This window comes from Triticum dicoccoides, chromosome 5B, assembly GCF_002162155.2.
Source record: "Triticum dicoccoides isolate Atlit2015 ecotype Zavitan chromosome 5B, WEW_v2.0, whole genome shotgun sequence".
Classification (NCBI taxonomy): domain Eukaryota; kingdom Viridiplantae; phylum Streptophyta; class Magnoliopsida; order Poales; family Poaceae; genus Triticum; species Triticum dicoccoides.
The window spans coordinates 473,111,433-473,183,161 of NC_041389.1; the positions used below are offsets into that span (position 1 = coordinate 473,111,433).

General features: G+C 44.9%; 3 protein-coding genes across 3 annotated transcripts; 1 reads left to right on the forward strand and 2 right to left on the reverse strand.

Annotated features, from left to right (window-relative positions):
• Positions 1–38,150: 38,150 nt before the first annotated feature.
• Positions 38,151–41,110, forward strand: LOC119310914 (ER membrane protein complex subunit 3-like). The gene is made up of 8 exons (XM_037586534.1): positions 38,151–38,314; positions 38,506–38,599; positions 38,847–38,966; positions 39,047–39,095; positions 39,788–39,887; positions 39,964–40,025; positions 40,119–40,180; positions 40,799–41,110. The coding sequence occupies exons 1-8, from the start codon at positions 38,151–38,153 to the stop codon at positions 40,904–40,906; spliced, it is 759 nt and encodes a 252-aa protein (XP_037442431.1). The 3' UTR covers positions 40,907–41,110.
• Positions 41,111–43,211: 2,101 nt separating this feature from the next.
• LOC119305800 (ervatamin-C-like) lies at positions 43,212–44,634 on the reverse strand. Its single transcript, XM_037582222.1, has 2 exons — positions 44,225–44,634; positions 43,212–44,052 (listed from the first exon to the last, which is right to left on the reverse strand). Exons 1-2 carry the CDS (start codon positions 44,555–44,557, stop codon positions 43,342–43,344), a joined length of 1,044 nt encoding a protein of 347 aa, XP_037438119.1. The 5' UTR covers positions 44,558–44,634; the 3' UTR covers positions 43,212–43,341.
• A 185-nt stretch (positions 44,635–44,819) lies between these two features.
• Positions 44,820–49,111, reverse strand: LOC119310915. The gene is made up of 6 exons (XM_037586535.1): positions 48,986–49,111; positions 47,734–47,798; positions 47,127–47,197; positions 45,812–46,744; positions 45,583–45,735; positions 44,820–45,496 (listed from the first exon to the last, which is right to left on the reverse strand). Exons 4-6 carry the CDS (start codon positions 46,187–46,189, stop codon positions 45,110–45,112), a joined length of 918 nt encoding a protein of 305 aa, XP_037442432.1. The 5' UTR covers positions 46,190–46,744; positions 47,127–47,197; positions 47,734–47,798; positions 48,986–49,111; the 3' UTR covers positions 44,820–45,109.
• Positions 49,112–71,729: the final 22,618 nt, after the last annotated feature.

A 71,729-nucleotide genomic window follows, 5' to 3' on the forward strand; every position in this document is an offset into this window, starting at 1 on the left:
TTTGGCGAAAAGATGAAGATACAAGTGCAAAATAGATAGTAGATATAGGTTTTTGTAATCTGAAATAATAAAAACAGCAAGGTAACTAGCAATAAAAGTGAGCGTAAACGGTATTGCAATGATAGGAAACAAGGCCTAAGGTTCATACTTTCACTAGTGCAAGTTCTCTCAACAATAATAACATAGATAGATCATATAACAAGCCCCCAACATGCAACAAAGAGTCACTCCAAAGACACTAATAGCGGAGAACGAACGAAGAGATTATGGTAGGGTACAAAACCACCTCAAAGTTATTCTTTCGGATCAATCTATTCAAGAGTTCATACTAGAATAACACCTTAAGACACAAATCAACCAAAACCCTAATGTCACCTAGATACTCCATTGTCACCTCAAGTATCCGTGGGCATGATTATACGATATGCATCACACAATCTCAGATTCATCTATTCAACCAACACAAAGTACTTCAAAGAGTGCCCCAAAGTCTCTACCGAAGAGTCAAGAATGTGTGCCAACCCCTATGCATAGGTTCATGGGCAGAACCCGCAAGTTGGTCACCAAAACATACATCAAGAGGCACACGATATCCCATTGTCACCACATATAAGCACGACAAGACATACATCAAGTGTTCTCATAAAAGACTCAATCCGATAAGATAACTTCAAAGGGGAAAACTCAATTCATCACAAGAGAGTAGAGGGGGAGAAACATCATAAGATCCAACTACAATATCAAAGCTCGGGATACATCAAGATCGTGCCATAGAGGGAACACGAGAGAGAACACGAGAGAGAGAGAGATCAAACACATAGCTACTGGTACATACCCTCAGCCCCGAGGGTGAGCTACTCCCTCCTCGTCATGGAGAGCGCCGGGATGATGAAGATGGCCACCGGTGAAGGATCCCCCTCCGGTAGGGTGCCGGGAAGGGCTCCCGAGAGGTTTTTGGTGGCTACCGAGGCTTGCAGCGGCGGAACTCCCGATCTATCTTCTCCGTGGATGTTTTTAGGGTACATGGGACTATATAGGCGAAAGAAGTCAGCCGGGAGGTGCTCGAGGGGCCCACAAGACAGGGGGCGCGCCCTCCTATCTCGTGGAGTCCTCGAGTATCTTCTGACTTGAACTCCACGTCTCCAGGATGATATTCTTCCAAAAAATCATGATGTCGAAGGTTTCATTCCATTTGGACTCCGTTTGATATTCCTTTTCTTCGAAATACTGAAACAGGCAATAAAACAGCAATATGGGCTGGGCCTCCGGTTAATAGTTTAGTCCCAAAAGTAATATAAAAGTGTATAATAAAGCCCATAATCATTCAAAACAGATAATATAATAGCATGGAACAATCAAAAATTATAGATACGTTGCAGACATATCAAGCATCCCCAAGCTTAATTCCTGCTCGTCCTCGAGTAGGTAAATGATAAAATCAGATTTGATGTGGAATGCTACCTAGCATGATTCTCAAAGTAATTTTCTTTATTGTGGCATGAATGTTCAGATCCAAATGATTCAAAATAAAATTTCATATTGATAAAAGAAATACTAACACTTCAAGCATACTAATCAAAGTAATCATGTCTTCTCAAAATAACATGGCCAAAGAAAGCTTATCCCTACAAAATCATATAGTTAGGCCATGCTTCATTTTCATTACACAAAATACTCCCATCATGTACAACCCCGATGATGAGTCGAGCAATTGTTTCATACTTTTTAACGCGCTTCAGCTTTTTCAACTCTTACGCAATACATGAGCGCAAGCCATGGACATAGCACTATGGTGGTATAAGGTGGTGGTTGTGAGGACAAAAAGTGGGAGAAGATAGTCTCACATCAACTAGGCGTATCAACGGGCTATGCAGATGCCCATCAATAGATATCAATGTGAGCGAGTAGGGATTGCCATGCAATGGATGCAGTAGAGCTATAAATATATGAAAGCTCAACAAAAGAAACTAAGTGGGTGTGGATCCAACTTGCTTGCTCACGAAGACCTAGGGCATTTTGAGGAAGCCCATCATTGGAATATACAAGCCAAGTTCTATAATGAAAAATTCCCACTAGTATATGAAAGTGACAACGTATGAGACTCTCTATTATGAAGATCATGGTGCTACTTTGAAGCACAAGTGTGGAAAAAGAGATAGTAGCAATTGTCCCTTCTCTCTTTTTCTCTCATTTTTTTCTTTTCCTTTTTTTCTTTCTTTCATTTTTTTTATTTTTCTCTTTTTTCTTTCTTTTTGATGGGCTTCTTTGGCCTCTTTTATTTTTATAAAGTCCAAAGTCTCATCCCGACTTGTGGGGGAATCATAGTCTTCATCATTCTTTCCTCACTGAGACAATGCTCTAATAATGAAGATCATCACACTTTTATGGATTTACAACTCAAAGCTAGAACAAGATATGACTCTATATGAATGCCTCCGGCGGTGTACCGGGATATGCAATGAATCAAGAGCGACATGTATGAAAATTATGAAGGTGGCCTTGCCACAAATATGATGTCAACTACATGATCATGCAAAGAGCAATATGACAATGATGATACGTGTCATAATAAACGGAATGGTGGAAAGTTGCATGGCAATATATCTCGAAATGGCTATGGAAATGCCATAATAGGTAGGTATGGTGGCTGTTTTGAGGAAGGTAAATAATGGGTTCAATACCGGTGAAAGTTGCGCGGTAATAAGAGAGGCTAGCAAAGTGGAAGGGTGAGTGTGCGTATATCCATGGACTCACATTAGTCATAAAGAACTCATATACTTATTGCAAAAGTCTACTTAGCCCTCGAAGCAAAGTACTACTACGCATGCCCCAAGAGGGATAGATTGGTAGGAAAAGACCATCGCTCGTCCCCGACTGCCACTCATAAGGAAGACAATCAAAAGAGCACCTCATGCAACAAAATTGTCACACAACTTTTATCATACATGCATGCTACGGGACTTGCCAACTTCAACAAAAGTATTTCTCAATTTCATATTTATCCACTAGCATGACCCTAACATTACTACCTTTATATCTCAAAACAATTATCAAGCATCAAGTTGATCATAGCATCCAATTCACTTCCTATGATAGTTTTCATACAAATTACCATCCTGTTTAAGACTCTCAAAATAATATAAGTGAAGCATGAGAGACTAACAATTTCTTCAAAATATAACCACCGCCATGCTCTAAAAGATATAAGTGAAGCACTAGAGCAAACGACAAACTACTCCGAAAGATATAAGTGAAGATCAATGAGTAGCTAAATAATTATGCAACTATGCAAAGACTCTCTCTCATTAAAGAATTTCAGATCTTGGTATTGTATTCAACCAGCAAGCAAAACAAAATAAAATGACATTGCAAGGATAGCACAACTCATGTGAAGAAGCAAAAACTTAGGTTCAACCGATACTAACCGATAGTTGTTGAAGAAGAAAGGTGGGATTCCTACCGGGGCATCCCCAAGCTTAGATGCTTGAGACTTCTTGGAATATTATCTTGGGGTGCCTTGGGCATCCCCAAGCTTGAGCTTTTGTGTCTCCTTAATTCCTTTCATATCATGGTTTCTCTTCTTTTTATCAAAAGCTTCATTCACAACAAACTCAACAAGAACTCGTGAGATAGGTTAGTATAAACCAATGCAAAACCATATCATCTTCTACTGTAACAAATCACTAAAATTATTATTCAACATTGAATACTAAATGCCTCTGCATATTTAATACTCCTATCCTCAAATAGAATCATTAAACAAGCAAACATATGCAAACAATGCAACCATAACAGCAATCTGTCAAAACAGTACAGTCTGTAAAGAATGCAAGAGTAACAATACTTCCCTGAATCCTAAAATTATGAAATAAAATTCCAACTGTAATAAATTAATCAGAGCTTAATATGCAAAAAGATTCAATGTTAGACCATTCTCTGACTTTTCTAGGGAATTTTTGCAACAACGGTAAACTTTCTGTTTTCAAACAGGAACATGTATACTAGCAGAATAAGCATGGTAAAGGCTATCCTTGACCTTTTTTATTGAAACTAAAGGTGAAAAACATTATTATAACTAACAGCAAGCAAACACTAACAAAATAAAATGACGCTCCAAGCAAAACACATATCATGTGGTGAATAAAAATATAGCTCCAAGTAAAGTTACCGATGAACGAAGACGAAAGACGGGATGCATTCCGGGGCATCCCCAAGCTTAGGCTATTGGTTGTCCTTGAATATTACCTTGGGGTGCCTTGGTCATCCCCAAGCTTAGGCTCTTGACACTCCTTATTCCATAGTCCATCAAATCTTTACCCAAAACTTGAAAACTCCAACCACACAAAACTCAAAACAAAACTCGTAAGCTCCGTTAGTATAAGAAAATAAAATCACTACTTAGGTACTGTAATGAACTCATTCTTTATTCATATTGGTGTAATATCTACTGTATTCTAACTTATCTATGGTTCAACCCTCCGATACTACTCATAGATTCATCAAAATAAGCAAACAACACATAGAAAACAGAATCTGTCAAAAACAGAACAGTCTGTAGTAATCTATATCAAACGTATACTTCTTGAACCCCAAAAATTCTGAAATAAATTGCTGGACCTGAGTAATTTGTCTATTAATCATCTTCAAAAAGAATCAACCTATAATCACTCTCCAGTAAAAAATGGAAGCTATTCTCGTGAGCGTTAAAGTTTCTGTTTTTCACAGCAAGATCATATAAACTTCACCCAAGTCTTCCCAAAGGTTCTACTTGGCACTTTATTGAAACAAAAGCTATAAAACATGATTAATACAGTAGCATAATCATGTGGACACACAAAAACAGTAAGGATAAATATTGGGTTGTCTCCCAACAAGCGCTTTTCTTTAATGCCTTTCTAGCTAGGCATGATGATGGCAATGATGCTCACATAAAAGATAAGAATTGAAACATAACGAGAGCATCATGAAGCATATGACTAGCACATTTAAGCCTAACCCACTTCCTATCCATAGGGATTTTGTGAGCAAACAACTTATGGAAACAATAATCAACAAGCATAGGAAGGTAAAACAAGCATAAGTTCAAAATTTTCAGCACATAGAGAGGAAACTTGACATTATTGCAATTCCTACAAGTGTATGTTCCTCCCTCATAATAAATTTCAGTAGCATCATGAATGAATTCAAATATATAACCAGCACCTAAAGCATTCTTTTCATGATCTACGAGCATAGAAAATTTACTACTCTCCACATAAGCAAAATTCTTCTCATTTGGAATAGTAGGAGTATCATAAGAGACTTGAACACTAAAATCATGATGACAAGTTTCATGGTTATCATTATTCTTAATAGAATACAAGTCATCACAATAATCATCATAGATATCAACTTTGTTCTCATAATCAATTGGAACCTCTTCCGAAATAGTGGAACCATCACTAAATAAAGTTGACACTCTTCCAAACCCACTTTCATCAATATAATCATCATAAATAGGAGGCATGCTTTCATCATAATAAATCTTCTCATCAAAACTTGGGGGACTAAAAATATCATCTTCATCAAACATAGCTTCCCCAAGCTTGTGGCTTTGCATATCATTAGCATCATAGATATTCAAGGAATTCATACTAACAACATTGCAATCATGCTCATCATTCAAAGATTTAGTATACCAAGCATTTTAATGCATTCTTCTTCTAGCACTTGAGCCCAATTTTCCTTTCCATCATTCTCACGAAAGATATTAAAAAGACGAAGCATATGGGACAAACTCAACTCCATTTTTTGGTAGTTTTGTTTTATAAACTAAACTAGTGATAAAACAAGAAACAAAAAGATTCGATTGCAAGATCTAAAGATATACCTTCAAGCACTCACCTCCCCGGCAACGGCGCCAGAAAAGAGCTTGATGTCTACTACACAACCTTCTTCTTGTAGACGTTGTTGGGCCTGCAAGTGCACAGGTTTGTAGGATAGTAGCAAATTTCCCTCAAGTGGATGACCTAAGGTTTATCAATCCGTAGGAGGCGTAGGATGAAGATGGTCTCTCTCAAACAACCCTGCAACCAAATAACAAAGAGTCTCTTGTGTCCCCAACACACCCAATACAATGGTAAATTGTATAGGTGCACTAGTTCGGCGAAGAGATGAAGATACAAGTGCAAAATAGATAGTAGATATAGGTTTTTGTAATCTGAAATAATAAAAACAGCAAGGTAACTAGCGATAAAAGTGAGCATAAACAGTATTGCAATGATAGGAAACAAGGCCTAGGGTTCATACTTTCACTAGTGCAAGTTCTCTCAACAATAATAACATAGATAGATCATATAACAAGCCCTCAACATGCAACAAAGAGTCACTCCAAAGACACTAGTAGCAGAGAATGGACGAAGAGATTATGGTAGGGTACAAAACCACCTCAAAGTTATTCTTTCGGATCAATCTATTCAAGAGTTCGTACTAGAATAACACCTTAAGACACAAATCAACCAAAACCCTAATGTCACCTAGATACTCCATTGTCACCTCAAGTATCCGTGGGCATGATTATACGATATGCATCACACAATCTCAGATTCATCTATTCAACCAACACAAAGTACTTCAAAGAGTGCCCCAAAGTCTCTACCGGAGAGTCAAGAATGTGTGCCAACCCCTATGCATAGGTTCATGGGCGGAACCCGCAAGTTGGTCACCAAAACATACATCAAGAGGCACATGATATCCCATTGTCACCATAGATAAGCACGACAAGACATACATCAAGTGTTCTCATAAAAGACTCAATCCGATAAGATAACTTCAAAGGGGAAAACTCAATTCATCACAAGAGAGTAGAGGGGGAGAAACATCATAAGATCCAACTACAATAGCAAAGCTCGGGATACATCAAGATCGTGCCATAGAGGGAACACGAGAGAGAACACGAGAGAGAGAGAGAGAGAGATCAAACACATAGCTACTGGTACATACCCTCAGCCCCGAGGGTGAACTACTCCCTCCTCGTCATGGAGAGCGCCGGGATGATGAAGATGGCCACCGGTGAAGGATCCCCCCTCTGGTAGGATGCCGGGAAGGGCTCCCGAGAGGTTCTTGGTGGCTACAGAGGCTTGCGGCGGCGGAACTCCCGATCTATCTTCTTCGTGGATGTTTTTAGGGTACGTGGGACTATATAAGCGAAAGAAGTCAGTCGGGAGGTGCTCGATGGGCCCACCAGATAGGGGGGCGCGCCCTCCTATCTCGTGGTGTCCTCAAGTATCTTCTGACTTGAACTCCACGTCTCCAGGATGATATTCTTCCAAAAAATCACGATGCTGAAGGTTTCATTCCGTTTGGACTCCGTTTGATATTCCTTTTCTTTGAAATACTGAAACAGGCAATAAAATAGCAATATGGGTTGGGCCTCCGGTTAATAGGTTAGTCCCAAAAGTAATATAAAAGTGTATAATAAAGCCCATAATCATTCAAAACAGATAATATAATAGCATGGAACAATCAAAAATTATAGATACGTTGGAGACGTATCACTAGTTGTGATGTCTTTGATGGTTGTGTGGTAGGAATTCATTTATATACAATAAGACCATATCTAGCCTTAGGCTATGCTTCCAAGCACATATCTTATTGGTATATGTATGAGTTCCGTTTGGATATCTTGTTCCTTCGTGTTGTAACTATTTCGGGTGTATATCCTTCTTTGTAGATATATATCGTCATGATTTCATCTACCTAGACCCTTATACACTTGAGATAAATTACATCTCTAGATGATACCCTTTCTTTGACGACCACCTTGTCCTTCTTTTGTTAATTATTCGGTGGCTCCGTGAAAGCTTTTGCCTTGAGTGCGTGTGTTATCTCGTTGCAGCTTGATGCACTCTTGTGTGGTGAAGATTATTTTCCTCATGCTTGTCTTGACGAGGCTTTTGCCATCTTAATTGGTATCCCCTGTGTTGATGATGCTTATGCTTTCTATCTTCACCTTGGGTTGTCACAAGTGTTGGTTATTCATTTTGCATATTTAGTGTTCTTGTGAACCCATTTGCTTTGTTATGTGTGGGAATGAAAGGCTTTGCACCGTGTATCTCATTCTTTCGAGACTATGTTGATGCTTATGCTCATCCGTATATTAGTCTTCTCATGTGCTTTGCCATGACTCACACACATCATTTTGGTTGAGCCTATTCTTAAGTTGCCTCTTTTACATGTTGCTCAACCATGTGTTTGTTGCAAGGGCTAGGCTTAGTTTCCTTTATGCTCACCTGCACTTGTTGTATGTTTATATTGATTTTGGGGGAGCTATGATCCTATTTTGTGCACTTTGTATCCAAATACAAAAATTATTATGTGTGCACAAATCATGGGGAGCTTCTCTAGCTTATTTAGAACACTCCTTTGCTCATATCATGATATCCTTCTTTCCTGTGGCTCATAGGATCTTTCTAGTTGGTTCAATTGATATCCTTTGATTGCTTGCTTCAATTGGTATCTTCTGATTGCTCGACTGCATGTTTCTCTCTTTGTTATGTCTTTGTGGCATATCATTCTTTTGCAATCTTTGGGCCTCAATATAGTTTGTCTTCCTCCAAGTATTTACCATTGGATATGTGTATTGCATTCCACTCTCTTTTTGGGAGATACACAATTTATGGAGAAACACTCTTTATATTGGCCTTCTAAGTTTTTCACCCATTTTGGCAATCAATGCCAATGGGGGAGGAGTTTCAGAGAGTTTTGTGGAGAAGTCTTCAGTGTTTTCTCCTTGCTTTGGTTTTGGTTCCTAAGCATTTGCATCCCATTCTCATGCATCATTGGTTGTTGCATTGCATGGTGATGCATAACTCCTTGTATAAACTCTCTTGAAAGTGATTGTCATCAATTACCAAAATGGGGGAGATTAAAAGAACATGCGGTGCCCCTATGTTTGGTTTTGGTAATTGATGACAATCTCTATGGACTAATGGTTGACTTGAGTTATTTTTGAAGGTTTTGTCCATATGCTTTTCTTGAAGTCCATGTGTTGGTTTCAAGGAGTTTATGAGTTGACCAAGGTGCTATTAAGGAATTATCCAAAGATTGGTCATGTGAGTGTTGAGCTTATTGCAAGCATGTCTTGAAGAAGAAGATCGTGTGATCATTCATGATTACCTTCAAGACATCATCCAAATGAAGAGAGTTGGAAAGATTCAAGGTTGATCAACACTAAGTCAAGAGTGAATCAAGTTGATCAACTCACAAAGCATAGAAGATGTACCGAGAGGGATCAAGTGATCCCATGGTATGGTAAGCATTGTCCATTGCACTTTGTGTACTAACCCATGGTCTATGTGAGAGTTCTATGTGGGGTTAGGTACGTGTCCATGGGCTTGCGTCAAGAGGAAGATATCATGCAACCCATGGAAAAGATGACATCAAGTGGTGATCGTCATCATGATTGCCATGTGCAAGTTCAAGTGGAGCATCACGAAGAGATCAAGTGCTTGAATCTTGCCATCCTTTGTGGTGTCAATGGTCTTGTGAAGATGTGCCAAAGAGAGGCTCGCCCATAGTGGACTATGGGGGAGCAATCATCTAGTCTTCATCGAGCCAACGCATTCAAGAAAGGTGGTCCAACTTGAGGGAGTCAAGATCTTCATCATCTAGCTCAAGTGGACCATGTGCAAGGCAAAGGTTTGCCCTTGATAGGTTTTCTATTTTACCGGTCTCGTGGTGGTAGTTGGGAGACCGGGTTATAGGATCGTTTGTCGTACTATCAAGGGGGGCTCTCAAGTTGGTATCTTGATTGTATCATTAGTAGACAGCTCAAACCATTGTATCCTTGCATCATGTTTCTTGGTTCTTGTTTGGTTCTCTTTGTGAGACTTAGAGCTTATGGTCATCTTGATGACAAGCTTGAGTTCATCGAAAATGGAGTTCGCATGCGTCTTCTATGATGTTTTCGGTGTTGGAGGTTTTACCGGTCTTATCCGAGGAAGAGTTCTCACCATTTTCTTATGGGACTTTTCTAATTTGATTATTATTGATATTTCTATCAAGATTGTGTTACCCCTTGTCGTTAGCTTTCCAACAAACTTGGTTTCATTGAATTCGGAGTCCGTTTGCAAAAGTTATGGCAGTTTTGGTGTTCTGAAAATGCTGCAGCGGTACTACCTCGAATTGGAGCGGATGTAATTTTTTACTACCGCTCCAGAGCGGTACTACCGAGCCGCGGTAGTACCGCTCCAGACCAAAAACTCGTCCCAAGTCCCGCGGTGGTAGGCAAGGATGTATTTTTTTAGTACCGCTCGCAAGCAGTAGTACCGCTACCCTTTGCGATAGTACCGGGATCCCTAGCGGTAGTACCGTGAGAACAAGCGGTAGTACCGCTCCGGCGGTTCTACTGGCCTTTTGCCTCCTCGCTATTGTTTTTCAAAGGGATTCTTCCGCCCTAGCGGTAGTACCGCTCCTTGGAGTGGTAGTACCGCTCTGTGCGGGCTGTGAGGATAACGGTTGGATTTTTTCCTCACCTATAAAAGGGGGTCTTCTTCCCCAATGGTCCTTATCCTTTGAGCTCGTGTTCTTCCCCCATTGTTGACCTTCTTCGAGCTTGCTAACTCTCAATCCCTCCATGGATTCTTGCTAGTTTTTGAGGGAAAAGAGAGAGGAGATCTAGATCCACATTTCCACCAATCACTTTCTCCTCTATGTGAGGGGAACCCATTGGATCTAGATCTTGGAGTTCTTGGTGTTCTCCTTATTGTTCTTCCTATCATCTTCCTCCCTAGCATTAGTTGCTTCGGTGGATTTGATATAGAAGGACTTGGGCACTCCTTGTGCCCTTGCCATTGCATTTGGTGCATCGGTTTGAGTTCTCCACGTGATACGTGGAAGTTACAAGTTGAGAAGCTTATTACTCTTGGGTGCTTGGTACCCTTGAGCTTGTTACTCTTGGGTGTTTGGACACCCTAGAGATTGTTCCTCTTGGGTGCCTTGGCACCCTAGACGGTTGGTGTTGTTCGGAGCTCAATCATTGTGGTGTAAAGCTCCAGGCAAGCGTCGGGGTCTCCAATTAGGTTGTGGAGATCGCCCTGAGCAATTTGAGGGGTACCGGTAACCGCCCCCAAGGGTTGACAAACTGTACGGGTTCGGTGACCGCCCCCAAGGGTCGCTATTTGTACGGGTTCGGTGACCGCCCTCAAGGGTCCCTTAGTGGAATCACGACATCTTGCATTGTGCAAGGGCGTGAGGAGATTACGGTGGCCCTAGTGGCTTCTTGGGGAGCATTGTGCCTCCACACCTCTCCAAACGGAGATTAGCATCTGAGAATTTCAGCTTTGGAGCCCTAGTAAATAGCCTTGCAGGGGGTGAATAATACTCATATGAATAAGCAGAAAAGTTCTTGGTTCTATGAACATAGCGGTTTGATGAAACACGCTCATATTCATGGGTCTGAGTATGATTTCCCTGCAAAACATTGGTGTTAGGGTGACTCAGATGAGTCCACGGTCTATATGAAGCTTTAGGACCATATGAAGCCTTTGGTATGGGGTTTGTCTTCTTCACAGGTGGTGTCATGATGACATTCACTGGAAGATTCTCAAGACAACTTTTAGGTACCCATATCTTCTTCATAGGTGGTCCATTCCTGCAGTTAGTACCAATATACCTGGCAAACACTTCACCATTCTGATTTTGAAACAGTTTATAGTTTGCATCAAAGGATTCATCAATGATAATGAGGTTAGCACAAGTGAAACCAGATAAGGTGGATGGATCTACTGAAGGTTCCTTTGCAGCAACCCATGTGGTTTCGGGGTACTGCTCAGGCTTCCAGTACGACCCATCAACATTCATTTTCCTCTCGAACCCAACAACCTCTTTCCTAGGGTTTCGGTTCAGAATCTGTTTTTTGAGGACATCACATAATGTTTGATGCCCTTTGAGACTTTTGTACATCCCTGTCTCAAGCAGTGTCTTCAACCTGGCATTCTCATCAACAATAGTAGTGGTATCCTCAACATAGGGGTTATGTAAGTGCATCTAGTGCCCCTTAGTGATTTTGGTGTATTGAAGACTTATAGGTTAAGAGACTGATGCGTTTGTGAGTATACACAGGTCTATAAGTCTATGAGGAGTTTGATATTTACCGAGAAAGTCAACCCCTAAAAATGAAGTTCTTCGACTGAAGACTTTGGGTTTCTGAAGACTTTCTTAAGACTTTGAAAGTGAAGAAATTGGTGTGACCTTGAAGACTTGGTAATCATTCGAGGAACATGAAGCGTGAAGACTTTTGTTTTCATAGTTTCATTTTTCTCTTTCTTGAGTCATAGGAAACACCGTACTATTAAAGGGGGTCGAGGAAATACTAAGGAAAAATTTCCATGTGATGCTCAACTCAAAATCCTACACCTACCAATCCTTTCGAGTGAAGCCATTGGAAATCTCGCACAGTTCAGCCATATTCTTCAGTGACAAATACGAAGTTCTTCTGGTCTATGAGGAATTTGTTCTGACTGAAGAGTTAGGAATTCGCCAGTGCGAATTGCCTACCAAGTGAGGAACATGATAGTCCTGAGGAATTCGAACCTCAAATATTCCGACCGTTGTTGTGCTACGCGCCAGCTGTCCCAAAATATCTACCCACCTAACGGTCATATCAGACAAGGGCATTTATGTCTTATCATGCCGGGCTGCTCCCTAGGCTATAAATAGCCGCCCCCTACAACCACTAGCTGGTTGGATGCTCCGAGAGAAACTGACACTTGTCATTTGAGAGAAACCCATCCTCCGAGGACTTTGAGTGAAAATCATCAAGTGAGGAAATCCCAAACCCAAACCTACAAAACCCCAAGTGATTGAGCATCACTGAAGAGATTGATCCTGCGTGGATCCGACGCTTGTTTCCTTTGAAGACTATGCTTCTTCCAGACGGTTAGGCGTCAAGGTCTAGAGCATCCAAGGGGAATTGTGGATCGCCGAGTGACCGAGTTTGTGAAGGTTCGGAAGTCACCTGAAGACTTACCACGAGTGATTGGGCGAGGTCTGTGTGACTTTAGCTCAAGGAGAATACGGTGAGGATTGTGTGTCCGGGACTAGGTGTCCTCGAGTTTAAATACTCAGCCGCTCCAACCAGATGTACAACTGAGATAACAGTTGGAACTGGTCTACCAAATCATTGTCTTCACCGAGCTAACTGGTTCTATTTCCTCAACTCTTTCATTTCCTGATGTATGTTGTTGTGTGTTTGTTCATATCTGCTTGAAGACTTTGACTGAAGACTTTCTCAATTTCCTCAGTTCTATTTCTTCAGTCTGGTCGTCTTGTTCCTTGTGTTATCCTATGTTTACGCTTTCTGTACTCTGTGCTTGTCTTCATTTCATCATGATGACTATGCTTGTGCTCTGTTATGTTCCTTTCTGAGTACTTATTCCGCTGCTAGTAGTTCTTCATTTAGGAATTTCCTCACCAGCAAATTCCTCAGTGAAGAATTCATAAAAATCGTCCATTCACCCCCCCTCTAGTCGATATAATGCACTTTCAATTCGTATCAGAGCGAGGTACTCCCTTGTTCTGTGTGATTTTGGTTTAACCACCTGGAGTTCTAGTTATGTCGACTACAGGATCGAGGAACGTTTCCTGCCCCATCTTTTACGGTCATGAGTATCCTCGATGGAAGGCCATGATGAAGAAGCGACTCATGGCTATGGACAGCGAACTGTGGACTGTCACCGAGATTGGTCTTACTGATCTATGCAAGATGGCTGAGGCTGATGACATTCACAAGTATACACTACTTAACCTCACAGCGAAGGATGTCATCTGCTCAAGTCTGTCCCAAAATCAGTTGAGGAACATCATGCATCTCAATCACGCGAAGCTAATCTGGGATCGTCTCTCTGAGGTCTATGAAGGATATCAAACTCGTCATGATCCTTGGTTTGAGGATTACATGGAATCTCTCAAAGAGATGACATTCGAACCAGAATCATCATCGTCCACCCCCTGCCTTATGGCAAACAGTGCTAAGGTAATTGAATGCTGCCTATCTGAGTCTAGAGATGATGAATCTGGCGATGAATTTGGACCTAGCTATGTTAAACTTGCTTCCCTTGCCACTAAACAACAAAGAGCTTTGGAAAAAGTTCAATACATGCTAAATAAGAGCGATGATATGTTGGGTGAAGAAATGGATCAGTCAAAAGCCTTGGCTGAAAGTCTTTAGGGACTCCATTCCAAGTTTGACGACCTCCAAGGTCATCATAACACTCTCTTATCTGATCATGAGAAGCTTTCTCTTGAACTTCTTCAAAGAAAGCAAGATCTTGAGAAGCTAAGAGTGTGTTATGAAGATCTTCAGAAGGAGCGCGATTCATTACTTGCTCAACAAATCAGCGCTACTCAGGATGAATTTGTTCCTCCATGTCTTAAGTGCATTGAACGTGAATCTGCTAATTCTTTACCTGAATGTTCAAATGCTTCAAATGTTACAAATTCTTCACTTGTCTCTGCTATCACTATTTCCTCATCTGAGGACATTGCTAGTACTACTAATGATGCAGGGCTGAAGGAATTGTACACAACAGGCATGTACAAAAGCCTCAAAGGGCATCAGATTCTTTGTGATGTGCTAAAAAAGCAGATCCTCAACAGAAACCCTAGGAAAGAAGGTATTTCCTTTGAGAGGAAACTCAATGCTGATGGAACATATTGGAAGCCTGGGCAGTACCCCAAAACCTCATGGGTTGCTGCAAAGGGACCTCCAGTTGATCCATCCAACTTATCTGGCTTTACATGTGAATCTCCTCATTCTTTTGATGAGTCATTTGACTCCAACTATAAACTGTTCAAAAATCAGAATGGTGAAGTATTTGCTAGATATATTGGGACTAACTGCAGGAACGGTTCCCCTATGAAGAAAATATGGGTTCCCAAAAGTTATCTTGAAAGTCTTCAGGTGAATGTCCTCATGACACCACCTGTGAAGAACAGGAACCCCAGACCCAACTCTTCATATGGACCTAATTCTTCACATGGATCAAATTCCTCAAATGGATCAAAGTCCTCATATGATCATCATGTGTTAACCCTTTTGTTTCGCAGGGTAGAGCTAAGGGCTATGAATATGCGCATTATTCTTCAAATCATTATGTTCATAAGTCCTCGAAGAATTTCTCTGCTTATTCATATGCTTACCCTAACCCCTCTTATGTGAAACAAAGTGGACTAGCTTCTATGCCACCTTTCTCATATGGTGCTCGCAGAGTGATGAATTCTTTGCCACCCCTTCAGATGTGGGTGGTGAAGAAAAAGAACTAATGTCTTATGCAGGGTCAGGTCTCCAGTCGTGCTCGAAACAACTGAAGAATTTGCTGGAGACCTGAGTGTGCCTGAAAGGACGCAGGCTAACCATGAAGAAATGAATTTTCATTTCTCACGTCCTCATAATGTTTTATCTGTGCTATTGCTTGATGAAATTGAACTGATGATATTGATGTCATATTCTTCACTGATGAAGTATATGAGTTCGTAAGTTGCACTAATTCATCTGCAGGATGATCAGCCCAAAGCAAACGAGTGGGTCCTCGATATGTACAAATCACATGACGGGTGACAAGAATCTATTGATAAATGCTCCTTTATCACTGTCACATCTGAAGCATATCATCTTCGCTGACAAAGGCAAAAGTCAGGTATTGGGTCTAGGTAAGGTTGCAATCTTAAAGGATCGACACATGGACAAAGTCATGCTTGTCGAGTCCTTAGGATACAACCTCATGCCTGTCTCAATGCTTTGTGATCTCGATATGGTTGCTGTCTTTGGAAGATATCATTGTGTTGTGATCATGGAAGCTGACCATTCCAAAGTCTTTGAAGGCTTTAGGAGAGGAGATCTATATATTGTTGATTTCTCTACAGGACCACAACCAGCCGTGTGCTTACTTGCAAAAGCTTCAGAAGGCTGGCTATGTCATCGACGACTTGGTCATGCTGGCATGAGGAATCTGCATACGCTTGCAAAGAAGAAGCATGTCATTGGCATTGAGAATGTCAAATTCCTCAAGGATCACTTATGCGGAGCTTGTGCAGCTGGAAAGATGACAAAGGCCAAGCATCCAGTGAAGACTGTCATGACTACCACTCGTCCATTTGAATTGCTTCACATGGATCTCTTTGGTCCTAATCATTATTCTGCTGTTTCAAATGATGCATCTCTATATGGCTTTGTTATTGTTGATGACTATTCTCGTTACACATGGGTACACATTGTCACTTACAAACATGAAGTGCAGGAAGTCTTCAAACGATTTTCCTCGAGGGCTTCAACCAACTTTGGTGTGAAGATCAAGCACATCAGAACTGACAATGAGACCGAGTTCAAGAATTCCTGTCTTGATGGCTATCTTGATGAACTTGGTATTACTCATGAGTTATCTGCTCCTTATACTCCTCAGCAGAATGGCATCGTGGAGCGCAAGAACAGAACCCTTACTGAAATGGCTCGCACTATGCTTGATGAATACAAGACGCCTCATCGCTTCTGGATTGAGGCAATTGATACTTCATGCCACGTCATCAACAGGGTATATCTTCACAAATTCTTCAAGAAAACTGCTTATGAACTCCTCACTGACAAAAAGCCAAATGTGAGTTATTTCAAAGTCTTCGGTGCTAAATGTTGGATTAGAGATCCTCATCACACATCTAAATTCTCACCGAAAGCACATGAAGGTTTTATGCTTGGTTATGGAAAGGACTCGCACACCTACAGAGTCTTCAACAACGTTCTTCACAAAGTTGTTGAAACTGTAGATGTGCGGTTCGATAAAACTAATGGCTCACAAAGAGAGCACCTACCTTCTATGATAGATGAACCAGCACCTGAAGATTCTATCAAGTTCAAGGCTACTGAGGATGTCATTCCTATCGAAGAATCTGCTGAAGAATTCATTCCTGATCGTGATGATTACCGAGCTGGCGCACCTGAAGAAAATGGTGCTAAAGAAAATGCTCCTAAAGGGAATGCTGGTCAAATTCCTCGAAGACAACCCACTCATCCTCTCATCACTAATGAAGTGCAAATTGAGAAGATCATTGATGACATTGAAGCACCAGGTCCTCTCACTCGCTCAAAATCTTCACATTTATCTAACTTTTGTGGGCACTTTGCTTTTGTCTCTATCGTAGAGCCCACTAAGGTAGATGAAGCATTTCTGGAGCCTGAGTGGATTCAGGCTATGCAAGAAGAATTACATCAGTTCGAGCTCAACAATGTTTGGGAACTGGTCAAATGTCCAGATCCTCGCAAGCAAAACATCATTGGCACAAAGTGGATCTACCGCAAAAGCAAGATGAAAATGACCCTGTGGTGAGGAATAAGGCACGACTTGTAGCTCAAGCCTACACACAGGTTGAAGGAATTGATTTTGATGAAACTTTTGCACCTGTTGCTAGACTTGAGGCTATTCGCATATTACTTGCTTACGCTAACCATCATGATATTATCTTACAACAAATGGATGTGAAAAGTGCATTACTCAATGGTAAGATTGAGGAAGAAGTATATGTTGCTCAGCCCCCAGGTTTTGAAGATCCAAAGAATCCCGACAAAGTCTTCAGACTCAACAAGGCCCTGTATGGCCTCAAGCAAGCCCCTCGGGCATGGTATGACACTTTGAAGGAATTCTTCATGAAGAATGGCTTCAAACCCGGTTCACTCGACCCAACTCTTTTCACTAAATCTTATGATGGTGAACTGTTTGTGTGCCAAATATATGTTAATGATATTATCTTTGGCGTACTGACCAACGTTATAGTGATGAATTTGCCTATATGATGAGTGAGGAATATCAAATGTCTATGATGGGAGAGTTGAAATTCTTTTTAGATCTTCAAATTCGTCAACAATGCAATGGTATATTCACATCGCAGGAGAAATACCTCAAAGAAGTATTGAGGAAATTCAGCATACAAGATTGCAAAGGGATCAAAATTCCAGTGCCCACAAATGGCCATCTATGCACTGGTGAAACTGGTCAAGACTTCGATCAAAAGGTATACCGCTCCATGATTGGTTCTTTATTGTACCTATGTGCATCTAGGCCAGATATTATGCTTAGTGTTTGCATGTGTGACCGGTTTCAAGCTACACCGAAGGAATCACACCATAAGGCTGTGAAGCATATTCTTCGATATCTAGCTCACACACCAACACTTGGATTATGGTATCCCAAGGGATCTTCATTTGATCTCATTGGATATTCAGACTCTGACTATGCTGGCGATCGCGTGGACCGCAAGTCAACATCAGGCACATGTCATTTCCTTGGACGATCTTTGGTCTGTTGGTCCTCGAAGAAACAGAACTTCGTATCTCTCTCCACTGCAGAAGCTGAGTACATTGCTGATGGATCATGCTGTGCTCAATTATTATGGATGAAGCAAACTCTCAAGGACTATGGCATCAACGTGAAAAATGTGCCTCTCTACTGCGACAATGAGAGCACAATCAAGATTTCTCGCAACCCAGTTCAGCACTCGAAGACAAAGCACATCCAGATTTGTCATCATTTTCTTCGCGATCATGTGTTGAAGGGCGATATCTCCATCTGCCATGCAAGAACTGAAGATCAGCTGGCCGATATTTTCACTAAGCCCTTGGATGAGAAGAGATTTAGCAAGTTGCGGTGTGAGCTAAATATCCTAGAATCTTCGAATGTTCTCTGAAATAGGACACTCATCCTAACACTTATGCTGACTTGATGCTGACTTGATGACTTAGATGCGCAACACACGAAGTAACGTTTTTCTTCAATCAATGAAGACTAACCCTCTAAGTGTGAAGAAATTAATGAAGAAATTGATTCTCAGAGCCCTACAACAATTGTACGCGGTGTCTGAAATCAGCTTTCTTATACGGTGGGTTACGCCACCACCCAAAGTTGAAAATCTTCAATTTGAGTTTTTCTTTGTTTTTTAAATTCCTCAGTTTTTCAAATTCTTCAACTTGAAATGTCTTCACTATTTCTGTCGTTTGTCTTCAGTTGAATATATATATATGTATGAGTTTATGTCCTCTACATCATTCACTTATTGCTAATTCTTCAAGTTGACTTTTCCGCTAAGTGAATGTGATCGGTCCCTTTCCCCCTCTATGCTGAACTCAATCCAATCTTTTCACAAATTCTTCATGTGCGTTCTAATTTGAAACTCGTTCAAAATCTTCACTGTGTCCTTGACAGCTGAAGAAATTGCGAACGGTAACTTAAAACTTATCTTATCTAAATTTTCGGATCTGCCGCTCAAACCGTTCCGCTTCTCACGACAAATACTTATCTATTCACCCACGATCCTACACGATCGCCACCTCACAGTACGTGGGTGACACATGTCATGTGAATGGGAAAAGCCAGGGGCACGTTCGTCCAAAATCCTCGGGCGCACAGTTTTTCACTGCCGCTATAAATACCCTGTCTTCTCCTCACTTCACTTTTACTCCGCTCGACCTCTCTCTCTCGCTCGAGCTTCCCAAACCTTAGCGCCGCCGCTACTTCATCATCGCCGGTGAGGAAGAGCTTCACTGCCTCGACCTCGTCGCTATTGTACTTGCGCCGATTGAGGATCTCTTCACTCCGCCGCCGCCGTAGCCATCTTCCTCTGCCGAGTTAGGGCCTGGAAGATCTGAACGGACGAACTTCACCTCAACACTTCCCAGTTCGTCGTGTTCTTCACTTCGGGTAATCAAAAGTTACTTTTATTGCCCGCTTTGATTCATGTGTTTTCCTAAAAATCTTCAAAGGTGTTTATTCTTCAAATCTTCACACACTAAACACCTCACATGTCATCTATTCTTGATTTGTTTCTCTAAGCAATGATTTTCTTCAAGATTCCTCAATTGTGTGGATTTCCAAATCTATACAACTCTGGAACCTAAGATAAAGAACGCTTAGTGAAATTCTTCAAGACTCATCGGTCAAATTCCTCAAACCTATTCTCTTTTTAAAAAAAATCTTTTGAGAACGCATATGACCTCTCCACATTCCTCGCAACTATACTCTGTTCACAGGTACAAATGTCCGCTGCTGAATCACTAGGTTCTCATCAACTTAACTCATTTGCAGCGTTCCTCGAAGAAAAGTTGCATACATCTTCAGAAACTTCAGTTGTTAATCCTCAGCTGAAGAAAATGGCTGACGGCAAGAAGCCACAGAAGGGAGGAAAAAGGCCTGAGGTCAACACAGCGTTTGAAATCCCTGAGGATATCTATGCTGGATATTGCACTCCAAATGAGGCCAAGTTTGGCAAGGAGGACAAGAATCAGCGCAAAGTGCGCATACAACGAATTGAGAGGAGATGGGCACGAGAATGGAGGGAGTACAGATATGTTACTCCCAAGTACATGAAGAAATTCGCGCTCAATCCTCCATGCTCAAGACCTCCATTGAGGCCTGGCCAACTGGCGGATCCCACGAGCCTCAAGCGCGGTGAGGACTATGCTACTGAATGGGCTAGGTGCCAGGCCAAACTAGCCAAGCAAGCAAAAGAAGCAGTGAGGAAATTCAATGAAGATTCTGCTGCTGCTGCTAACGCTGCTGAGGCCTCTGGCAGTAAGCCCAGAAAGGCTGTGCCAAAGAAGCCTGCCCACAAGTCTAGTGCTTCTCCTTCAATGCCCTCACGGCCAAGCTCCTCAGCAATGCCCTCACGGCCAGCATCTTCAAAGCCCTCACAGCCAATTCCTCAGTCTGCTCCTCCTCCTCCAACAAAGTCTCCAGCTGCTCCGTCAAAATCTTCGGCACCTGTGCATCTTGCCACGTGCCAAAGGACTCAAGGCTTCTCTATTGCCTCAGGAGCATCTGCAAGCTCCTCGGTTGCTCGACGTTCCTTAGCTGGTCCCTCACTGCTGAAGAAAAAGGCCACTGTTGGACGAGGTATTCGACCAAGTCCTCACAAGAAGCAAGTCGCTTTCCAAGTGCCCTCTGATGATGATGAGGCGGATGATGATGAACTTACTGAAATCATCAGAGACAGACAAGCAAGGGCCGCTAGAGCCAAAGGCAAGAATGTGCCACTACTTTTGGATCCCAAGTTGATCCTCGATTTCATCGACTTATGGCACAAGGACCCAGCTACACCTTTGCCGGAGATGAACCTCACTCCTGGTCAAAGCCATGTTCTCACTCACTTCATTGAGGAAGAGAAATGGAAATATGAAGAAGGACGAAGGCTGAAGAAAGTGCCATACAAGAAACAGTGCTACCTCAAGGACAATGTCCTCACTCTCACTCCTGATCAGCTCATTGCCTTGCAAGAGGAAATCAAGCAACTGAGTGATGATTTCAATCGATACCATGCTGATTGGAAGGGAGCAAAGGTTCGATTCATCAATTTGACGAAGACTTTCTCTTCAACTGCCTCTGCACCGGTGCATGTTGAAATTCCTCAGGCTAAAGAATTTGCTCAGCCCACTAAAGAACATGCCAGCACCGCTGATGTCAGTATGGCTGCTGAAGAAAATGAGAGTACCAGGGCTGATGACTCCATTCCAGCCGCCGATGATATTGCCAGGGCATCCACTAGTGATGCGCCTAAAGAAAGTGAACAAATCAGGGCAACTACAATAGTTGCGCCTGAAGAAAATGCACCTCCTGCGCCTACACCAACTCCTATCCTTCCATCTGCTCTTGATGTGAAGAAGACCAAGGCTGCAGAGCGTGGAGCGATGAAGAAAAGGAAGGCATCAACTTCATCAAATTCTTCAGCTCTGAAGAAGATGAAGACTCTGATTAGTTCAATTGACAATCCAATTGATGTCATTCCCATCTCGTCAATGCCATCAAAGGACCTTGTTCCTTTTGGTGAAGAATATGATATTCCCGAGGAATCTGATGAAGAAACTCCATCTGCTACTTCAACAGAGCAGTTGGATGAAGAAATTGAAGTGGATGAGATCCCTTCAACCCCTGTCATTTCCTCACCTATGCCTCAGTTTACTGCTGAAGAGGCAGGTGTTGAACAAATTGAAGATGAGGATGTGGACATTGGATGTACCACTCCTGTGCTCAATGATGAATTTTGGGATAGTCAACATCCAAACTCACCAATGTTCACTCCTCTCCAAGTTGTTCCTCAGTCCCCAGCCACTACTGAAGTACAAGTGGGATCTGATGAACCTCGTGAAACCCCATCTGCTCATGAAGACATTCCAGCCACTAGCGCTGATGAAAATGTGAATGAAGAACAGATGACTCAGGCTGCAGATGCAGAAGAAACTGAAATTCCTCAGCATGAGGAACCTGAGATTGCGATTCCTGAGGTGATACTGCAAATCACAGACACTCCTCATCCCAAGCCAAAGAATCCCTTCTCCAAGAAGCCAAAATTCAAGGCTGATGATTTCTTCGGCGAGCACGTATTCTTCACTGAATTCAACCCTTATGACAATGCTCATCTTAGAAGGAAGCGTTTCTGGACTGCCAACCAGGCAAACTTCTATTCCTCAGTTCTATTTGACAAGGACAAAGTCTTCGATCATGAGCACATTCCTCACGTGGACATGGAATCTATGCCATGTTTCACGCCGGTTCTCAGTATGCTTCACGATGCAGGCTTGCTGAATTTCTGCACTGACATCGTTGATTGGAATGAAGAGCTTATTCTTCAATTCTACGCAACTTTGCATATCACAAGCGATGCTACTGACGTCAACTCATGGGTGTTGGACTGGATGACTGAAAACACTCATTACAAGGCACCAGCCTCTGAATTGCTTTGTGCCTTGCCAATCAGTCCTCCACCAGAAGGCGCTCACTGTCTATATGATGAACCTGAACTTACTGATCATTATATGCAAGTGCTCATGAAGCCGCTGAAGCCTGGACAAGCTCAAAGGACCAAATTCCTCGTGAAGGATTTGCTCTATGTGCCCAGAACCATATACCGCATTCCGACGAAGACTATCAGCCCAATCAAAGGACATGATTCTTCAGATGAAGAAATTGTGAGGATGATGAAGAATATGCTCTTCAACATCATGCATGGTATTCCTATCAATTACCATGATTTCTTCATGAGGACTCTTGCAAACGTTGCACTTTCTCCATTTGAGTTGAAGCCTTACACGCCGTGGATCATGAGATTCCTCAGAACAAGGTCTTCACTCAACTACAAGGCTGATTTTCAGAATCACCTCAGCTACTTGCCCCCAATTGAAGTCCTCAAGCGGATCATTTCCTCATCTGATGAGAAGGGCAAGTCACCAGCTGTGATCGATGAAGGCATTCGTCCATTGGATGGTCAGTTCCGCAAAGCTGCATCCTACTCCACCAATGATGACTCTGCCACACATGATTCTGCTGCCAATGCTCCAAAGTCAAGTCCTCAAGCTACTGCTCCACGTGTGATGACTGACCGTGAATTGCTCATAAGTCTTCACCAGAAGGTTGATCGGAATCACAAATGGGTTAAGCGTCAGTTTGGCTCTATTCTTCACAACATGACTTCTACACATAATGCAGTGAAGAAAAACCACCACTACCTCCATGAAGTGTTTGATCGCACCTGGGCTATTTTGTCACATCTATATGGTGAAGAAGATCTGAAGCAAGTGGGCTTCAAGGAAGACTTTGACTGGTCTGCACCTCCTCCGAAGAAATTCAAGAAGGTCAAGGTTCCTTCCTTGGTGGCCAGCTCCTATTCTTCATCACGCGCCACGGACGAGCATGAAGATTTGGACGACACTGCAGCAGGCCCTACAACGACTCAAGACCCTGACAGCGCTGGCGCTCCTCCATCATCATGATATTCTTCAGGGGCGTTAGTCCTCAGTTTCAACCCTTTTGGTCATGCGATGACAAAGGGGGAGAAATTTGAGTTAGTCTTTAAGCGGGTCTATATATGGGCGTTTTTTTGCTAAGTTAGAACTCTCATTCTTCTGATGACTTTGCTGGATCGAGTTGTAATCTTAAACTCTATGGTGGCTTGATACTTTTGTTGTGTTCTTCTGCATGCTTATTCCTCATTAATGTTAATGCACGCATGCTGAATCACATCAGTCACCATATTTCATCATGCATTTCAAATTCCTCATATTATATGTCAAATGCGTGTACGAATTACAAGATATAGGGGGAGATCTCCATGATTATACTCTTCAAGTGTGCATTGCTTCAAAAGCAAATACCTCACTATGCACATCTTCAGGGGGAGTTCTTCTATATCTTGCAATCAAATTCCTCAATATTAGTATTTACACTTCACATGTTTATCCCCGTTGAAAACGTAACCTATATTGTCATCAATCACCAAAAGGGGGGAGATTGTAAGTGCATCTAGTGCCCCTTAGTGATTTTGGTGTATTGAAGACTTATAGGTTAAGAGACTGATGCGTTTGTGAGTATGCACAGGTCTATAAGTCTATGAGGAGTTTGATATTTACAGAGAAAGTTGACCCCTAAAAATGAAGTTCTTCGACTGAAGACTTTGGATTTCTGAAGACTTTCTGAAGACTTTGAAAGTGAAGAAATTGGTGTGACCTTGAAGACTTGGTAATCATTCGAGGAACATGAAGCGTGAAGACTTTTGTTTTCATACTTTCGTTTTTCTCTTTCTTGAGTCATAGGAAACACCGTATTGTTAAAGGGGGTCGAGGAAATACTAAGGAAAAATTTCCATGTGATGCTCAACTCAAAATCCTACACCTACCAATCCTTTCGAGTGAAGCCATTGGAAATCTCGCACAGTTCAGCCATATTCTTCAGTGACAGAGACGAAGTTCTTCTGGTCTATGAGGAATTTGTTCTGACTGAAGAGTTAGGAATTCGCCAGTGCGAATTGCCTACCAAGTGAGGAACATGATAGTCCTGAGGAATTCGAACCTCAAATATTCCGACCGTTGTTGTGCTATGCGCCAGCTGTCCCAAAATATCTACCCACCTAACGATCATATCAGACAAGGGCATTTATGTCTTATCATGTCGGGCTGCTCCCTAGGCTATAAATAGCCGCCCCCTACAACCACTAGCTGGTTGGCTGCTCCGAGAGAGAGCAACCCATCCTCCGAGGACTTTGAGTGAAAATCATCAAGTGAGGAAATCCCAAACCCAAACCTACAAAACCCCAAGTGATTGAGCATCATTGAAGAGATTGATCCTGCATGGATCCGACGCTTGTTTCCTTTGAAGATTGTGCTTCTTCCAGATGGTTAGGCGTCAAGGTCTAGAGCATCCAAGAGGAATTGTGGATCGCCGAGTGACCGAGTTTGTGAAGGTTCGGAAGTCACCTGAAGACTTACCACGAGTGATTGGGCGAGATCTGTGTGACTTTAGCTCAAGGAGAATACGGTGAGGACTGTGTGTTCGGGACTGGGTGTCCTCGAGTTTAAATACTCAGCCGCTCCAACCAGATGTACAACTGAGACAACAGTTGGAACTAGTCTACCAAATCATTGTCTTCACCGAGCTAACTAGTTCTATTTCCTCAACTCTTTCATTTCCTCATGTATGTTGTTGTGTGTTTGTTCATATTTGCTTGAAGACTTTGACTAAAGACTTTCTCAATTTCCTCAGTTCTATTTCTTCAGTCTGATCGTCTTGTTCCTTGTGTTATCCCGTGTTTACGCTTTCTGTACTCTGTGCTTGTCTTCATTTCATCACGATGACTATGCTTGTGTTATGTTATGTTCCTTTCTGAGTACTTATTCCGCTGCTAGTAGTTCTTCATTTAGGAATTTCCTCAACAGCAAATTCCTCAGTGAAGAATTCATAAAAATCGCCTATTCACCCTCCCTTTAGTTTATATAACGCACTTTCAGGTTAGTTACCACATCAGTAGTTGAAGATATTGCAACAGGAATAGCAGTAGAACATTCAGCAACCGAGGCAGCGTTATCACGCTCAATGCATTTTAGGCATGGTGGTTCAAATCCTTCCTGAGCGGGACTGATCTGTTGAGCGCGAAGTGACTCATTCTCCTTTTGAAGATCTTCATGAGCCGATCTCAATTTCTCAAGTTCCTGCTTCCTTTGAAGATAATCATAGGAAAGCTTTTCATGATAAGTTGAGAGCGATTCATGTCGACGTTCAAGTTCCTGGTAATTAACATGAAGATTTTTTATATCTTCAATTAAGGACTGAGACTTGGTCATTTCCGCATCCAACAGGTCATTGCTTTTGTCTATCAGTTTTTGAGTATGTTCCATAGCTTTCTGTTGTTCAGTTGCAATTTTAGCAAGTGTTTTGTAACTAGGTTTGGATTCACCATCAGAGTCATCTTCACTAGATGTTTGAAAGTAAGCATCGTGTGATTTTACCGTGGCACCATGTGCCATGAAGCAGTAGGTGGGAGGCGAGTCGTCCTTGTCATTATCATCAGTGTTGGTGACAGAGCCATTGTCTTCAGTGTTGAAGATGGACTTGGCGATGTAGGCTGTAGCTAGAGCCAGACTCGCAACACCAGAGTCAGACTCTTCCTCAGACTCCACCTCCGCCTCCTCAGAAGCATACTCCTCCTCTGAATCCATTTCCTTGCCAACAAAGGCACGGGCCTTGCCAGATAAGCTCTTCTTGTGTGATAAAGACTTGGAAGAAGACTTGGAAGAAGATTTTGAGGATTTCTTCTTCTTCTTGTCATCAGAATCATATTCCTTGCTCTTCTTCTTCTTCTTCTTCTCATTGTCCCACTGTGGACACTCAGAGATGTAGTGACCAGGTTTCTTGCACTTATGGCAGGTTCTCTTCTTGTGGTCAGAAGCTTCATCATTCCTTGAGCTGGATTGTGAAGACTTTCTGAAGCCTTTCTTCTTGGTGAATTTCTGGAACTTCTTCACAAGCATGGCAAGCTCCTTTCCAATGTTTTCAGGATCACCAGAACTGCAGTCATATTCTTCTTCAGATGAGGAAGCAACAACCTTTGCCTTCAAAGCGCGAGTTCGGCCATAGTTGGGGCCATAGATATCTCGTTTCTCAGATAGCTGGTACTCATGTGTGTTGAGCCTCTCAAGTATGTCAGACGGATCGAGTGTCTTGAAGTCAGGGCGTTCTTGTATCATCAGGGCTAAGGTGTCAAATGAGGTGTCAAGAGATCTCACTAGTGTCTTCACTATTTCATGCTTCGTGATCTCAGTGGCGTCGAGTGCTTGGAGCTCATTTGTGGTATCAGTGAGGCGATCAATGTGAGCTGGACATTCTCATTATTGTGTCTCTTGAAGCGGTTGAAGAGGTTGCGGAGAGTACTGATCTGTTGACCTCGCTGAGTGGAGACGCCTTCATTGACATTGGAGAGCCAGTCCCAGACTAGCTTCGACGTTTCCAGAGCACTCACACGACCATATTGTCCTTTGGTCAGATGACCACAGATGATGTTCTTGGCTGTAGAGTCCAGTTGAATGAACTTCTTGACATCAGCAGGGGTGACACCTTCACCAGTCTTGGGAATGCCGTTCTTGACGACATACCATAGATCGACATCAATGGCTTCAAGATGCATGCGCATCCTATTCTTCCAGTAGGGATACTCAGTGCCATTGAAGATGGGGCACGCAGCGAAGACTTTGATTATCCCTGCAGTCGACATAGCTAAAACTCCAGGCGGTTAAACCGAATCACACAAAACAAGGGAGTACCTTGCTCTAATACCAATTGAAAGGGCTAGTTATCGAATAGAGGGGGGGGGGGTGAATAGGCGATTGATACGTCTCCAACGTATCTATAATTTTTGATTGTTCCATGCTATTATATTACCCCTTTTGGATGTTTATGGGCTTTATTTTCCACATTTATATCATTTTTGGGACTAACCTACTAACCGAAGGCCCATCCCGTATTGCTGTTTTTTTGCCTATTTCAGTATTTCGAAGAAAAGGAATATCAAACGGAGTCCAAACGGAATGAAACCTTCGGGAGCGTGATTTTTGGAACGAACGTGATCCGGAGAACTTGGAGTGCAAGTCAAGCAACAAATGAGGCGACTAGGATATAGGAGGGCGCGCCCACCCTTCCTGGGCGCCCCCTGTCTCCTGGGCCCCTTAAGCAGCCACCGACGTACTTCTTCCCCCCTATATATACCTACGTACCCCCAAAACATCCAGGAAGCAACCAAAACACAATTTCCACCGCCATAACCTTCTGTATCCGCGAGATCCCATCTTGGAGCCTTCGTCGGCGCTCCGCCGGAGGGGGAATCGACCATGGAGGGCTTCTACATCAACACCATAGCCCCTTTGATGAGTTGTGAGTAGTTTACCACAGACCTTCGGGTCCATAGTTATTAGCTAGATGGCTTCTTCTCTCTTTTTGGATCTCAATACAATTTTCTCCCCCTCTCTTGTGGAGATCTATTCGATGTAAACTCTTTTTGCGGTGTGTTTGTCGAGATCCGATGAATTGTGGGTTTATGATCAAGTTTATCTATGAGTATTTGAATCTTCTCTGAATTCTTTTATGTATGATTGAGTTATATTTGCAAGTCTCTTCGAATTATCAGTTTGGTTTGGCCTACTAGATTGATCTTTCTTGCCATGGGAGAAGTTCTTAGCTTTGGCTTCAATCTTGCGGTGTCCTTACCCAGTGATAGAAAGGTTGCAAGGCACGTATTGTATTGTTGCCATCGAGGATAAAAAGATGGGGTTTATATCATATTGCATGAGTTTATCCCTCTACATCATGTCATCTTTCTTAATGTGTTACTCTGTTCTTATGAACTTAATACTCTAGATGCATGCTGGATAGCGGTCGATGTGTGGAGTAATAGTAGTAGATGCAGGCAGGAGTCGGTCTACTTGTCACGGATGTGATGCCTATATACATGATCATGCCTATATAATCTCATAATTATTCGATTTTCTATCAATTGCTCGACAGTAATTTGTTCACCCACCGTAATACTTATGTTATCTTGAGAGAAGCCACTAGTGAAACCTATGGCCCCCGGGTCTATCTTTTATCATATTAGCTTTCAATCTACTTTTATTTGCATCTTTACTTTTTGCGTCTATATTATAAAATACCAAAAATATATTTATCTTACCATACTATCTCTATCAGATCTCACTTTCGCAAGTGGTCGTGAAGGGATTGACAACCCCTTTATTGCGTTGGTTGCGAGTTCTTTGTTTGTTTGTGTAGGTGTGTGGGACTTTTGAGGAGCCTCCTACTGGATTGATACCTTGGTTCTCAAAAACTGAGGGAAATACTTACGCTACTATTGCTGCATCACCCTTTCCTCTTCAAGGAAAACCAACACAAGCTCAAGATGTAGCAAGAAGGATTTCTGGCGCCGTTGCCGGGGAGGTCTTCGCTCAAGTCAAGACATACCAAGTACCCATCACAAACTCATCTCCCTCGTGTTTACATTATTTGCCATTTGCCTCTCGTTTTCCTCTCCCCCACTTCACCCGTTTTATTTGCCCTATCTTTCCCAATCTCCTTCTCTCTTTTCTGTTTACCTTCCCGTTACCATGGCCGAATCAAAAAGAACTAAGGGTCCTCTCCCGGGTTCTAGTACCTTGGATGACCCCTCTATCCTCTCTAAGCTCATAATAATGATGTTATGGAAAGACCCACCGGGGTCACCAATGAGAGCTTCAATAATTTTGATGAAGATGACTCCGGAATTTTTCGTTATTTGCTTGATGAGTCTTTAAAAGATGCTTGGGATAGGTTATTAAGGATTCGGGCTAGCTATGTGCCACAATATCAAATTGAAGTTTACTTCAAAAGTTTCTATGTTGGCTTGCCCACTTCTTTCAAACAAGTTCTAGATTCTATTTTTTAAGAAGGTTTTCTTGAAGTGGATGCTATAGATACCTATGAAAAAATGAAAACCATATTTGGGCACCATTTGAATGATAAGGTTGAATCAACTACTCTCTTGTGCTTTTATCAAAATAAAATTATCAAAGAGATAAAGTCTAGCTTAGATGCAAATTTTTGTAACGTGCTTAATCTTACTTCATCCATTAATGGCAATGTGCTCACCCTAAATAGAAGAATGAATGCCATAGAAAGGAGATCCTCTTTTTCCTTTCCAAGTGCCAAAGATGGCACTACTTAGATCTATCTTCGCTTTTATGCCTAGCTAGGGGCGTTAAACAATAGCGCTAGTTGGGAGGCAACCCAATTTTCTTTGTGTTTTTTGTTTTTGTTCCTGTTTAGTAATAATTTTTGCATATAATTTCTGTTTAGATGTGTGTTCATGTTTTAATTAGTGTTTGTGCCAAGTAGAACCTATAGGATAACCTATGATGATAGTTGATTAGATTCTGCTGAAAAACAGAAACTTTGCACTCACGAGAAAAAAATCAATATATCACAGAAACATGCTTTTGCATTGATTCTTTTTTCTGCTGATCAATAAACAAATTGTCCAGTACGTCCTATTTTGGTAGGATTTTTTAGAGTTTCAGAAGTTTGCGTTAGTTACAGATTGCTACAGACTATTCTGTTTTTGACAGATTCTGTTTTTCGTGCGTTGTTTGCTTATTTTGATGCATCAATGGCTAGTATGTAAGGGTATGAACCATAGAGAACTTGGAATACAGTAGGTTTAACACCGAACGAGTTCATTACAATACCTTATGTGGTGGTTTTGTTTTCTTTCACTAACGGAGCTTATAAGATTTCCTGTTGAGTTTTGTGTTGTGAAGTTTTCAAGTTTTGGGTAAAGCTTTAATGGACTATGGAATAAAGAGTGGCAAGAGCCTAAGCTTGGGGATGCCCAAGGCACCCCAAGATATTCAAGAATAGCCAAAAGCCTAAGTTTGGGGATGCCCCGGGAAGGCGTCCCCTCTTTCGTCTTCGTTCATTGGTAACTTTACTTGGAGCTATATTTTTATTTGCCACATGATATGTGTTTTGCTTGGAGCGTCATGTGTTATATTAGTATTTGCTTTTTAGTTTACCACAATCATCCTTGCTGTACACACCTTTTGGTAGAAGCCTACTTGATTTGAATTTATTAGAATATGCTATGTGCTTCATTTATATCTTTTGAGCTTGTTAGTTTTTTCTCTAGTGCTTCACTTATATCTTTTTGAGCACGGCGGTGGCTTTATTTTATAGAAATTGCTAGTATCTCATGCTTCACTTATATTATTTTGAGAGTCTTTTAGAACAGCATGGTATTTGCTATGGTTATAAATTGGTCCTAGAATGGTAGGCATCCAAGTTGGGTATAATAAAAACTATCATAGAAAGTGAATTGGATGCTATGATCAATTTGATACTTGATAATTGTTTTGAGATATGGAGGTAGTGATATTAAAGTCATGCTAGTTGGGTGATTATGAATTTAAAGAATGCTTGTGTTGAAGTTAGCAAGTCCCGTAGCATGCACGTTTTGTTAAAGTTGTGTAACAAATTTGAAACATGAAGTGTACCTGGCTTGTGCATCCTTATGAGTGGCGGTCGGGGACGAGCGATTGTCTTTTCCTACCAATCTATCCCTCTAGGAGCATGCACGTAGTGCTTGATTTTTGATGACTTCTAAATTTTTGCAATAAGTATATGAGTTCTTTTGACTAATGTTGAGTCCATGGATTATACTCACTTTTACCTTTCCACCATTGCTAGCCTCTTCGGTACCGTGCATTGCCCTTTCTCACCTTGTGAGTTGATGCAAACTTCACCGGTGCATCCAAACCCCGTGATATGATACGCTCTATCACACATAAACCTCCTTATATCTTCCTCAAAACAGCCACCATACCTACCTATTATGGCATTTCCACAGCCATTCTAAGATATATTGCCATGCAACTTTCCACCGTTCTGTTCATCATCATCATGACATACTTTACTTTTGTCATATTGCCATTGCATGATCATGTAGTTGACATCGTATTTGTGGCAAAGCCACCATGCATAATTTTTCATACATGTCACTCTTGATTCATTGCACCATCCCGGTACACCGCCGGAGGCATTCATATAGAGTCATATCTTGTTCTAGTTTCGAGTTGTAATTCATATGTTGTAATCAATGAAAGTGTGATGATCATCATTATTAGAGCATTGCCCAAAAAAGAAAAAAAAAGAAAAAAAACAGGCCAAAGAAAAAAATAGAAAATAAAAAAAAAGAAAATAAAGAAAATAAATAAAAGGGGCAATGTTACTATCTCTTTTTCCACACTTGTGCTTCAAAGTAGCACCATGTTCTTCATGTAGTGAGTCTCATATATTGTGCTTCAAAGTAGCACCATGTTTTTTTATAGTGAGCCTCATATGTTGTCACTTTCATATACTAGTGGGAATTTTTCATTATAGAACTTGGCTTGTATATTCCTACGATGGGCTTCCTCAAATGCCCTAGGTCTTCGTGAGCAAGCAAGTTGGATGCACACCCACTAGTTTTCTTTTGTTGAGCATTCATTTATAGCTCTAGTGCATCCGTTGCATGGCAATCCCTACTCCTCATGTTGACATCAACTGATGGGCATCTCCATAACCCGTCGATTATCCTCTTCAATGTGAGACTTTCTCCTTTTTTGTCTTCTCCACACAATCCCCATCATTATATTTTATTCCACCCATAGTGCTATATCCATGGCTCACGCTCATGTATTGCGTGAAGGTTGAAAAAGTTTGAGATTATTTAAGTATGAAACAATTGCTTGGCTTATCATCGGGGGTGTAGAATTTGGGAACATCTTTGTGTGACAGAAATGAAGCATAGCCTAACTATATGATTTTATAGGGATGAACTTTCTTTAGCCATGTTATTTTGAGAAGACATGATTGCTTTGATTAGTATGCTTGAAGTATTACTATTTCTTTTATCAACATGAACTTTTATTTTGAATCATTTGGATCTGAACATTCATGCCACAATAAATAAAATTACATTGAGAATTATGCTAGGAAGCATTCCACATAAAAAATTCTGTTTTTATCATTTACCTACCCGAGGACGAGCAGGAATTAAGCTTGGGGATGCTTGATACTTCTCCAACGTATCTATAATTTTTTATTGTTCCATGCTATTATATTACCCCTTTTGGATGTTTATGGGCTTTATTTTACACATTTATATCATTTTTGAGACTAACCTACTAACCGGAGGCCCAACCCGTATTGTTTTTTTTTTTTGCCTATTTCAGTATTTCGAAGAAAAGGAGTATCAAACTGAGTCCAAACGGAATGAAACCTTCGGGAGCGTGATTTTTGGAACGAACGTGATCCAGAGAACTTGGAGTGCAAGTCAAGCAACAAACGAGGCGGCCAGGAGATAGGAGGGCGCGCCCACCCTTCCTAGGCGCGCCCCCTATCTCCTGGGCCCCTCGAGCGGCCACCGACGTACTTCTTCCTCCTATATATACCTACGTACCCCGAAAACATCCAGGGAGCAACCAAAACACAATTTTCACCGCCGTAACCTTCTGTATCTGCGAGATCCCATCTTGGAGCCTTCGCCGGCGCTCCGCCGGAGGGGGAATCGACCATGGAGGGCTTCTACATCAACACCATAGACCCTCTGATGAGTTGTGAGTAGTTTACCACAGACCTTCGGGTCCATAGTTATTAGCTAGATGGCTTCTTCTCTCTTTTTGGATCTCAATACAATGTTCTCCCCCTCTCTTGTGGAGATCTATTCGATGTAAACTCTTTTTGCGGTGTGTTTGTCGAGATCCGAAGAATTGTGGGTTTATGATCAAGTTTATCTATGAGTAATATTTGAGTCTTCTCTGAATTCTTTTATGTATGATTGAGTTATCTTTGCAAGTCTCTTCGAATTATCAGTTTGGTTTGGCCTACTAGATTGATCTTTCTTGCCATGGGAGAAGTGCTTAGCTTTGGGTTCAATCTTGTGGTGTCCTTACCCAGTGATAGAAAGGGTTGCAAGGCACGTATTGTATTGTTGCCATCGAGGATAAAAAGATGGGGTTTATATCATATTGCATGAGTTTATCCCTCTACATCATGTCATCTTTCTTAATGCGTTACTCTGTTCTTATGAACTTAATACTCTAGATGCATGCTGGATAGCGGTCGATGTGTGGAGTAATAGTAGTAGATGCAGGCAGGAGTCGGTCTACTTGTCACGGACGTGATGCCTATATACATGATCATGCCTAGATAATCTCATAATTATTCGCTTTTCTATCAATTGCTCGATAGTAATTTGTTCACCCATCGTAATACTTATGCTATCTTGAGAGAAGCCACTAGTGAAACCTATGGCCCCCGGGTCTATCTTTTATCATATTAGCTTTCAATCTACTTTTATTTGCATCTTTACTTTTTGCATCTATATTATAAAATACCAAAAATATATTTATCTTATCATACTATCTCTATCAGATCTCACTTCCGCAAGTGGCCGTGAAGGGATTGACAACCCCTTTATTGCGTTGGTTGCGAGTTCTTTGTTTGTTTGTGTAGGTGCGTGGGACTTTTGGGGAGCCTCCTACTAGATTGATATCTTGGTTCTCAAAAACTGAGGGAAATACTTACGCTACTATTGCTGCATCACCCTTTCCTCTTCAAGGAAAACCAACGCAAGCTCAAGACGTAACAGCGATTTTATGAAAGTCTTCAAAACATGGAAGTTTCGAAGACAAACAATAGAAACAACACTATTCATATGCAGCGGAAGGTAGACTACACTAGACAAGCCATAGTCAAGTATTCAATAAAGTGAAAGCACGAAGACTATTAGCAGCTAGGTAGTAAAGATCAGGATGGAAGATAGTATGAAGCCAATCAGAACAGGTAGTCACACAGTGAAGTCAAACAGATAATGCAAGCATGCAATGACTTCATGAAGACAAATTGTAGTAGAGAGGAGTGAGAGATAGAACCAGTAGCTTCAGGAGGACAGGGATTTATTCGACCAGTTCCAGTTGTTGTGACAACTGTACGTCTGGTTAGGGAGGCTGAGATTCAACTCAGAAGACCGCGTCTTCACCTTATTCCCCTTGAGCTAAGGACACCTAGTCCCCGCCCAATCACTCTAGTAAGTCTTCAAGGTAGACTTCCAAACCTTCACAGACTTCGTTCACTAGCAATCCATAATGGCTCTTGGATGCTCAGAACGCGACGCCTAACCGGCTGGAGGATTCACAGTCCTCAAGTGTAACAAGTCTTCAGATCACGCGGACAGAAGGACTTTAGTGATGCCATAATCTCTTTGGGCTCTGGGTGGTTTGGGCTTTGTCCTCGCAAGGATTCTCTCTCAAAAGCTTCGGAGGTGGGTTGCTCTCAAAACGACAAAAACCGTGTACTAACTCTGAGCAGCCACCAATTTATGGTGTAGGGGGTGGGCTATTTATAGCCACAGGGCAACCCGACCTGATTTGTCCGAAATGACCCTAGGTCACTAAGGAACTGACACGTGTCACAACGGTCAGATTTCAAACACACGCGACAGCTTGATTTGGGCTACAAGTAAAGCTGACTTATCTGACTCTGAATAAGATTTGCTCTCATTATCTTCGCTCGAAAACATAGGATTTGGTTGAGCATCACTTCAGTCATTCTGACTTTGTTCACTTGGACCCCGCTTAACAGTGCGGTGGTTCCTATGACTCAACAAAGAAGAAAAGGAAAGAACGAAACAACTAAGTCTTCGCGCTCCATAGTCTTCACTCAATGTCTTCTCGTGTCATAGTCTTCAACGTGAATAGCTTCACAGAACACCATTGTCTTCAATATTTTCATACATTTTTAGGGGTCATCTCCGGTAGGTAAACCGAATCAATGATGGACTACTACCTGGGTTATCCTGCAATTCTCACAAACACATTAGTCCCTCAACCAGGTTTGTCATCAATACTACGAAACCAATTAGGGGTGGCACTAGATGCATTTACAACTACCCTCAGGGTGATTTCTAGAATGCAACAACATCCTAATAAACTTCCTTCACTCGGCGGATTATTTTTGCATGGACTTGAGCTCTTGAAACAAAGAATTTGTTGGGGTATTGGTGATGGCAAGCGAACTCGGATACTTACTAATCATTTGATCCCTTCTATACCTCTATCTTTGCTCATGGCGATCTCTCCAATTCCAGTAATGTAACAATGCACTGTTTAATTGTTGAGGCTACACGCACATGGAATAATGAAACTACAACAGACTTTTTTGATGTACATATTGATGCACCTATTTTACACATACCTATCAATCCTTTTGTTTGTGAGGATTTTTGCTGCACCTATTTTACACATACCTATCAATCCGTTTGTTTGTGAGGATTTTGCTCGCTAGCCATCTACAAGGTATGCGGAGTATACTGTGAAATCAGCTTATAATTTGGCGTGTTCAGACGTTTCCTGGTAGCTGAAAGCCGCCCACTTCTCATAGAGCGATTGAAGAGAAATTTTGAAAATCAATCTTGTCAATTAAGGCTCTTGATAAGATGAAGATCGTCCTTTGCGTCTCCCACATAATTGTTTATCTTCCGGCGAACAACTTCCTAGGCGTCAGGTTCCAACTCTGGTAAAATGCTGCTTCTGTAGCAGAACGGAAAAGATCGAGCATACCATCCTATTTTGCCCTCATGTTCGTGTTATCTCTGGGATGAGATAAAATCTTCCTATCTTGTTAATTTGTGTTGTGCAGATATCCGCTTACCCATAGAGTGGCTACTTGATTTTCTCCAAAGATGCTCCGGCCGGGAGGCCACTGTTCTTGTTGTGATGGTATGGCATATAGGATGCTAGAAATTAGGTAAGGAATGAGGGTACTTATCATCGTTTGCGTGCCGAACGTCTGTGGAAAGCATTTATTCGAGCCAACACCTGTTTAAAGACACGAGACACATGCTTCTAGCTTCAATTGGTCTTTGCCGCTCGCCGATACAGCCATGGTTTATTGTGATGCTGCTAGTTTTGCTAACCTCAACAAGACTGGTTTGGATGTGGTGGCCCTTGATCATGAAGGAAATTTCCTTGTGGCATGTTCAGAGCCCCTATATAGATCTATCGATCCAGGAATGGGGGAAGCCCTTGCGCTCCGTCGAGCAGTCACAGGGGCTCGCGATAAAAGACTCATGCATGTGATCTTCACCTCGGATTGACTTTCTTTGGTATAATGGATGAATTCTAATATCTGTGATTGATCTGATGTGGGCTGTGTGGTGATGGATAGCAAACAAGCAGACATGCCTTTTATTACCAATTCTTGTAAATTTTTTAGTTTTGTGTGTTTTTTAATTCTATTCCGGATTATGGCCGGGAGACTTTGTATGACTTTATTACTTAATCAATAAAATGCCAACTTTTTTTAGAAAAGCAAGCGAGAGCCAAAAAATGAGCCTACCTAGTACTGTACGGAACATGAAAAAGCTTCACGCGAAGGCGAGACATATAAGCTAGCGCAAATGCTACATCTACGTCCTCCCTGATTTTCAGGGGTGGACCTTTCCCTCCCCTTATCTCTGATCACATCTTTCCATGTTGCTTATTAGCTGTACATTATTCTATAAGCTAGTCATGCCATAATTGAGATTTTTTTTAGACAAAGCTATAATCGAGATGTAGCTTTTTCTTTAGGACCATTTTCTTTAGAAACTTTTAGGATCATAATCGAGGGTATAGCTTATCGCGCCGGGTGAATGGGTGATACCCCGCCAGAAAATAAAAACAAATCGGCCCGGCCCGTAGTGACAAGTTCTATTCGACCCGCCCCCTAGTAGTCCTGGCCATCTCAGGCCCGGCCCTGTTGGCCCACACAGGCCCGATCCTAAAATCCAGGGCCTAAGCCCGATGGGCTTGCCCATGGACCGGGCTTGGGCCTGACTTTTGAGCCCACCAATAGGGCCTGTACGGGCTTGGGCTTAGCATATTGGCATTTTAAGGAAGAGGCCGGCCCACGGCCCTAAGCCCTAAAGGCTTTTTAGGGCTTTTTACCAAATGGGCCGGGCTTGGGCTTGAAAAGTAGGCCCAGTGATAGGGCCTGGGAGGGCCTGGGCCTCAGTTTTCTGCCGTGGGCTTTCTCAGGCCCGGCCCAAGCCCGGCCCGGCCCGGCCCATGGCCAGATATAACCCCCAGTCGAGCCCTCAACTACAGCGAGCGCCCTTCGGTTCCTCCGCCTCGGCCCATCCACCCACGTCGACGACGAGCTCTCCCCCCTCTCGTCCCGTGCCCTCCCCCTCGCGACGCCACCGCCGCGTCGCCGGTCGCCGGCTCGCCGCCCCAGGTAGGACGTAGCTAGTCACCCCGCCCGGCCCCGATGGCTGAGGAGCTGGTGCTGGACACGGCGATCCGGGACTGGGTCCTCATCCCGCTCTCCGTGGTCATGGTGCTCATCGGCGTGCTCCGCTACTTCGTCTCCAAGCTCATGCGCTCCCCGCCGTCGGCCTCCCCCTCCCCCGACCCCAAGACCGTCAAGGAGGGGTGCGTACTCTCGCCCTCCCCCTCCCCTCCATCCAATTCCGTCCCGATCTGGCCCCCGACTCGCCCGATCTGAGCGATCTGGATCGAGGAGCTAGCCGGGTTTGCCTGTTTGAGAATTCTGATAGTTGCTGCCGTTGCTACTGAGCTGCTGTCTGCTGATGTAGCTGATGCGAGGGTTTTAACTTTTGCAGGCAGGTCGTCATCAGGGCGAGGAACCTGAGGAACGGCGCGCAGTTCATCCCGGCCAAGGCCTTCAAGGCCCGCAAGCTTTATTACACCAACGGGGTAATTCACTAGAAGCATCTGTGTTTGATACTAAAGCCCAATTTAGGAGACATCAGTTGAGCGTAGTCCTTTAATAGTTAGGATCCAGAATAGAGGGCACACAGAACAGTATTGTGATTGAAGTCAGAGTTGTGGGTTGGCAGGGATGACTTGATGATTACTTGCTTGAATTTCACGTTTTCTTCTCAAACTGTTGGAATAATATGGTCGATTGTATACCTTTGTGACATTCTTGGGTGTATTGTAGGAAGCAGGATTGCTTCATGTCCCTAAAGAGGATGCCCAGAAGGCTCAGGCGGCTATGTTTTCGGACCCAAACATGGCCATGGACATGATGAAGAAGAATCTCTCCATGATAGTTCCACAGGTTCAGTGACATGGAAATTGATTTACCTGTATCGCAATTACCACCACCTTCTACTAACACACTGTGTCATCCTTTTGCAGACACTTACATTTGCATGGGTGAACTTCTTCTTTTCCGGTTTTGTTGCAGGTATGTGCTTTGCCATGTATAACATATACGAATGTGATGCTTGCTCTGTTCATATGCCTTTTCCATGTTCTTACATTTGTATCATGCTGTTGTAAGATCATCACTTTTAAATTTTGATGTACAAACCTGTGCCAATTTCAAGTCAATAAATCTATTGTATGCAATGCCCTTCCCATTTGAAGGAACTTGTGATTTTCACCAAACATTTTGGCCTAAGTGCATGAGTAGATCCAAACATGCTTCTGTTTCACTTACATTAAGAAAAATGCCCTATTGCCTTGGAAAGAATTGTTGAGCAATCTTTGTGCTTCAATGATGAACCTGTTACTGTTCATCGGTGGTGAAATTTGCATATGATGTCATGAGGAGTATATTTTGTTGTGCTCGGGTTTCTTCAGCTATGCTATCAGCTGAAGTTAACTCTTCACTCTGTATGCCTTTAGAAATTTGTAGTTCAGATGTTCACATACTCTAATTTGCGATTATTCACTTTGCACCGTCTTCTGGACTGTGATAATGGGATTTTTGTAGTACAATTCTAGAAGGAAAAATGATGTTTTAAGATCTAGAGATTTATGATAAGTTTAGAGGGATTTATGGCTAATGTATGGGCATATGCAATTATGCACTATCCTTTTCTGTTCTCTTACGATCTTATCCTTGGACTCACATATCTGCTGATCTCTTTTCAGCCAAAATCCCCTTCCCATTGACTCAACGATTCAGGGGAATGCTGCAAAATGGGATAGACCTGAGTACTGTTGATGTGAGCTATGTTAGCAGCCGTTCATGGTGTGTAAGAAACTGATATAATTTTTGTTTGGTATTTCCGGGGTCTAAATGTCTTAACTGTTTGCTGTTTTGATAGGTACTTCCTCAATTTATTTGGCTTGAGGGGTCTTTTCAGTCTCATCCTTGGTGAAGAAAATGGTTAGAGATACACTTTATTACACTCGTACACCAACATCGTGATATTTATTGTTGTTGTAACCGTTTTCCTTATGGTTTATGCATGACATGCAGCCACTGATGATGCCCAAAAGATGATGGCGATGGGTGGTGGAATGGGCTTTAATCCAGCAATGGTACGAGAACCTTAATCTGTATTGGAATTCATGATGTTTAACCCTGTCTTATACTATACATATGCACGTGCATGACACATTTTTAATTTCACAAATTCACGCACATAATATAATGCACATTTTTTATATGTACTGCACTAATAAATCAGATCAAATTTAGTTTGAAAAAATTGCTGTATAGCTTGAAGAAGCTTGAATGGATGATGTTTGGCTTGCATACAGGGTTGCATGTATTGTAACGATGATTTGTATAGTGAGGATATTGGTGATTGCTGTTATTTACAGACTTTTGATCATTTGATGGACTGTCGCTTAGCTGGCTTGGCTTTTCAAATTTGATTGAAATGCTACCTGAGGTTTTCAGTAGCTTTTCAAGTGTTCTGTTGTGCATTGTTATTGCAACTGTCTGCTTCCTCTGGTTCAGTTGTGCCCCCTTGATCTAGGGAACTATCAATTCACATGGTTGACCCCCTTGTGTCATTCTGTGGCCCAGAGTATCATTATATTGATGTTTTACAATGTTTTTTTTAATGTTGGTTTTACCCGAGTGTTTCAGTGTTCTATCTCTAGAATTATTAGCACAGAAAGATTTCACCGTTTTCATTTGGCCATTTTCAGAGCTTGAGCGCAGAGAAAGACAGCCTTGACATCATCCAGCATGACTGGGCTTTACCGAAGATGGAGCGTCATGCTGAAGAGGTGTTGAGGAAACTACTGAAGAATTGACCTGAACAAGCACGACTAGGCCCTGCAACTTTTGTTTTTAGCTTGTTGACTCAGTTATACATCTGTAATTGTATTGTTTATTTACGAGCGCTACTCATTACGAAGACATGAGATATCTTTTTCACTCATGTACTCTGGCAACACTAGTAGAAAAGGATGTATTCCATATCACGTTTCCCCGTAATGCACGAGCTGCTTTTGGTATTCCAAGGTGTCATTCTCTGGGAAAAAAAAGATTGAAATTGTCTGCATTTGCTGTTTGTAAATTGCCTGAAAATGTAATTTTGGTCAGTCAATTTCGTGAGAAGGAGGTGGAGAAGGGCGCCACGGCAGTGAGCCGGAGGCCAGAACTCTCTGGGCGAATGGCACGACACAGGTCTCATCTTAGATGGACTCCAGGATGACGGTTTGCTCCTTCGTTTCCGCCGCTTGGGTGACCTCGTACTCCGTCATGGCGTTCGCCATGGCAAAGCGCGCTGCCGGCTCCGCCGCCTCCTCCATGGGCTGGGGCTTCGCTTTCGGTGGCTGCTTCCCCTTCTCCATGGGCTGGGGCTCTGCTTTCGCTGCCTGCTTCCCCTCCTCCTCCCCTGTCCGCTCCTCCTCATCCTCTAGCTCCAGCGAATCCGGAGGAAGGCTTGCAGCGCGCCTCGCTTGGATCTCCAACAAGCTGCAGACGGCGCTCCGGAGTGAGCATGGCGTAGATTGTGATTCGGAGCCTCGGCATGGTAAGCGGCGAATGGATTGGAAGTGTCGGTGGCGGGGAGGATAGAGGGAAAATGGGGCGGATAGGGTTCGGTTGCCGTTGTCCGGCTTAAATAGCCGGTCTCCTCCCTCGGGTTGCACTCCAGAGCTGCGACCCACGGCGTGGAGCAGAGGAGGCACCCGTCAGACCAGCGGTCTCTCCGAATCCCCTCATGGCCCCTATCGGTCAATCTGACGTGGCGAGCACGTCCACGCGTCCCCATATTTGTCCCATATATGGGCCGGGTATGGGGAGTGCCGGTCAATCCAGGCGTTTGGGCCGGTTATGAAGAGGCCAGTTGGGTGGCAAAAAAACGTTCGGGCACGGGCCGGGCAGCCCGCCCGGGGGGTCCGGTTGTACAGACTCTTAGAGCAACTCTAGCAGACCCTGCAAAATCGGCAAACCCACAAAATTCCGGCGAGTATACGGGCTCAGCCCAATTTTCTGGCCAGAATAGAGCCCATATACTCGCCCGACCCATAAATTTTTTACCGCGGCCCGCAAACCGCCTACCCGAGCAGTATATCTACGGGTTTGCGGCGCATTTGCTGGTCGAAACCCTATCCCCCGCCACCGCGTCGCTCCGTAATTCCCCACTCCCATCCTCATATTTCTCGCCTCCGGGCGCTATGTGGGGCTGCATGTGGAGCTCCGGCCGCGGCTCCAGGAGCAGATCCAGCGGCGGCAGCGACCCCGAGCGCGAGCGGCGTGTCCGGTCGGACGGCGCGAGGAAGTGCGGGGCGAGGAAGTGGATGAACAGGGCCTCTCGCTGCCGCCGAGCTTTCGCGTCCGCGAGATGAGGAATACGACCGTCGGCACGGGCGTACACCCTTCTCCGTCGCGGGCTCGTCCTCCGCCGCGAGGCCCTCTTTTTCTGCGAGCTCTTCCTCTTCCGGCGCGAGCCTTCTCCCCGTGAAGAGGGAGTGGTCGGAGGAGCCGGAGGAGATCGAGGTCGTCGCCGTCAAGCAGGAGCCCGAGGAGGCGGAGCGCCGCGACATCGTTGGGCCCGAGGACTTCGTCGCCGATGTTGACGCGGTCGCGGCCGCCATTGCCGAACGCAGCTTGCGCGAGGAGGCGGAGCGCCGGCGCCACCACGAGGAGCTCGACGACCTCGTGTTCCAGCAGGCGGTCGCGGCGAACCTTGCCGCCAAGGAGAAGGACGACGAGTGGTGGCGCATGCGCGAGGAGCAGAAGGCGAAGTACATTGACCTCGGCAGCTCCGATGAGGAGGATTGAGCTCCTCCACCGCGTCGTCTATGGCCGCGAGCTCGCCGCCGTTAGATCCTCACCCGTAGTGAATGTAGTATGTAGTATGAACTAGTGTTTGTAATGAATTAGTGTTTGATCATGTAGTATATGTAGTATGTGACAAACTACTACGGTGGCAATTTCTCCCGCGATTTTTTTCTTCAAATTATGCAGTTTTATATACGGTTTCTGTTCAGCTGCGCACGCTTTCAACCCGCAAACGAGTCGGGATTTTGCGGGGACCGATAGAGTTGCTCTTAGGTGCTGTATTTTTGGCTCGCTTATGACGGTTTGTACTGCTCAACCTTGCCATTATGTAAATTAAACATGGTCACGTGCATATTTAGTTATTTACACACTTACGTAGATATTTTGAAAGTATTCTGTCACACTTCACAATGCTGCATTACTCTACTTACACACATCATCAGCCAGAATGGCAGATTCACATGAGAGGGTAGCTCGCGAGCAGAGCGACGCCGCACAGGCCGGTGGGCATACCGGCGTCGCGCTGCAGGAGCATGTAGCCGGCCTCGCCCCACCCCGCCCCCCACGAGTTCTTGATGATCCAGTACTTCCCCGACGCCTCGTCGCCGGTGGCGCTGGTCTCGCCGTAGCCCACGACGGTGACGCCGTGGTTCACCTGCGCGGTGCAGGGCCCCGAGAAGACGCCCCCGCCGTAGAGCTGCCACACGAAGCCCCCCGCGTCGACGGCCACCGACACGGGCTGCGCGGCGGCGGCCCGCAGCAGGTCCGGCTCGCTGTTGGCCGTCACGTTCCGGTACCCGGCGATGCTCACGGTGGTCTCGTTGAGCTTGGCCGTCTGGCAGACGCCGTTGACGCCCAGGTACGGGTAGCTGGCCTCGGTGGTGAGGCCGTGGTTGTCCATGACGAACTCGTAGGCCCAGCTCATGAACCCGCCGGCGCACCCCACCGCCTCCGCGTCGCAGTCCACCAGCTCCTGCTCCGACAGCGACACCAGCTTCCCCTTCTTGATGTGGTTCAGCCCCTCCATGGCCGCCACCGCCGCGAACGCCCAGCACGAGCCGCAGCCGCCTTGGTTCTTCACCGGTACCACCGCCCCTTCCTTCCTCCAGTCCACCTCCTTGGGCAGAGTGCTGTTGTCATCGTCAATCTCTTTTTCAGGCATTGTCACCTGCGAAAAATGATCATCCAAGACCAAAACATTTGTCACATAAACGCAAAAAAATCAGTATATAGACATCACAAAATATTTTTCCAACTTTCAACGATGATCCAAGAATCAAAATTCAAAATTATTAGTATCAAACATGTACATAATTCGAGAGAAGAAATCATCCACTGACGGGGGCAAAGTTCTCTGTTCTCGGAGCGCGCCGGCCGGCTCGTCCCGGAGCGCCTAGGCCGAGCACCTTGGCCCTGAACTCCTCGTTCGTCAGGTCGGCGAACTGGTTGTCGGTCAGCGTGTAGCTGTGGCCGCCGGAGTTGAACTCCTCGATGAGCTCAACGTTCTTCCTGTACACCTCGAGCCTCCTCTGCTTCTCGCCGGCGTCGGTGTAGGCGCGGCCGTGCCTGCCCATCCACCGCTCGAACCTCCTCACCATCTGATCATCGTCGGCGATGGAGGGAGCGGCGCAGGCCGAGACGAGCAGCAGGAGAAGCAGGGAGGGCCTGGCCATTGCTGGAGCTGTTTTTGGCCTTTGAGAGAATTGAGGTAGGGGTGTGCATGAGCAGGTCGTTATGGGCTGTTTTATAATTTTATTTGATGTTGTTTTCGGCATTTAGTCCGTTTATCATTCGATGTGTGTGATTTGGAGGTGGTCTGATGTGCAAGCATGCACAACTGCATGTGATATGTGCTGGACAGAGCAACTGGACAGTCACAAGGTTTGGTGTAGTTATTACAGCAGGATGTCAGAAAGAGTACCACAACATCTTCAGTCAGTGAACTGCATGCATTGAGTAATGCTCTCAGGTTCTTCCTGAACTCATGACAAGCCCTCCAGAATGTGCACCTCAACAGTTCATCACTATCCCAAATATCAGAAGGCTAACAAACAGGGAATGTAGGCTAGAATGCATATCTTTTTTATGTTCAGTCGAGCAACAAGAAACAGTATCAAGGAAAAAATACAGCTCTTCCAAACAAGACGCTGATCTTGGGTCCTCAACACTGAAGCCGTGAAAGGGTTACCGACGTACGCGCAGAAACAAACATCGGCTCGAGATCGTCACAACTGCTCGAGGTCATGGCATTGGCGGCAAGGCTCCACGACATTTAGCTTGACTCTGGAGGGAACCTTTGGCTCAACATATGTCCTGATAGCCGAGAGCCCCTTACGAGCTTCCGCCAAAAAATCCAAGTGCAACAGCAAGCACTTGCCAGTACTGTTGGATGAGCAGTTGTCCCAAGGATGCCCTCGTGTGGTGTCCAATGTAAGGCATTCGAGTGACGTCGCGTTCTCAATGATATGGCATGTCAGCTCAACCAAGCTCTTCGCTGAGGAGAAACCAATGATCTTCACTGTCTTAAGGTTATCATGGCGGTGTCCTGGTACCTGCCTCAAATTTGAATGGTCTCCCACGATTGACTCATGCTTCATGTCTTTCTGCAACACCTGAAGATATAACAAGCCAAGATACTTGGATTGATGGATCCACCATTGTTTAATGTGACATCTTTGCAGGATGAACAGTGACTTACATTCAAGAAGAAAGTCTCCAAGGAAGGAGAAGCATCAAAGAAGGATATGAGAGAACAATAGTCATAGGCCGGCGAAAATGTCACTGTACAAAAACTGACACTCAAGTACTTGAGGTGTAAGAATTTGCTAGGCAGCATTGGTGTATCGACCACCTACACAAAGATATATCGGATTAGTTAAAATATGCATATCACAGCTGGTATAAGAATTTGCATATTTAGGGTATACCTCACTACATGAACTCAGGGAAAGATCTTCAACATTTGGCAAGCTCAATGGGAGATCAGCACGAGCATAACATACAGCACCAGGATGGGACATGCCGAGCTTCTTCAATTGTAATGCTACTCCAAATGATATCTGTACCTGGTGGGAATCATGAAAATTAAAACTGACGAGGTTTGGAGCTTCTATCCCTATCACCTGCAGAGACGTGCATTCAGACACCTTCAGGTATCTGAGCTGTTGCAGATGGAACGGTATCCTAAGGCAAGTTAGCGGACTGCATTGCCAGAGTCGCATCCATTGGAGAACAAAGCAATTGTGAAGAAGGCACCCCAGCTGCTCCTCTGTGATACAGACATAACACAAATCAAGCCTTGTCATGTTTGTCAATCCAAGTTCAACGCTGGGAGACAAAACACAATGGGAAATGCGTAGACGCTACATCGAGTTTCCATTCCCATTAGCTAAAAGAGACCATGGGAAGTTGTAGTATGTTCCCGATGCTGAAGATAGCTGAACAGTGAGTTCTTCAATCCCAGGTGTAAGCTGAACAGTGAGTTCTTCAATCCCAGGTGTAAGCTGAACAGTGAGTTCTTCAATCCCAGGTGTAAGCTGAACAGTGAGTTCTTCAATCCCAGGTGTAACAGCTGTCTGAAGCCACCTATCAACATTGCTGACCATGGCATTGGAATAACGGAAAACAATCCTGAGTGTCTTCACACCAATGCGTGAGTGGTTTTTTAAGATGCGGTCAACTTTTTTGGTGAAATTTCCTATTTCATCCTCGCCACGCAGATTCATATTCATGCCCAGTGCTTCCATACTGAATGTAAGATTTGGATGGCATCTCCATAAACTTAGAAAGGCACGAGACACGCAAGCAGCTCGGGCAGCATCTCGCATTGGTAGTAGGGAATGTATATGACACCAGATGTCCTACATGTACAAGCATGTGAGAAAAGCTGAACATGGCCAAATGCTTATTTCAAATGGATAAAAGAAGAACAAGCCAGAGAAGAGCATAGAACCACGTCCAGAGAAGTACAAGCCACTGCTAAGAGAGGACCTCTATGAAATGAGGAATTATATCTAGTCCTTATTGAGATAGCAGGGTAGCAGGGGATCTAACACTCACAACAGGCATTCTTCTTCGGACAGTTAGAACAAAGCAAAGCTACTGATGCAGTAGGACTGTAGCAGGTTGCAGCACTAAAGAAATGTATGTTTATACTGTACTTATTTAGCTAGCACAGGTCAACCAACTCGTGAACAAACATGCAGTATAAGTTATTTCCATTATCAGCATCTCACAACGTACCTCCGGAAGTTGTGGCCCGGAGTATTCTGTTCTTTCGCCCTCTCTTTCAACCCATGAACTAATCGATCCATCTGCAACACATAATGCATGATTATCATCAAACCAACATTAGAGAAGGAAATATCAAGGCATTGTTCGGTTACATGAGAACAAATACTCTAGTGGAAAAAATACACCCCGGGACTGGGTTGATCCACTGCTGTCACCCAATCCCCACAGGGATCAATCCCTTCCAACTACCTTAAACCCCGCCACCTCAAATTTTGTTTGGATAGTGTAAGAGGAACAGGTTCAACAAGTCTATTCTCGTTTGCCTTAGGCTAATTACACTTGTGTGGGTAAATGACATATTTGGCGTAGAAACATGATGCACCTTGGCAAACCAAGACTACCTTCACAATGAAAACTTTAAGTACACTCTCTTTTTTGCATCCAAACTGATTCTCCATGGTCCATACAGATCAAACAGAAATTGAGAAAGCGAGTAAAATAATTGCTAAAAAAAAATACACTGATATCTGGCAGAACAAAAATGAAGCCTAACAAGACTATATGAGCATAGTAACTTCATCTGCTGGAATGGAAGTCATAAAGCATTTCTACACACCCTCAACTGGTCGAATAGGAAGCACCATGTGGCAGCGCTGGTCTCTTCTTTCACCCTCAGCTCATCTGAATCAGTAAAGTTACTACGAATTAATAAGGTTGGCAAAAGCAAAAAGGAAACGCAGTACTGGAAGATGAAAATTCAGACTATTTTATAATTTGATAACAGACCAGCGATATGTAATCAACAGGGGTAAATTGCCATGATTAAACTGGAAAGAAGTATGTGCTTCTTCATGACTTGTTGAGGTTCAAGAATATGCCGAGCTAATAATAATGAATGTCGATCCAATTATCCAACATTAAAAAGCAGCAGATTACTCCTAGTTCAATCCACTCTTCTCATATTCATATTAACAATTGTAAAACAGGCAACTAAATCACCTTACCAAGTCAATCAAAACCTTTTTTTTTCTTTTCCTACTAGGAAAGTGCTAATCAAAACAACAAGATAAAAACAGCAATTAAGACAAGATAATAGCTACAAGATTACAGGAAACATGGTCCTGACATATCACGGCTGTCAGTTCGCTCACACAAGACCTAGCGACCAGCCGCCAGTTCGCTCGCGACCCGCCATCCGTCGCCCTTGCTGCTATGCTATGCCGCGTTTCCTCCTCATCCGCCGCCCTCCATTGCTGCCCCAAGGTATGGCAAGCTTCTCCCTTTCCCTTTTCCTTTTCCATGGATTTTGTCTGGTTCCTATGGTAGAAACCCTAGCTACTGAGGGAGATTGACATGAAGATTTGAGTGGGAGGGATTTGATGTGCAAAGGGGTGTGATTGATCTGAAAAGGCAACATCATATTCCCTTGTTTTAGTTGATGTATTCATGAGTTTTTGTTGATGCAAGTCCAGTTTTGTTTTCATTAGCAGCTAACTGACAGGATAATAGCGCAAAGGGGGCCATCAGCAGAAGACATGTCGCAACGGGGGGGCTCAGAGCAAGGTGAATGAACAAAGGGTAAAAGATAGATGTGCAGCGCACAGGGGGGGTTAAAATCAATTCTTCCCATTCGCAGCTCCACGGGAAAAAGAACGAACACAGCCTGGAACAAAATCACACGGGGCGCTTCACACGAAAATCCGGCGTAGGAACCAGGAGGCCTAGGTGATTTGGGGAGCTTACCGGAGCCGAGACTGGGGACGGGCGGAGAAGGGAACAATGGAGCATTTTGGTGGAAGGAAACACACGACAGGGAGGGGGGTGGAGACCAACCGGATGAGCTGGCTCCAGCGGAGATAGAACCTTACCGGAGAGAGGGCGGCAGTCGTCGTCGCCGGCAGCGGCGGCACCGCGGGGTCGCCGTTTCTTCTTGCGCCGCTGCCCTCGCCTTGTCCTAGAGGTAGGATTTTTTTTCTTTTTGAAAATTGAGGTAGGGTTTCTTGCGCCGTCGCCTTCAGGAGGGCAGCAGACGGTTTTTTTGGCACGAGATGAAAAAAAAGGCATCCAACAGCATTTTTTTTTCAAATTTTTGTTCGTCAGCCCTAAAATACAGCATGACGTACTACAAACATACTAGTGTAGTGTCAAAAAATGTCTTACATTATGAGATGGAGAGAGTACAACATTTTGGTTGGGTCCCGATGTGCCGATCATCTCCGAGACTAGTGTGCTGGCGATGGACTTTTCAAATGTCAGCTTTGTTCATTGCGGAAGAGAAATCAATCTTGTTGCTAATTGTTTAGCGAAACACTGCTTTAGTCTTAGTTTATCTGAATTTTAGGACTCCAATACCCTGACTTTATCTTTTCACATATTGTAAATGGCATGGCTATCATATGAGGAATAAAGTTATTTACGTTCAAAAAATATATAACACTTCAGTTGCAACACATAATGCATGATTATCATCAAACCAACATTAGAGAAGGAGACATCAAAAGGGAGCACACAGATGAGCATGCAGAAACGCAATTAGTTTCTCTCATCCAACTTTTGGTCAATAACATTGGCGCTTTTAGAGCTAGAAACCTACTTGTGTCAATTTGAGGAGAAGACCTAATTAAAATGACCATAGATAGTTGTAAAAAATACCACCCAGGCATATCAGCAATGGAGTTCAAACAAATGTTAACAATCGACTTTGTTAACTCCTTTGCCCTCTCAACTCCCAAGGCTTGCCTGGGACCTCATAAGGCCTTAACGACTAGGCAAGGCAGCCCCTGCTACTTAGAGCATTTCTAACCGATCCCAATAAATATAGGATGATCCGGCTGAGTTAACCCTTAGTGAAGTATATGTAGGAACGAAGTATGTCTACTAGAGGGGAGGGGGTGAATGGGAGTTTTAAATTTTCTTCGGAAAACTTAAATCTCCCAGAACCCAGCAGCGGAATGAATGAAAAACAAACTACAGTGAACTAGAACAGAGTACCGAAGGAGAACTAAGACATGCATCGAAGTAAATCATACGAATGAAAATGCATTGAAGGTAAACATGAGTGACAGAGATAACCGATGATGCTCGATGGCGACAAGGTATTTGTTCGACCAGTTCGTCCTTCTGCACAAGGACTACGTCTGGTTGGAGGGGTTGTGACTTAACACGAAAGATAAACTCTCTTCACCCTATTGTCCTCAACAATCAATTCGTCAACCGATGCCGATCACTCATGGTAGATACTTGAAGGCGATCTCCGAACCTTTACATACTTCTTCTTCGAGAACCACAATCACTCTTGGTCTTTGAAGAAATTTACACCTAACCGTCTAGAGAGTTTGCAGCTCTCAAGAGTAATAGGCGGAGCATACTAAACTTAGATTTCAATGACCCCGAACCACTATCTAATTCTTTGACTCTGGGGTTTTTCTCTCGGTGGATTTTAAACTCAAATCGCTCAGAGAGTGGGTTGCTCAAAAATCTTCTCAGAATCAAACGGAGTAGCTACCTGACAAAGCCGGCGACGGGGGGGGGGGGGTATTTATAGCCGCAGCCTTCCCAGCTGGGAAATGACCATTTTGGACACAAGGTACAGCCAATGGCCAACCGACACGTTACAACAGTCAGTTTTTGGAGCAACGGTAACATTACTTGAGGAACAAGTAATGCTAACTCCTTGGTCTGAGTCAACTCCCTCGCAGCAAAGAAGATCATAGTCTCTTGCTGGCAAGTATTTGCTCGGAGCACAAAGATATTTCTCTCACAGCTTTCACAGGATTTGGGTTTAGCATCAGAGAATCAAAGCTTCGAATGCTACACCCTTCTTAATAGTACGGTGGTCCTATGACTCACTAAAAGAAGAAGAAGAACGAAACAAATACTACGTCTTCACTTTGTCTTCATTCTTTCCTTGAACGCAGTCATATGCTTCGAACAGACACCGAACCACTTGCTTGAACTTCAGCAATTTTTAGGGGTCACTCTTGTTAGCTTTATCTTCGGTGATAACCTTCACTGCCATGCAGGGAGATTATCTTCATCGTTTGCATCAAACTCCTCGATACTTCAGGGACCTGTTACTCTGTGTGCACTAGTAAACACATAAGTCCCACACTATTTATGTCAACAAACTCCAAAAACACAAGGGGCCTATCATTGCACCAACAATCTCCCCATTTTTGGACGGTTGTTGACAAAACAGATAATCATCAAAGTGAAGATAGATAGGAAATGTAAATCGAACAAGAGTGAACTTGCGTTACTTGACTCGTTGATGAAATATACTCCCCCTTGATGTATGCAGGGTCAATTGATATACAATGAAATTCCTTGCAATTTAATCACGTATAAGGAGGTTTTTTCAATCATATGAGGTAATGATTCACACTGATGAAAGATAATCCAACAAGAATATAGTGCAATCATTCATGACTTCTGATAATAATTCCACCTGCAAAACAAATGCTACGAGAGAATATAGTGCGGCAGGCGGGGTTATTAATATTACAGCCCATAACAGAAGTTTTACAACAGAGCACATGAAGCGGCATGAACAGTCTCAAAAGATAGATCAAATAAACACAAAGACCAAATCCAACAAAGCAAATATATCGAAACTCTCGATGTAATTCTCCCCCTTTTTGTCAACTAGTGTCACAAAGGTGACGAATGACATGAGTGCGGAAAAGATGCAAACGTGATTCACTCTAAGGCATCGCCCGAAGAGGTTTCTGACTCGGAGGTGGCTGGTATATCTTCATCATCATCAGCAGCAGATCCTTCAAGCCTGGCTTAGGGCTGAGAAGATGAAGGCACATTGGGATCATCCTGTTGGGTCTTGCGAGACATAATATTTTCTTCAACAGGTTTCTAAGTGCGTGAAGTGGCTTCTGACTCGTCGAGAAATTTGCGTAGCTGAATCCAAAGTAAATTCGTTGTTGGTTCACGAGCTATCAAAGGCGGAGTAATGCGGTCTTGAAAGTCTTCAACAGTAAACCCTTGATCAATATACTCATAGAGTTCTTTGAGATGGGAGTGGCTCAATTGCTTCTTTGAGAAGAATTTCCAAAGGAATTTCCATAAACTCTTCTTATTTTCTGCTGTGATCATGTGCACAACTTTTGTTCGATTGTGAATTGCATTAAGTTCAGCAGCCAGATGCTCTTTCTCTTGATGGTCTGATGTAGGGTGGAACCCTATGGGGCCGATCTTTCACGTTTGGAGAGGATCCTACAGGGAACACGAAGAACACGCAGAAGAACACGAGGGAAATCACGAGGGGAAAACAAGAGAAACACTCAACCGACACAAAATTGATCACACAAGTGCTAGATCATCGAGGCACAAAGTAACACGAGATCCAAAGTCAACAAGGGACGATACAAGAGTAATCGTTCTTCTCCGTGAGGAGGTCTTGAGTGTTTTCTCCGGATGGAGGCCTTGATTCCGGGTGGATCTTCTCCGAAGAGGTGGGGTCCCTCATGAGGAGTAGATCCGGTACAGATGAGCAATGCTCTATCTCAAATGAGCTATCACAATGCTAACCCTAAAACGTAGGCAGGAGAAGAGTATATATAGTTTACGGGGCGAAAGGGTACACGGGCCTCGGCCCAAGTGGCTGCGCGCAGGCCGGGCCGGAAGTTCTGGGCGCCGAAGGTTCCGGGAAGGGTCCGGCCTAACTAGAGAGTTGGCACGGGTGGAGCTGGGCTGGCGTCCGGGGACCGGAAGGTCCGGGCGGGCCGGAGGTTCCGGGGACCAGAAGGTCCGGGCCGGGTTCCGGGCAGGTTCCGGGCTAACCCGAGAGTTGGCATGCCCGGGCTGGTCGAAGTCGACGGAGGCCGGAAGCTCTGGGTAGGACGGAAGGTCCGGGTGCCGGAAGTTCCAGGCTCTGATCGGAAGTTCCGAGCTGTCCAGAGAGTTGACGCTTGTCGTTTCTTCTCCAGCTCTCGGCTCCGTGGCTTGAGCATTGTACCTGATCACACACAGCATCTCGGACTTAGGCAGTAGCCATGTCTCACTTGAAGAAGGGGAAAACTCAAGTAGGAGTGATGTCACCTTGGATTGAATGGCACGAGCCCTTTCTCTTGTCATGGGTTCACTTGGAGCTTGGATAGTCGAGGTGGTGTCCATGGGGATGATCACGGGATGCCCCGCATCATCTCCCCTCCCTTGGGAAAGATCCGACCTCGGATCGAGATCCTCATCATCATGGTATGGCGAAAGATCTTTCACGTTGAAGATGTCGCTCACGTTGTACTTGTCGCGCGGGAGGTCGATCTTGTAAGCGTTGTCGTTGTAGCGTGCTAGCACCTTGAAGGGTCCATCGTCTCGAGGTAGAAGTTTGGACTTGCGTTCGTTGGGGAAGCGGTCTTTGCGAAGGTGTAACCACATGAGGTCTCCGATGTTGAATATCATGGGTTGCTTGTTGACGTTGAGCTTGGTCGCTAGTCGTTGTACTTGGCGCTCAATGGTGTGTCTTGTATCCTCATGCATCTTCTTGATGTAGCTTGCCCGTGCACTCGCATCCATGTTGGTGCGCTCTTGTAGAGGAAGAGGTAGAATGTGCAATGGGGATAACGGGTTGAAGCCGTGGACGACCTCGAAAGGGGACTTGCCGGTCATCGAATGTCTTGCATGGTTGTAGGCGTACTCGGCGATGGGTAGACATGCCTCCCACTCCTTGATGTTCTTCTTGATTAACACGCGAAGTAGAGTGGAGAGCATACGGTTCATCACCTCCGTTTGGCCGTCGGTTTGCGGATGGTATGTGGACGAGGACAAGAGCTTGATTCCGAGCTTGGCGCATAGCGTCTTCCAAAAGTAACTCAAGAACTTGACGTCACGGTCGGAGACGATTGTGTTTGGTACTCCATGGAGGCGCAAGATTTCCCTACAAAAGAGATTTGCAACGTGTGAAGCATCGTCTATCTTGTTGCAAGGGATGAAATGTGCCATCTTAGAAAATCGGTCCACAACAACAAACACGGAATCCTTTCCATTTTGAGTTCTAGGCAAACCAAGTACAAAATCCATGCTAATGTCTTCCCAAGGTTGATAAGGAATAGGAATAAAGACCATGGGATTGAGCTTTAGACTTAGCTTTGCGACATGTAGAGCATCGGTTGGTGAAGCGTGAGACGTCACGGAACATCTTGGGCCAAAAGTAGTTCTTGTAGAGCATGGCAAATGTCTTGTCGCGTCCAAAATGTCCCATGAGTCCGCCTCCATGAGCCTCTTGCAAAAGGAGCAAACGAAGAGAAGGCTCGGGAATGCAAAGTTTGTTAGCTCTCATAAGATAATCATCTTTGATGTAATTTTGTTCCCAAGAAGTATGCGCCAAGCACTTAGCATAAGGAGTAGCAAAGGAAGGATCATTTGCATACAATTCTTTTATATGCTCAAAACCAACAACATTCAACTCAAGTTTAGTGACAAGCGTACATATGTGTGAAAGTGCATCCGCAACTACATTTTCCTTACCCTTAATGTACTTGATCACACAGGGGAAAGATTCAATAAATTCATTCCATTTGGCATGACGCTTGTTTAATTTAGTTTGACCTTTTTAAGTACTTAAGCGTTTCATGATCGGTATGTATGACAAACTCATGAGGTCTAAGATAATGTTCCCAAACATGTAGCACACGCACTAAAGCATGCAATTCTTTGTCATAGATGGGATAGTTAAGTTGAGCACCGGAGAGTTTTTCACTAAAATATGCAATGGATCGTTTTTCTTGCATCAAAACTCCGCCAATTCCGGTACCACTTGCATCACAATGAACCTCAAAAGTTTTGTCAAAGTTGGGCAAAGCAAGAATCAGAGCATGAGTAAGCAAAGACTTGAGCTCATCAAAAGTGGTAGATTGCAAAGATCCCCAAACAAAAGGAGCATTCTTCTTACTCAAGGCATGCAAAGGAGCGGCAATAGTGCTAAAATTCTTCACAAAGCAACGATAAAACCCGCAAGGCCAAGAAAGCTACACACTTGTTGCAAATTGGTGGGTTGGGGCCAAGTTTCAATTTCTTCTATTTTAGATTCGTCAACATGGACACCCTTGGAAGAGACAACAAAACCCAAGAAAACAAGTTTGTCAACACCAAATGTGCACTTTTTCATGTTGGCATAAAGACCTTCCTTGCGAAGGGTTTGCAAAATAGCCCTAACATGATTGAGATGCTCTTTCATGGATTTGCTAAAAACAAGAATGTCATCGAAGTAAACCACAACAAACACTCCAATATAAGGATGAAGCACAAAATGCATAAGTCTCATGAAAGTACCGGGAGCTTCCGATAAACCCATAGGCATAACCAACCACTCGTACAAGCCAAATTTGGTTTTGAAAGCGGTTTTCCATTCATCACCTTCTTGTATGCGGATTTGATAATAGCCACTTTTAAGATCAAATTTTGAGAAAAAGGCAGCACCGCTAAGTTCATCAAGCATATCATCTAGGCGAGGAATGGGATGCCTATAGCGAACGATGATAGAATTAATGGGTCTACAATCGGAACACATGCGATAACTTCCATCTTGCTTAGGTACAAGTATAACCGGAACGACACAAGGGCTTAAGCTTTCACGTACATGACCGTTGTCGATTAGTCGTTGTACTTGTTGTTGGATCTCCTTAGTTTCTTCGGGGTTGACGCGGTATGGAGCTTTGTTTGGTAGGGGCGCTCCGGGGATGAGGTTGATTCGATGCTCAATGCCTCATAGAGGAGGTAGACCCGGAGGTAGCTCATCGGGGAAAACATCTTGGAATTCATGCAAAAGAGATTGAAACACTAAAGGTAGCTCGTGAGAGGTGTTAGTTTTTGGGTCCCCATCCTTGCACACAAGGACAAAGTGCATAACACTCGATGGGTTCTCACACACTTCTCTCATCTCATTTTTGGTGGCAAATATAGGACTAGGTTTTTCTCTCTAGGCAAAGAGGTGCTCAAGTTTGGCTTGTGGCTCTCACTCACTTTTTGGTGGATCACTTTCTCACTCTTCTGTCCATGATGGGTGGCTTGCTTGTCGGCTATCACTTGACTAGGAGACATAGGTCGTAGCACATATTCCTTCCCTTTCATCTTGAAGCTATAGTGATTGGTACGCCCGTTGTGGATGACGCCACGGTCAAATTGCCATGGGCGACCAAGAAGGAGGTGGCAAACAGACATCGGGACGACATCACACTCCAAAGTGTCCTCGTATGCACCAATTTTTAAGAAGACTTGGACCGTATGCTCAACTTGTATAGTGCCGGAGTCACTTAGCCATTGGATCTTGTAAGGGTGCGGGTGCTTCATCTTGACCAATTGAAGCTTGGAGCATAGTTTCTCACTTGCCAAGTTGTGACAACTACCTCCATCGATGATGACCTTGATGGACCTTCCATTGATGCCGGCCTTAGTGTGGAAGATGTGGCTCTTTGGTCTTCTTCTTGTTGATGTTGAAGAGTCAAGACTTTGGAGACAACGAGAGCAGGGCTCGAATCCTCATCACAAAAGACTTGATCATCTTCATCCTCATTCACTCGTCGGTGCATGGCCACTTGCTCAAGGGCTTCCATCTCCTCGTCACTCATGGAGTCATAGGTTCCATCATCGTTGAGGATCATGGTGCGCTTGTTTGTGCATTCGAAGGACTTGTGGCCTCGGCCGCCGCAAGTGAAACACTTGAAGGAGCTTGTCTTGACTGTCTCATCGGTCGGAGTAGATGATGAAGCGCGTGGCTTATAGTTGCTTGTAGTAGGAGGAAGACGACTTGAGCTTGTTGAAGTTTTATTGTAACTTGACTTGTCGTCATTGCTTGTAGATGGCTTGGTTGAGGTAGAAGTTGGAGGAGTCGTTGAAGCTTGGTTGTTGGAGAAGCCATAGGTCTTGGATGAGTACTTGGCGTACTTGAAGTCATCTTGCACTTGGTGTTCCGCCTTGGTAGCTTGATGCACGAGCTCAGTGAGGTTGGAGTAGGGTTGGAAGTCGGCAATCTTCTTGATGGGATGATTGAGTCCATTCAAGAAACGTGCCATAGTTTGCTCATCATCTTCCGTGACATTGGCTCGAATCATGTCTATCTCCATTTCCTTGTAGTATTCTTCAACACTCTTTGTTCCTTGCTTGAGGTGTTGTAGCTTCTTGAAGAGATCGTGGTTGTAGTAGCTGGGCACAAAATGTGCTCGCATGACATCCTTCATTTGATCCCAAGTGGTGATTGGTGGTTCACCTCTTGCTTCTTGGCGCTCAAGGACTTGTTCCCACCATGTGAGCACATAGTCTTGGAACTCAAAAAATGCCATAGAGATCTTCTTCTTTTCCTCATAGTTGTGCAAACGAAAGATTTTCTCGACCTTCAGTGCCCATGATAGGTACTCTTTGGGATCATTGCTTCCATTGAACTTGGGCATGGTGAATTTTAGCTTGCCATAGCGTTGCTCTTCATTGTGTTGTTGGCGATGGTGATGATGACGCCCTTGACATGGAGGATAATTATCCTCATGTTGCTCTTGGCGTGGATGAAGTCCATGATCAACTTGCTCTTGTGGAACTTGAGGTTGTGGAGGAGCTTGTTGAGCTTGACATTGCACTCGTGGTTGGTAGTTCCTCTCTTGGATTTATTCTCGAAGTGCTTCCTCTTGATTGCGCCGTTCGCGATTGCGGTTGGCGATGGCTCGACTTGATTCTTGAAGGGCACGTTGCGCCTCAAGAGCTTGTGCTTCACGTTGTTGTTGTTGAAGACGTTGAGCCTCGGCGTCTTGTTCCTCTTGGTGTTGATGCGTTCGTTCTTCCTCTTGGCGATGTTAACATTGTCGTTCTTGAGCTTGAGAAAACGTAACTTGATGTGGTGGAGGACGAAGTTCTTGCTCGTCGACTTGCTTTTGTGAATGCTTATAATGTAGCGGGTTGCGAGATGCAAGACGGTCTTGATGTGCGGCTCGTCGAAGAGTGTTCGATGTCGGTGTACTTGAGCCGGAGAAGGTGTCATCGGAGTGTCGACTTGAGCGGCTCCGTCTTGAGTATGAAGAAGTAGAAGGAGGACGGTTCACCAACAAGGCACGGATCTCGTCCATCCTTGCATCGTTCTCTTGCTTGTGAGCGTCGAGCTTGTTGTCGAAGTAGTCCTTTGTACGTTGCTCGGAGAGTCGCAAGTCGGTGGCGAGGTTGTCGATTCGGTCGGTCATAGCTTGTTGCTCTTGATGCAACGCTCGTTGTGCACCAAAGAGGTGGCTCTTGGTGATGAATGATGACATGTCGTCGTCTTGCTCGATGAAGAGTGGGTTGGTAGAAGTACTCGGCCTATCCATCATTCCAAGAAAAATGTGAGTGGTAGAAGGAGAAGAACTTATACCAATGTACCTTGACCGATGTTGACGATGAATCAAGTTCACTGAAATGCGGACAATGAAATAGCACTATTGGTACCAATTCTTGTCGGTTCTCACACCTACACAAGTAAAAGCTTATGGTGGAGCTTGGTTAGGATGGTGGCACAAAATTTGATGCAATTGTAAGTGAGCTTCAATAATGTTGGAAAAGATTCACAAATTTGCAAATGCAACAAGTAGACCAAGCAAGTAGTTGTACATGGAAACACACACGCAAATAGATAAGTGGGATTGTGGAAACCAAAAGTGAGCCAAAATGTGGAATCCACGAAAATGCTCTTGTTGCACAATACAAGAGAGACGCTAGCACGATTGCACAATAGGCGGATACGGAACTTGTGCACAACCTACTAGGCAAAAATGCAACGACCTCTATCCCAAGTATGCTATATGTATGGTATTTCGGTTATATGATCCAAGATGATCGGATATGACAATCTTAATGTCGTATGATGCTATGGTTCTTGCTTATAAGCTCTTTGCTTATCTTCCCTCTTTGCTTAAAAGCTTGGTTGGATCTTTCACTTGTGAGCTCTTTTCTCATGCAAAACTTCACGAACCAAGATAGCAATTGTGTATGCGATGACAACTTTGTGACATAAAAGTTGATGCCAAGATATGCACCACTATGGTATGGTATGTATGCTATGGAGTATGATCACTAATGTGCACAAGTCACGTTGCCGGCAATACTCAAAGGCTAGTCTCGATGGGTAAGCAACGCAAAAGATGGGCTATGATGGTTATCAATGCAATGGCAAGGTTTGGACAAAGATGTCTGATACGTCTCCAGCGTATCTATAATTTTTTATTGTTCCATGCTATTATATTACCCGTTTTGGATGTTTATGGGCTTTACTTTACACTTTTATATCATTTTTGGGACTAACCTACTAACCGGAGGCCCAACCCGTATTGCTGTTTTTTTGCCTATTTCAGTATTTCGAAGAAAAGGAATATCGAACGGAGTTCAAACGGAATGAAACCTTCGGGAGCGTGATTTTTGGAACGAACGTGATCCAGAGGACTTGGAGTGGAAGTCAAGAAACAATCGAGGCGGCCACGAGGGTGGAGGGAGCGCCCCCCTACTGGGCGCTCCCCCCTATCTCGTGGGCCCCTCGGGAGTCCACTGTCGGTGTCAAAACCGGCAGATCTCGGGTAGGGGGTCCCGAACTGTGCATCTAGGCGGATGGTAACAGGAGACAAGGGACACGATGTTTTTACCCAGGTTCGGGCCCTCTCGATGGAGGTAAAACCCTACTCCTGCTTGATTAATATTGATGGTATGGGTATTACAAGAGTTGATCTACCGCGAGATCAGAGAGGCTAAACCCTAGAAGCTAGCCTATGGTATGATTGTTGTTCGTCCTACGGACTAAAACTCTCTGGTTTATATAGACACCGGAGAGGTCTAGGGTTACACAGAGTCAGTTACAATGGGAGGAGATCTTCATATCGTATCGCCAAGCTTGCCTTCCACGCCAAGGAAAGTCCTTATCCGGACACGAGACGAAGTCTTCAATCTTGTATCTTCATAGTCCGGGAGTCCGGCCAAAGGTCATAGTCCGGCCATCCGGACACCCCCTAATCCAGGACTCCCTCAGTAGCCCCTGAACCAGGCTTCAATGAAAACGAGTCCGCGCGCAAATTGCCTTCGGCATTGCAAGGCGGGTTCCTCCTCCGAATACTTCGTAGAAGATGTTTGAACACAAGGATAGTGTCCGGCTCTGCAAAATAATTTCCACATGCCACCATAGAGAGAATAATATTTACACAAATCTAATCTGGCGACGTATTCCGCGGTGTGACATCATGCCACGGCCTAGCCTTTATTTATTTATTTTACCATTCCACCTCAGCGCGCTTAGCGAGGCGGTTCCCTTGGCACGTCTTGTCGAAGCAGAGTTCGTGTCCCCTTATCCCGGGATTCTCATTAATATGGGCGTGGGTAACCCAACCGCGCCTTTTGGTATGACTCTCTAATCGAAAGTGAGTCCCAAACGGTTATGGGGAGGGCTCTTGGTATTCAACTCCTTTATAAAGAGACCAAGGCTCGACTCCCTCTTCCTTCAATCCAATCAAATCCGCCCCTTGCCTCGAGTTCCAACACTCAAGGTTTCTAGTTTTAGGCGCTTCGAACCTCTGAAAATGTCCGGCTCCAACCTTCAAGGCCGGTGGGTGCCTTCCTCCGTTACGGAAGAAGACGTGCGAAAGCTGAGAGATGCTAGGTATCTAACCGACGAAATCTCGCATAGGCTGCTTGCTCAAGGGCAGGCCATTCCTTCTCCTCAGCCCGGTGAGAGCATGGTGTTCACATCCCACTTCCTTCGGGGGTTAGGTTTCCCGATTGATCCCTTTGTGAGGGGGCTGATGTTCTATTATGGGGTGGAATTTCATGACCTAGCTCCGGAGTCCATCCTTCAAATTTCATCGTTTGTCATAGTGTGCGAAGCCTTCCTCCATGTCACCCCCACTTCGGATTGTGGCTTAAAACCTTCAAAGTAGAGCCGAAGATGATCGAGGGGCAGCACGCTGAGTGCGGAGGAGCTATCATAAGCAAGATAGCCGGCGCTCCATGGCCCGAGGGCACTTTCCAAGAAGAGTTCGGCTTATGGCAACGGGACTGGTTTTATATCACAGCCCCCAGGGGCACCACATGGGTGGCGCCTCCTGCTTTTCGCTCGGGTCCTCCGCCACAGCGAGCATCATGGGTCAATGAAGGGCTTATCTGGAGTCCGTCCAAAGACGTGCCCCTGCTGCAGGGCCGCATTCGAGATCTCCTAGAAAGAGATATTAACCTGACTGTAGTGGCACAAGTTATGCTGATTCGCCGCACGCTGCCCTGCAAACGTCGCCCCCTTTGCCTGTGGGAATTTAATCCGGAAGGACCGCGAGTCCTTCAACATTTCATGGGCGCAACGCCCATGGAGATGTACAAATTGTTCTTCGGACCACAAACTAGGTGTCCGGATTTATCCGAGGATGCAGGTCTGAGCTGCAATCGCCAAGATGTTAAGGTAAGCAACCCCATATTTGGACACAACATCCGTATTTTCATCGTAAAGCAGCCTTTTGACAGAGCTATCCTTTGAACAGGAGTGGATAGCGAAGGCAAAGCTTATCAGGTGTCCACCCCCCCTGCCCGAGACCGCGCCAGATCTCGTGTTAACCAGGATGCTGCAGGTTACGTTTTCAGCAGAGGGCGAAGAGGGGAACCAAGGAGCTGCCGCCTCCACGAAGGAGACTGTCACGAAGGAAGGAATCGAAGACTCCCCCAACCTGGGAAATAAAAGGAGTGCCTCTGAAGACCCAGAGGAGATGACCTCGAAATGGGGGAAGAAATCTGTGTCAGAGGATCCGGCGCCGGAGACTGCCCCGGCCGCTTTTGGCCCTCACAGGGATCAGCTTTCCTCCGAGCCGTAAGTATAGAGAGGGGCTTCAAAAATTAGTGGCATCCCTATTTTATTTCTGAGGAAGATAACCGAAATATTACCTTGCAGTTCGGATCTTGACCCTTCTCAGCAGAGCTCGTCTTCAGGGGATCTCTGTCCGGAGATGATAGAGAGCGAAACGCCTCCCCTAGCTGCGCCGACTTACGAGGCAGGTGACCCCGAGGTGTTGTCCCGGCGGGTTTCTCCAAGTCCGGATCTTGAAAAAGGTCGTCGGGCTAGTTCGGTGCCCTCTAGTGCACGGTCGGAGAGGCTGAGGGATCTGCTCGGGCGTGCATCCGTCTCAGAAGAACACCGTGTGTTGATGAACATGGTGATAGGAAGGGTTGCATCCGCGGAAAGCGGATTGTATGAGGCCGCCAGGAGTTTACTGACAGGCTTTGAGGTACGTGAAAAGGTGTACCTATTGGTAGAGTCGCATAGAATGCACCCTGTATAAATAGTAGCCCCTGAGACTCTATGTGTCGTCAAGAGTGATGGCGCACAGAGGATCAAAACCCCAGGTATAAAATGTTACCTTTTTATGAAGGTGGCGAGGTGTTCGGTGGCTAGCCGGACTGATGAATCTACCGAGTTAAAGCGGTAACTGGACGTGGCAGATGCCGACATCACGCTTGTAAATAAGCGGCTAGGCGAGGCACAAGGTATACTCCACAGATATCTGATAAGAGGAGTTCGATGCTCGTTTCTTACAATATATATGCTTATTGCAGATAGTGCTGCTTCCGTGGAGAATCTTCGGGCGGAACTTGCCCGAGCCAAGGAACAAGCAAGAAAAAGTGATGCGGCGGCCATTAAGGCGGCTGAAGAGCTGAAAGCCGAACAGGCTGCTCACTGCCAGAGTAAGAAGGCAATAGCTGAGATGACTGTAAAATTGAAGGATGCTGCCGACCGCTGTGAATTTCTCGAACAAGAAAAAGGGGCGGCTCAGAAGGACCTTGAGAAGATCACTACCGAGGTCAAGGATGCTCGCTCTACGATGAGAGCTATGAAGGAGGAGCTGCGTCAGGCCGGGGATATCACGGCTGGAAAGCCCTATATGCTGCGGATGAAGTTCGGGGATCCTAAGTATGCTCCGTTGGACAGTCAGTGGAGTGCGGAAAACACTTATTTGGATGTGGCAGCGAGTGCGGCTGACGCAACCGAACACTTCCGAGGACGAGGCGACCATAATTTGGAAGAACTGTTTTGGTCGCAGTTCCATAAGCCAGAGCGCCCACTTTCGGTACCCGACCGTTTGGCCGCCTTTGCGGAGCTGAACAGGTTATCCGGACTCGCCATGAAGTATGTCGCGAGTCGTTTGTGGCCGGGGGAGCCGGAGCCGAAAAGTTACTTTGGATTGGTGCAATAGTTCCTTGGTTCTGTGCCGCATGTCGATGTACTGAAGAGGTCGGTGTGTATAGAGGGTGCACGAATGGCTCTTGCCCGTGTCAAGACATACTGGGCGGATATGCAGGCCAATGTTGTCGCATCCGAGGATTCAGACGAAGGCCGGGTATCTGCCGAGCACTACGTTGAGGAAGTTCTTCTGAGCACTCGTTTAATAGAAGCGCAGTGCTCGAAGGATGTTTTGTTCGAATAGCAGGTGCTATTGTAAAAGAAATATTTTGATAGAATATAAAAGCTTTTTATACTTGTGTTTGCAAGAGTTATAACCCCTCCTGTGCGGCCGTTAATGTATATGTGTGTATAACCTGAAAGATGGCAGTCGTTGGCTTCAACCCCCACTCATATAATGAGGGGGTGTTCGCAAAAAATGCACCTTTTCACACTTAATCCAACGTCTTGGTCCTACAAAGGAGGTGATGGCACGACGAACGAGGCAACCGGACTATAACGCTTTATCACTTTCACTTAGCCATATGAGTTTGACATTGGAGCTACTTAATAGCCCCTGGAGGCACCGCGCTCTCCCGAATCCGGGGCGCGTGTGTGCCTGACCGGGAAGCAGTCCTTCGTTAATGCAGAGGAATTCTAGAGATTCCGAGAGTCATCGAGTGGTTGACCAGTCTCTCGCTATATCATGACAGTCAGTTTTCGGCTTTCTCTACTGAGGTGCTCGCCTGGCCGACCCGGGGCACAATCGTAGTAGTTCTCCTGGTGCCGCGTTAGCCGATATAACGGAACGTAAGGCAACAAAACACAGGAGCCGGGCAAACCCAACATTTGACCAAAGACATGATTCGGAGCTGATGCATATAAGGCCTAACTCGCGACGCCGAACACTCCCTAAGGTATTCGGTCTTTATGAAGACGGGCCGAAACAGAGCCCTTGGTGAGAAAGCCCCTTGTGTCCAGGTATGCGCAAAATTCTGGCGTGGCCACATGCCAAAACGCCAGTCTCCTCCTCGAAAAACCGGGGGATGTTTTCAACAAGAGACAGTAAAAAAGGTTTACGCAGGGTCTTAATCTGAAAAGAATCCTTAGAACGGGTCCCTACTACACGTCTGCGCCTGTGTCTCCGTTGTGCCGTATCCTGGACGGGCGTAGCACGGTGTTCGTCTGTGAAAAAGAGGAACTTTAGTAAAGAGGCGTGCAGGAAATCTATATTAAAATAAACAGGATGTAGTTGGAGCAAGAAGGGAGCCGCATTGTCTCCTGGCGTGAACACGCGGAGCCCCTTGTACAGGGTTGTGCGGCTATTACGTCCATGTGTGTTGACGCCGGACTCGTCTAGCCGTGTCCGGGCTAGATTAGTGTGCGGCTGTCCAGGCGGCCGCACCCTTACCCGTATTTTGGGGGTCAATTCCCCTGTGATGAGATGATGCTTCGTGGGCCGAGAATTTTAAGTGTAAGGGATTCATAGTGTGGTATTGCGTTAAAGCGGGCGAAAGCTTCACGTCCCAGTAGCGCTTGATAGCGACTTACAAATGGGGCAATGTGGAAGGTTAGCTTTTCACTTCAGAAGTTGTCGGGTGTGCCGAACTTGACTTCTAATGAAATGGAACCCATAGTCTGGGTATCTGGGCCCGACGTTGCTCCTCGAAAGGAAGTTTTGCCGCGGCGTATTAGCGCTGGATTTACCCCTAGTTTGTGGATTGTGTCCTGATATAGCAGGTTTAAGTCACTGCCACCGTCCATAAGGACTCGTGTAAATTGTAGTCCGTTAATAACCGGATTCAAGACCAAGGCAGTCCAGCCTGCATTCCGGGCCCCTCTAGAGTAATCCCGATGGTCAAAGGTGATTGGTTGTAGCAACTAGTGGCGGTGCTCCTCTGGGGCTGGCTGTGTGGCGCGTGTCTTCATAAGCGCTGTTCTGTTTTGCCCTTTTGTCATATGAAGTGTCACTGTTTTGACTTCTTGTGGGAACTTCTTTTGTTCTCCGGTGTTCTGCTTGTGGGGCACGTCGTCATCCTTGCTTGGTGCGTCGAGCCCCTTGTGTTCGGCATTGAGTTTGCCGGACTGCTTGAAAACCCAACAATCTCTGTGGGTGTGGTTTGAAGGCCTCCCGGGGGTGCTGTGGATTTGACATATTTTATCCATGATTTTGTTGAGGTTAGACAGCTTGTCCCTGTCATCTTTGGGTGGCGGCTTTTTCTGATTTTGCCGAGAGCTTTTGAATCCGGCATTGACTGGCTGTTGTCCTTGATTCGGCGCTGTTCTTTGTTACGGCGCGGTTTCCTGTTTCCATCTTTAGGTTTGGATGTACTCGGGTCGCTGGTGCTGCTCCTTGCCAACCAGCTATCCTCTCCTGTGCAAAAGCGGGTCATGAGGCTTGTTAATGCGGCCATCGTTCTTGGCTTTTCTTGGCCGAGGTGTCTGGCGAGCCATTCGTCTCGGACGCTATGTTTGAAAGCTGCTAGGGCCTCAGCGTCCGGATAGTCGACTATCTGATTCTTTTTAGTAAGGAATCTATTCCAGAGTTTCCGGGCTGACTCTCCGGGTTGCTGAGTTATATGACTCAGATCGTCTGCATCCGGAGGTCGGACATAGGTCCCTTGAAAATTTGTCCGGAAAGCCTCCTCAAGCGCTTCCCAACTTCCTATGGTATTTTCGGGAAGGCTTTTAAGCCAATGCCGGGCTAGCCCTTTGAGCTTGAGGGGTAAGTATTTGATGGCATGAAGGTCATCCCCTCTAGCCATGTGTATGTGGAGGATATAATCCTCTATCCAGACTCCGGGGTCTGTTGTTCCGTCGTATGCTTCTATGTTCACGGGCTTGAATCCCGCTGGAAATTCGTGATCCAACACCTCATTGGTAAAACATAAGGGATGTGCGGCGCCCCTGTATGCAGGTGTGCCATGATGTTCGGGTATTTTTTGCATTGTGTTGCTCGCTGGGGCTTGCTTTCTTGGGCCATAGATGGATCTGGTTGGGCAAGTTTTTTGATGCGAATCCTTAGGGGGATCGCTCGCTGGATTGAGTGCGGCGTCCTCTGCCGCTTTGGATCGATCGTTGGGTCGTCTATCCGACCTGGTGGCTTCTTTGTTTTTTGACTGTGGGGGCTTTATGGCCTCTTCATCAAATTCCGGTAGTAGTTTCCGCTTCGGATAGCTCTTTGTGTGACGACTGTTGCCGTACTTGTGTGCGGTATCTAGCACTTTGTTCCATCTGATCCTGAGTGCATCTTCTGCTGTTTTGATCCTCCGCTTCTGCTTTTTCAGGCTACGTGCAGTGGCGACAAGCCTTTGGTGGAGGTTCTGATGTTCCAGCAGTTTGTCTGGCATGAGGTCGTCCGGACTACTATCTTTTCCTGGGATTGGTTGTTTGGACGGTTGCTCAATGGCATGTTCGTCTTCCGTTGATTCTCCCTGCTCTATGGCTGGGTCTTTGTCGAGGTGGGGCTTTGCGTGGCGCTTGTGTCGCCGCTTTGATTGTTTTTCGAGGGAACGATCCCTGTTTGCGCCCTTTCGATCCTCGTTGTTATTCCTTTTGGGTGTGTCCACCATGTATACATCGTATGATGAGGTGGCTTTCCAGTTCCCTATAGGTGCTGGTTCTTGGTCATCTCCTTCATCGACGTCCATACCTGTAACACCCACGATGCGGCTATATCTCCCACGTGTCAAAGCACGACTTAGAGGCATAACCGCATAGTGGTTTTGTCGCAAGAAGGGTCATCTTCACACAATCCCATGTAATGAACAAGAATGGGATAAAGAGAGTTGGCTTACAATCGCCACTTCACACAATACATAATTAAGATCATACATCATTCAAATACACTCATAGACCGGCTACGGTCAAATTCAAATGAAAAGAAGACAACCCCAAATGCTAGATCCCCGATCGTCGCGACTGGGCACCTCTACTGATCATCTGGAAACAATACATATTAACGACCAAGGGCCTCATCAAACTCCCACTTCAGCTCAGTTGCGCCATCTGCGCTGGTATCCTCGGCACCTACATCTGTTTTGGTAGAATCTGTGAGTCACGAGGACTCAGCAATCTCACACCCGCGAGATCAAGGCTATTTAAGCTCATAGGTAGGAAAAGGGGTAATATGGTGGAGCTACAGCAAGCACTAAGCATATATGGTGGCTAACATACGCAAGTGAGAGCGAGAAGAGAAGCAACGCATCGGTCGAGAAGCTAGAGGTGATCAAGAAGTGATCCTGAAACTACTTACGTCAGGCATAACTCAAACCGTGTTCACTTCCCGGACTCCGCCGAGAAGAGACCATCACGGCTACACACAGTTGATGTATTTTAATGAAGTCAAGTGTCAAGTTATCTACAACCGGACATTAACAAATTCCCATCTGCCTCATAACCGCGGGCACGGCTTTCGAAAGATAATATACCCTGCAGGGGTGTCCCAACTTAGCCCATCATAAGCTCTCACGGTCAACGAAGGATAAACCTTCTCCTGGGAAGACCCGATCAGTCTCGGAATCCCGGTTCGCAAAACATTTCGACAATGGTAAAACAAGACCAGCAAGACCACCCGCTGTGCCGTCAAATCCCGATAGGAGCTGCACATATCTCGTTCTCAGGGCACACCGGATAAGCTAAGCGTACAGGTACCGACGTAATCCAAGTTGCCAAGGAATGGTCCGGCACGGTGCTCTAGTTTGGACCAACACTCGGAGGATCACTGGCCCGGGGGGTTAAATAAAGATGACCCTTGGGCTCGCGAAAAACCAAGGGAAAAAGGCTTAGGTGGCAAATGGTAAAACCAAGGTTGGGCCTTGCTGGAGGAGTTTTATTCAAAGCGAACTGTCAAGGGGGTCCCATAAATCACCCAACCGTGTAAGGAACGCAAAATCAAGGAACATAACACCGGTATGACGGAAAACTAGGGCGGCAAGAGTGGAACAAGACACCAGGCATAAGGCCGAGCCTTCCACCCTTTACAGAGTATATAAGGTGCATTAATTAAACAAGAGATATTGTGATATCCCAACATATCCATGTTCCAACAAGGAACGAACTTCATCTTCACCTGCAACTAGCAACGCTATAAGAGGGGCTGAGCAAAAGCGGTGACATAGCCAAACAACGGTTTGCTAGGACAGGATGGTTAGAGGTTTGACATGGCAATAGGGAGGCATGATAAACAAAGGCAGGTAGAGCTAACATAGCGATAGAGCGAGTACTAGCAAGCAAAGATAGAAGTGATATCAAAGGTATGGTCATCTTGCCTGCAAGGTTCTCAGAGTTGTCGAAGGCTTGATCCTCGTTAGCGTACTCAACAGGTTCCTCGTGCACGTACTCGTCTCCCGGCTCTACCCAAAGCAAGAACACAAGCAAAGGAACCACAATAAATCACGATGCAATGCACAAGCAACATGATGCAATACATGTCATGATGTGCGAGATGTGATATGCAATGCGTATGCGTGCTTTGGGAGGAAAAAGGATGAACAAGGCATTAACTTGGCAAACCAAGTATGCCGCTGGAAAGATGAGATGATTTCGGTTGAAATCGATATAAGGATCACCGGAAACGGATGCACGGTTTGCAAATGGCAAGACAAGAATGACACAAATCTGCGATTAACAGCACGATGCTACTTAGCATGCAACAAGAAACTAGGCTACAACACCCCAACATCAAAACAAAGCATATGGCAGTGATCTACAGAAGATGCTTAACAAAAGAGGAACACTGAGCTACGGCTAAATCACATCATAACAGGTTCAAACAAGCATGGTGAAAGTAAGAAAAAAATATCAGGTTGGTCATGGTATAAACAGCATCACAAATCAATGTTCAGAGCAAGTAATCAACATGCTACAGGAACTTATAATAGCAAAACAAGGCATGGCATGAATCTACTCAAGGCATAGATCAAAAGTCCCTTACTGACCATAAGCCAAAAAGGATCAAAAAATATGATGGCACCCATCTAAACATAGCAAGTTTCGTTAACAGATTCAGCAGAGTATGGCATTGACAGAATTACGAAGGCATCTTTGTGAGCTCGATGCACTCACTACAGAGCATTTCATGATAAACTAAGCATACATACATCAAGAAGACATGGCATAGAAGCTATACATGGCAAGAACAACATCATAGCACGGATCAACTACAACAACCTTGGCAAAATTGAATAACATGTAAACAATCTGCCAGGAAACATTTTGAAGCAAAAGTAGAGCACGAACATGACATGCTAGACTACTCCATAATTGCAACCAGGACCATGGATGGATAGAGCATAACCATATGTTCAAAACACCCTTACTGAAGTAACTCAAAATATGCATGGATCTCTCTGTAGCATCATGTTTACATGGCATCAAAATAACAGCAGAACAGGGACTAAAATCAGCAACATCACGAGGCCTAGTTTGCATGCTTGTGCTAGTCACCACACTGATCACAAAAATACATGGCATACACCCCTGTAGAAGTGGCATGGCATAGTTCAAAATGTATATAGGGCTCAAGTTCATAAGATGCACACATCAATCATGGCAAAAATGACAAAAGTGCATGTTCTGATAAGAATATGAAACTAACATCACATAGCCCTCTTCCAACAGCATTTCGGGCATCAAGATGAGCTCAAATGAAAATGATGCAATGAGATGAAATGATGTACTCTTCGAGGCGAACAATTCGGTATGCTACACGCCCAAAACGGAGCCACGGGTGCAAAGTTGTGTGGCGATGAACATGCAACAAAAATACTGACTGAAAAGGACTTAGACGAAATCGGGGGAGAAGAAAGTCAACCGAGGTCTTCTCAGATCGGATCTGGGCGCGTGGCTCGAGGACGTCAACGGAGTCGACGACGGACGACGGCGGGGAAGGTCCGGGGCAGGGCGGCGGAGGCGGCCGGCGCCGGAGAGGAGGCCGGGCGGCGGAGGCGGCCTCGGGCGCGGGCGGCGCGGCGAGCTCCGGGCGGAGGCGCAGCGAGCTCCGGGCGGAGGCGCGGCCAGGCGCGGGACGCCGGCGGGGCTCCGAGCGGCGGCGCAGCACGGGAAGCGGCCGGGCGACGCCGGAGGGACGGCGCAGAGGGCGTCGCCGACCGGGGACGGCGGAAGTCGGGCGGCGAGGGGCCGGCCGGGGACGGCTCGAGGCGGCGACGGCGCCGGGGGCGGAGCGTGCGAGCGCACGGGGCGGCGGGCAGACGGGCCGGCGGCGGCGGCGCGCGGGCTCGCGCGGGCTCACTTCGGGGCCCGCGGGCCGCGATGTTGGGAGACGCGGACGGGACAGGTGTCACGCTGCGGTTGGACACGGGCGGCGGCGCGATTCATCCGGCGGCGGCCGGACGTGTCCGGTGGCGACAGGGACGATTTCGTCTAGGGTTTGCCCGTGAATTTCGGGGAGAGGCTATATTTATAGGTAGAGGGAGCTAGGAGTGTCCAAATGAGGTGTAGTTTTCGCCCACACGATCGTGATCCAACGACGGAGAGCATGGAAGTGACTTAGATGGGTTATGGGCTGTTTTGGAGGGTTGTTGGGCTGCAACTCAAAAGAGGCCTTTACGGTTGTGCGGTTAACCGTTGGAGTACCAAACGAGCTCCAAATGACCCGAAACTTGACAGGCGGTCTACCAGTGCTATACCAGGGCCACTTGGCAAGGCTCGGTCCATTCTGAGAACATTTAACACCCGCACACGGAAAAGAGACAAGAGGGGTGCGCCGGTGCATGTGGGAGTGTCGGATTGCGAAACGGACAACGGGGAAAATGCTCGGATGCATGAGACGAACACGTATGCAAATGAGATGCACATGATGACATGATATGAGATGCATGACATGACTAAAATGCAAAACGAAAGACAAAAACCCAACCACGGAGGGAATATCGTAGCACATAGCCGAAAATGGCAAGAGTTGGAGATACAAAGGTGGAAAGTTACATCCGGGGTGTTACAACACTCCACCACTACAAGAGGATCTCGTCCCGAGATCTAGGACTGAAAGAACTCCGGATATTCGGAACAGAGGTGATCCTCGCGCTCCCAGGTGGCTTCTCGGTCGGAATGGTGTGACCACTTCACTTTCAGGAATTTGATTGACTTGTTGCGAGTCTTGCGCTCGGTTTCTTCAAGAATAGAAATGGGGTGCTCATGATAAGAGAGATCTGCTTGGAGGTCGATCTCTTCGAAGTTGATAGTGCGCTCAGGAGTCTTGAAGCACTTGCGAAGCTGTGACACGTGAAACACATCATGCACGTTCGCAAAGTTGGATGGAAGCTCAAGTTGATAGGCGAGGTCGCCTCTTTTGCCAATGATCTTGAAAGGACCCACATATCTAGGAGCAAGCTTCCCTTTGATACCGAAGCGACGAGTGCCTTTCATTGGAGAGACGCGGAGGTAGACATGGTCTCCGATTTCAAAATCCAAGTCACGGTGCTTGCTATCATAGTAACTCTTTTGGCGCGATT

What these genes read in the sequence shown, in the direction of transcription:
- LOC119305800 (XM_037582222.1), bottom strand. Translation starts at nt 44,557, where the DNA reads ATGGCCAGGCCCTCCCTGCTTCTCCTGCTGCTCGTCTCGGCCTGCGCC. An exon ending in GAACAGAGAACTTTGCCCCC is followed by an intron (nt 44,053 to 44,224) that starts GTCAGTGGATGA and finishes CATTTTTCGCAG; the next exon opens with GTGACAATGCCTGAAAAAGA.
- LOC119310915 (XM_037586535.1), bottom strand. Translation starts at nt 46,189, where the DNA reads ATGACAAGGCTTGATTTGTGTTATGTCTGTATCACAGAGGAGCAGCTG. An exon ending in CCCTGAGTTCATGTAGTGAG is followed by an intron (nt 45,736 to 45,811) that starts GTATACCCTAAA and finishes ATCTTTGTGTAG; the next exon opens with GTGGTCGATACACCAATGCT. An exon ending in TGGAGACTTTCTTCTTGAAT is followed by an intron (nt 45,497 to 45,582) that starts GTAAGTCACTGT and finishes TTATATCTTCAG; the next exon opens with GTGTTGCAGAAAGACATGAA.
- LOC119310914 (XM_037586534.1), top strand. Translation starts at nt 38,151, where the DNA reads ATGGCTGAGGAGCTGGTGCTGGACACGGCGATCCGGGACTGGGTCCTC. An exon ending in TCTCCATGATAGTTCCACAG is followed by an intron (nt 38,967 to 39,046) that starts GTTCAGTGACAT and finishes ATCCTTTTGCAG; the next exon opens with ACACTTACATTTGCATGGGT. An exon ending in CTTTTCCGGTTTTGTTGCAG is followed by an intron (nt 39,096 to 39,787) that starts GTATGTGCTTTG and finishes ATCTCTTTTCAG; the next exon opens with CCAAAATCCCCTTCCCATTG.